The 63,296-nt window shown below is 40.0% G+C and overlaps 5 protein-coding genes and 1 long non-coding RNA gene across 8 annotated transcripts; 3 read left to right on the top strand and 3 right to left on the bottom strand.

Moving 5' to 3' along the window:
- Positions 1–2,585: 2,585 nt before the first annotated feature.
- abcc12 (ATP-binding cassette, sub-family C (CFTR/MRP), member 12) lies at positions 2,586–23,493 on the bottom strand. Of its 2 annotated transcripts, XM_058382245.1 has the most exons (31): positions 23,393–23,493; positions 22,650–22,716; positions 22,378–22,541; positions 21,876–22,022; positions 21,113–21,260; positions 20,146–20,382; positions 19,823–19,996; positions 19,169–19,316; positions 18,665–18,813; positions 18,292–18,399; positions 17,376–17,621; positions 17,014–17,085; positions 16,628–16,752; positions 15,980–16,052; positions 15,685–15,888; positions 14,170–14,304; positions 13,978–14,074; positions 13,656–13,712; positions 13,435–13,524; positions 12,713–12,816; positions 12,063–12,245; positions 9,577–9,803; positions 8,818–8,955; positions 8,533–8,722; positions 8,303–8,392; positions 7,424–7,613; positions 7,099–7,258; positions 6,659–6,737; positions 6,451–6,564; positions 4,151–4,315; positions 2,586–3,410 (listed from the first exon to the last, which is right to left on the bottom strand). In XM_058382245.1, exons 2-31 carry the CDS (start codon positions 22,710–22,712, stop codon positions 3,318–3,320), a joined length of 4,170 nt encoding a protein of 1,389 aa, XP_058238228.1. In that variant the 5' UTR covers positions 22,713–22,716; positions 23,393–23,493; the 3' UTR covers positions 2,586–3,317. The 2 variants fall into 2 exon arrangements, with proteins under 2 accessions (XP_058238228.1, XP_058238229.1); XM_058382246.1 differs by lacking the exons at positions 22,378–22,541; positions 22,650–22,716; positions 23,393–23,493 and having other exon boundaries at positions 21,864–22,000.
- Positions 23,494–28,383: 4,890 nt separating this feature from the next.
- LOC131347895 (arylamine N-acetyltransferase, pineal gland isozyme NAT-10-like) lies at positions 28,384–35,070 on the top strand. Of its 2 annotated transcripts, XM_058382354.1 has the most exons (3): positions 28,444–28,629; positions 33,084–33,140; positions 33,549–35,070. In XM_058382354.1, exon 3 carries the CDS (start codon positions 33,556–33,558, stop codon positions 34,417–34,419), a length of 864 nt encoding a protein of 287 aa, XP_058238337.1. In that variant the 5' UTR covers positions 28,444–28,629; positions 33,084–33,140; positions 33,549–33,555; the 3' UTR covers positions 34,420–35,070. The 2 variants fall into 2 exon arrangements, with proteins under 2 accessions (XP_058238336.1, XP_058238337.1); XM_058382353.1 differs by lacking the exons at positions 33,084–33,140; positions 33,549–35,070 and adding an exon at positions 29,131–32,220 and having other exon boundaries at positions 28,384–28,629.
- A 91-nt stretch (positions 35,071–35,161) lies between these two features.
- On the bottom strand, positions 35,162–40,486 carry LOC131347896 (uncharacterized). Its single transcript, XR_009203847.1, has 3 exons — positions 39,665–40,486; positions 38,492–38,865; positions 35,162–38,379 (listed from the first exon to the last, which is right to left on the bottom strand). It is a non-coding gene; the product is annotated as an uncharacterized LOC131347896 (long non-coding RNA).
- Positions 40,487–42,047: 1,561 nt separating this feature from the next.
- Positions 42,048–43,303, top strand: LOC131347725 (arylamine N-acetyltransferase, pineal gland isozyme NAT-10-like). The gene is made up of 2 exons (XM_058382080.1): positions 42,048–42,159; positions 42,270–43,303. Exon 2 carries the CDS (start codon positions 42,277–42,279, stop codon positions 43,147–43,149), a length of 873 nt encoding a protein of 290 aa, XP_058238063.1. The 5' UTR covers positions 42,048–42,159; positions 42,270–42,276; the 3' UTR covers positions 43,150–43,303.
- A 4,218-nt stretch (positions 43,304–47,521) lies between these two features.
- cnep1r1 (CTD nuclear envelope phosphatase 1 regulatory subunit 1) lies at positions 47,522–52,719 on the top strand. The gene is made up of 6 exons (XM_058381261.1): positions 47,522–47,628; positions 49,207–49,278; positions 49,735–49,808; positions 49,890–49,999; positions 51,012–51,066; positions 51,146–52,719. Exons 1-6 carry the CDS (start codon positions 47,604–47,606, stop codon positions 51,185–51,187), a joined length of 378 nt encoding a protein of 125 aa, XP_058237244.1. The 5' UTR covers positions 47,522–47,603; the 3' UTR covers positions 51,188–52,719.
- A 224-nt stretch (positions 52,720–52,943) lies between these two features.
- Positions 52,944–56,304, bottom strand: terb2 (telomere repeat binding bouquet formation protein 2). Its single transcript, XM_058381373.1, has 7 exons — positions 56,241–56,304; positions 55,992–56,073; positions 54,578–54,717; positions 54,349–54,407; positions 54,213–54,250; positions 53,913–54,046; positions 52,944–53,306 (listed from the first exon to the last, which is right to left on the bottom strand). Exons 1-7 carry the CDS (start codon positions 56,302–56,304, stop codon positions 53,176–53,178), a joined length of 648 nt encoding a protein of 215 aa, XP_058237356.1. The 3' UTR covers positions 52,944–53,175.
- Positions 56,305–63,296: the final 6,992 nt, after the last annotated feature.

The following is a 63,296-nucleotide window of genomic DNA, read 5'->3' as shown; positions in this document are numbered from 1 at the left end:
AAATATGAAATAACTCACCAGGCCAGCTCTCACACAGTGAGCAAGTTTGGCTTTCTTCACATCCAGATCTTAATAGCGTGACTGAAGGGAATCCAGTGTGTTTCTCCTGTTTCTGCTCTCCACACAAACCCTCTCTAGGAGAGCGACATTTAAAGCTCAGAGTGATTGAAGACTTCCTGTCTTCTTAAAGCTCGAGCCTTATCTCCTACGGTCTGGGCTTAAGATGCTCTTCTTCTGCATGAGTTCAGGGTGATGTCTGTGCTTGAAGCTCTGATTTTCGTTTCAGGAGAACGTTTCATGTCAGCTTCATCTGCTCTTAGATATCTCAGATAAAGCTCAGTTTGTTGAGCTTCTGCTCCAAAGGTTCTCCTTTTTCTGTCTCGAGTCATCTCATTCTTTCGCCCTTAAACTCTTTTAAAAAGTTTCAGGTGATCTTCATCTGCTTGAAATTTGGGAAATAAGTTTAAGGATGAACGTCAAATCTTAAAGTTTTGAAAGATCTTTCTCTACTTTTAGGATAAAGGATAAATATCATCTCATGGAGGTTGACGGGGATGATCTTTTGGTTGATCTTCTTGTGTTCAGAAAGTTCTTAAGGTTCTTAAGGTTCATCTTCTTACAGTTTTGGGATATTCTTCAATCTTAAGTTTTAGAATCTTCTTCTGTTCAAAAGCTTTTGGGTGATTGCAAGTTCTTAAAGTTATGGATCTTCTTCCTAAAGTTATGGGATCTTCTTCAATCCTAAAGTTTTGGGATCTTCTGTTCAAGAGCTTTTGGGTGATTTTAAGTTTTTAAAATTGTAGACCGTCTTCCTAAAGTTTTAGGATCTTCTTCTGTTCGCAGCTTTTTGGGTGATTTTAAGTTCTTAAAAGTTAGGGATCATCTTCCTAAAGTTTTGGGATCTTCTTCAATCCTAAAGTTTTGAGATCTTCTGTTCAAAAGCTTCTGGGTGATTTTAAGTTCTTAAAGTTATGGATCTTCTTCCTAAAGTTTTAGGATCTTCTTAAAATTTGAGGGGAATCTTCCCCAGTTCTTAAATATTTCATCAAACTTCTTCTGCTCATGAAGTGTTGGGCTTGTCTACTCTTAAAAGTTGAATTTATCTCCCTCTGATGAAATTTAGGCTGGCATTTCTTCGCTCTTTCAGTTTTCTGTTATCTTTTCGTGTTCAAACAGAACTTTCTCTTCTCTCTGATTGATCTGCGGTTCTTAAAATTCGATGTGATCTTCCACAGCTCGTAAGTCCTGGACTGGACTTCTTCTTCTAGCGTATTGTTAGATGTTGCTCAACTGTGATATTCCTCAACTCGTCTTTTTTACCAAGCTGGAGGCTGATGGTCGCTGCCCACGGGCTCGTCTGTTTACTGTCTCCAACCTCTTCCATTAGGAGCTTGGCTTGATCAAAACTCATTTTTACCTCACTGCAGAGACGCCCTCGTTTCAGCCTCCGCTGGTGTTAGGAAAGAAGGGAAGCATAGGCCAACTGTAACGCAAGGCTAAGAATAGCGTACACATCGGGCTGTGATTTATTGTTCTCTTCAAACTAGCGAGAGCAGGAGAGAAGGGTTTTATAAAATCATAATTAGCTTTAGCCCAACAGGGGTTTGTGAATTGGATCGTTGGTTAGTTTTGGCATGCTCTGCTTTAGCGGTTTTGGCCAGAGACCCAATAATATCCATCACAGCTTCTAGCATTATACAACTCTCAGCGTACTGAAAATGAAGTAAGTGAAAAAGAATTAAATGCTTTTATTGCTTAAGTACTGACAGTCGTAAGCAGCAAAAAAACGTTCCCCTGATAGTCGCTCCGGAGCCGATCCGGAACTTATTTTAAGACAACGACGCACCCTTGTGGATTAAAATGTAAAATGTCTCAACACTTATTTGGGTCAACAGACAGCTTTAATATCAGACAGAGTAATTAACGCACGGTTTGAGTTATCAGTGACGGACAGAACACGTTTTGATGGCACCATAAATGAGGCGAAAGAGCAGTGGGGCAGAATGTTTGCCTCGATGACGCATTGATGTCAGTGACACCCTCCGTGTGTGTGTGTGTGTGTATACATTTACTTGTGTGAGCAGGGCACATTTTGTGACTAAGAGTGTAATAAAAACAGCAACCTGACGGGAAAACTGGCTATCGAATCTGAACAGGGAAGTCAGGTGACAATCAGTCCACATCTCACACGCCCACAAATTCAACACACACACACACACACACACACAAAGAAAATCTTTATTTGGTTCTTATCTACAAGGATATGTTTTTCCTGCAGACTCCTTGTAAGTGGCTGTGGATAAGAGTGCGCACGGCTAAATGGCGTAAACGTAAACTCGAACCTCGATTAAATCGATCAGCGTCTGTCATCAGCGCCTGTTTATGAAGTTAAAGTAAAGCTCTCGCTCCGCGAGTAGTCTGGACTCTTCGGCCCTGCTGAAATATTTCACCTCGTTTCATCAGGGAGCGCTTTCACTGATGCAACCTGGGTTCAACCTGCTCGGATAACGCGGGGGGCCGACGCTGCCTAGTGGCCACGTGGAGAAACGCGTGCGGTATAAAGATGAGAGAACTTTTTATATGTATTTCATTGAAGGTTTTATTAGACTGTACAAAAATATACAAAAAAACGTGACGATTATTAGTTCAGATCACCTTACATAGTATAGATATATAGATATAAAATCAATAAATATTTTGAATATACATCAGTTTTAGTCCTATGAGAACTGAAGGAAGAGTCAAAGCTCATATCAGGAGTAATTCTGATTCAGAAACAGAGCTGTTTGGGAAAAAAACTCTTTTATACAAAATGATAAGGTGCAAATCATATAATGTGCTGTTAAAGCTCTCGGGTATGATGAGTGATCAGGTGACCGAAGGTGGTTCGATTGAGGGACTCAGGGTTCTAATAAGACTTACATGTGTGATGCATGACCATTTATATAGTAAGAACTAAAAAAAAAGCACAAGAGGAGATGTAAGCATGTCTGAGATTTCATAGTGATGACCACAACGGAGGATACACTTGTACGCCGTCCTTCTCAAGGCACCGAACGGTCCTGGACGATGTCCTCCTACCTTTCTGTACGGCTTTAAACATGCTGCACTGTTTCTAATAATCTGAAACTGTTATTATCTCATTCTCATCTGCTGAGTGTTTATGTATAAACAGTGTGTGTAAAGCTGACTCCTGACCGAGTTAATGATGAGCAGACCACAGGAAATCTGTGCAGATTTCTGTCTGTGTGTGTGTGTATGTGTGTGAGTGTGTGTGTGTGTGTGTGTGTGAGTGTGTGTGTGTGTGTGTGTGTGTTTCAGGACTTGACGGTGTGGGCTGCTGCTAAAAGTGACGCAAAGGCAGAGTCTGGTTTTTGCATGAGATCCTGCGGCCGATCAAATTCAACGACCTAAGACAGACAGAGACGAAAGATGAGACGGAGTGGATAGAAAGAGAGAAAAAAAGAGAGAGAGAGAGAGAGAGAGAGAGACACAGAGAATGAAGAATTAGCATTACTGCAAATGGATACAACATGATTTAACTAAAAGTGTTTGTTATTAAGAGTTCTTCTCTTTTCTCTGATGCTTTAGCAAGATTTAAATTGAATAGAGAGAATGAGAGATGGACAAAATAGATACAGTGAGATGGAGAAAGAGAGAATGACAAAAAAAGAATGAGACAGTGTGAGGAGAGAGAGAGAGAGAAGAAAGATAACAATAAGGGAGACAGAGAGACAGAAAAGAGACAGAATTCCAGTGATAGATAGATAGATAGATAGATAGATAGATAGATAGATAGATAGATAGATAGATAGATAGATAGATAGATAGATACTTTATTTATCCCAATGGGAAATTTACATATAGAGAAAGAAACAGAGAAAAGAGCCAAAAAGAGAGATGGAAAGGAGATACAGACAGTGAAAAGCGTGCAAGAGTGACATAAGAGAGAGAGACTGCAAAAGAGAGTGGCAAAACAGAGAGAGGGGGGGGGAGACAGAGAGTAGAAAGAAAGATAGACAGAGATAGAAAAAAGTCAGAAAGACAGAAACAGTAAAGAGACAGAGAGAATATTGTGCTTTTCTTGTGTAGTCATGCATTATATGTTTCAGTGTGTGTGTGTGTGTGTGTGTGTGTGTGTGTTTGTCACCTTGCCCTTGTCCATGACGAGGATGCGGTCACACTCGAGCACGGTGTTGATGCGGTGCGCTATAGTGAGCATGGTGCAGTGCTGGAAGGCGTCTCTGATGGTGTGCTGGATCAGACTGTCTGTCTCTGAGTCTATAGACGCCGTTGCCTCGTCCAGCAGAATGATCTGTACACACACACACACACACATCAACACTCTGTCTATTCAAAAGTATGAGTGTGTTTCAGAAAGCGCTAACACAAGTCTAAACATACTCTATTTAAATATTGCGCCCTTCACTTACATACAGTATGTACCGGAATATTTTCCCTATTTCCTGGAGTCATAATATAAAGTAAGGAACAACACACAACAGACCATGAGGTTATCTGGAAAAAAGGTGTATTATACACCGATCAGCCATAACATTCTGAGCAGTGACAGGTGAAGTGAATGTCCTCATCATGGCACCTGTTAGTGGGTGGGATATATTAGGCAGCAAGTGAACATTTTGTCCTCAAAGTTGATGTTAGAAGCAGGAAAAATGGACAAGTGTAAGGATTTGAGTGAGTTTGATGAAGGGCCAAATTGTGCTGGCTAGACCACTGGATCAGAGCATCTCCAAAACTGCAGCTCTTGTGGGGTGTTCCCGGTCTGCAGTGGTCAGTATCTATCAAAAGTGGTCCAAGGAAGGAACAGTGGTGAACCGGTGACAGGGTCATGGGTGGTCAAGACTCATTGATGCACGTGGGGAGAGAAGGCTGGCCCGTGTGATCCGATCCAACAGACGAGCTGCTGTTGATCAAACTGCTGAAGAAGTTAATGCTGGTTCTGATAGAAAGGTGTCTGAACATGCAGGACGGGTCAGGGCTGTTTTGGTAGCAAAAGAGGGACCAACACAATATTAGGCAGGTGGTCATAATGTTATGCACACATCTATTTCCCCTAATAAGCAGCTTTTTATTTTGTTTTCGTGTTTGTCGTGTACCATAGCCTTGCTCGTGGGATGATCGGAAGGTTGTGAGTTTGAATCCCAGGTCCTCCAAGCTGCCACTGTCGGCCCCCTGAACAAGGCCCTTAACCCTCAGTTGTTGGGTTTGAGTTTGAGGGTGTCTGCCAAATGCCATATTTATTTATTTATTTGTTTATATCATTATTTACTTATTTACTCATCTCCGAATATTTGGAGCGTCTGCTGTATGAGTCTCTATGTATGAGGCACAAGGACGATTCAGACAAAGCAGAAAAGCTAGGTATAGTTTTTGTGAATGGAATTCTTCCCTCTGATTGGACGAGACATGGGTCACTCAGGATCTACAGGAAGTCCAGCAGTAGCTGCAGCAGTAGAAAGTGGATTGGTGTGTGTATGAACACAGCTCTGCTCTTATAGCGCTCCTTACATCCTTTAATCTGGAATAGTTTGCTCTTCCGAACATTCCTGCGTTCTTCAGGTGTGTTTTTAGAGATCGCAAACTAATCTTTACTCCATGATACACCATCAGTATATCCAACATCACACCATATGAACCTCCTTCCTCACAGTAGAGCTGAATGAACTCCATTTTCTTATAAAGATAAATATATATGTTTGTTATTTTCTTTAAAAGATTTAAAGTTGCACTATAAAGTGAAGGCAGAACTCCACACATGTACAAGAAATAAAGTTAGATACACAATTTCCTACTTCCTGTAGATCCTGAGTGACAGATGTCTCATCCAATCAGAGGGAAGAATTCCATTCACAAACTATACCTACCTTTTCCTCTTTGTCTGAATTCTCCTTGTGTTTATGGATTTTGTTTTGCACTTCTCAGCCACCGTACTAAAGACTATAAAGGAAATATAAAAAAAAAAAAAAAACCTTTATCTAAATAAAAAAATCACAGACTTCTGTGGATCTTCAGACTCTTTCTCACATTTTGAGAGTCATGGCATTACAAAACCAGGTATAAATCTCACCCATTGCTTCTACATGCTGTTTATGCGCTGAACATTTTCTGAAGCAACAGAAACTTCCAGAAACTACCAGAACACCTACTGGCCTACCATGTGGAGATTCGTTTGTAGAGCTTAAAAATGGCTGGACTGTAAGCTGACCCTTTATAACTGCAGTGAAGCCAAATCCATTTGGGGAAAAAAACACACAATGATGTCATTTTAACGAATTATATCAAAAACAAACCAAAAAAAAAAATGGAATGAAATAAACGCAGCATGATTCTCTGTATAAAAAGGAATATGATATGACAGAATCCACTGGGGTGACAGAGAAATTGAATCTGTGAATGTGTGTGTGTGTGTGTGTGTGTGTGTGCGCTTACTTTCGAATTGCGAAGCAGTGCTCTGGCCATGCACATCAGCTGTCTCTCTCCTACGGAAAAATTCTCACCGTTCTCCACGACTGCTGAATCCAGCTTCTGTGGCAAACCAGAGATCTGGCAAAGATGCAGAGAGATGTTTCCGTGATTAATCTTTTCAGTTTCCCTGTGACACGTTAAGCCGCTTCGGACATATTAAATCTGTACTTACTGAGTTTTTCATGTATGTTTTCTCCAGAGCCATCCAGATCTCCTCATCTGTGTACTTATTAAATGGGTCGAGGTTATACCTGCATCATATTCCACACACAGGCATAAATACAAGCACTTCATTACCCTGTGTTCACACGTATTGTGTTCAAGATGATCCTAATGGTTTTTCCTGCATTCGTTTAGCTAATATTAGCAAGGTATTTTTTATTAGAAATCAATAGGCTGTGCATCATTCCGTGACATAAGCTGTGGAGTTAAATTTTAGGTCATGATGTAGGTCATGAAGTAACACATTTATAAAATTAATTTATTAAAAGTAAACTAGAAAACAATATCTGATGCAAATTCAGTATCATGACTCCATCCAGTGTGAGTGCACGAGGCAGGTCTAGTCCTCAGCTAAGGTTCAGAGGACAGAGATAAGGGCTGAGAGGTTACCTGACGGTGCCGATGAAGAGGACCGGGTCCTGTGGGATGATGGACAGCTGACTGCGAAGGTCCTGGAGCCCTATAGTGCAGACGTCCATGCTGTCGATCAGAATAGTGCCCTCTGCAGGCTCCACCAAGCGGAACAGGGCCACACTGAGTGATGATTTACCTGCCCCAGTACAAGATTACTGTTAATGCTTTAATAAACTAGATCTCTCAAAAGATCAGAAAAGATCAACAAGCAGATTATTATGTCTTATATTTCTGATTCAGTTATTCCTCTTAAAGCATATTAATGAAGATACTAAATATTTAATTATGGCTCTCATCTCACCTGAGCCGGTACGCCCCACAATGCCGAGTTTCTCTTGTGGTTTGATTGAGAGATCGAGCTGATCGAGCACGATCGGTGTGTTCTCTCTGTACCTCATGCTGTAGTTTTTAAATGTGATAGCACCCTCCTGTGGCCAGCCTGATGGGATGTCAATGTCTTTCACTTTCCGCGGCGCTTCAGACACACAGCCCTATGAAACAGATCATCTTTTAGCCGTGACCTGCTACTATAGAACTGAACTGATGTGCTTTATAGCCTTGTTACACAATCACCAAAACAGTGCATATACACCAACCAGGCATAACATTATGACCACCTGCCTAATATTTTGTTGGTCCCCCTTTTGCTGCCAAAACAGCCCTGACCCGTCATACACTGTGTATTCTGACACTTTTCTATCAGCCTTTATTAACTTCTTCAGCAATCTGAGCAGCAGTAGCTTGTCTGTTGGATCAGATCACACGGGCCAGCCTTCACTCCCCACATGCATCAACGAGCCTTGATGAGACTTTTGATAGATACTGACCACTGCAGACCGGGAACACCCCACAAGAGCTGCAGTTTTGGAGATGTTCTGATCCAGTGGTCTAGCCATTACAATTTGGCCCTTCATCAAACTCGCTCAAATCCTTACGCTTGCCCATTTTTCCTGCTTAGAGGACACACATCAACTTAGAGGACAAAATGTTCACCTAATATATCCCACCCACTAACAGGTGCCATGATGAGGAGATCATCAGTCTTATTCACGTCACCTCTCACTGCTCACAGTGTTATGCATGATCGGTGTATCTATTCGTTGAAGGCTAAACCTTATTTCTATATCATGACTAAGCGTTACAATAGATAGTCTGTCTATGGAACTATGGAATGTCTCACTGTGATGTACTCCTGCAGTCTCTCGACGGAGGTAAACTTCGCCTCCACTTCTGTAGAAAGCCTCACCACGTACTGTAGTATGCCTGTCAACTGCAGGGAATAAAGCACAATAATAAGCAACACAAGTAAACACTTTCCTACACATAACTGCAATGCTTAACACTTACCCTGAGCTAAAATCATCATTTTGTTCGTGTGTGTGTGTGTGTGTGTGTGTGTGTGTGTTTTACCTGTATGGTATATGATAGTGCCAGACCCTTGAGTGAAGGATTGACGACCTTGTTGGGGCTGAGCACTACAAACAGCGCCACAAAGAGAGTAATCGATGCAGACAGGAAGTCCAGCCAAAAAGAGAGCCAACGTGTACCGCAGTTAAACAACAGGAAGTGATTGGAGTTATGGTCGCTAATCACTTTAAACCTGTCAAGGAAACAGTCACAACACACACTAAGGTTATGATATGATCAGTACTAAAATATGTAGATTGAATGTGCTGTGTTGAGATTTCGTTGTACCTTTGTATGTACTGTGCTCTTTTGTCATAGGCATGGATGGTGCTGAGGCCCTGGATGACGGAGGTCGTGAGAGAGATGCAGGGAGAGCGGCTCACGTTTTCCAGCCTCTTCATCTCTCGAATGCTCCTCTGGAACATGCTAAACCACACAATGCAGCAGAAAGTTAGTACAAAACAATCACACCTATTTTTACTTATCATCATCTCCTTTAGGACAAACTGGAGAAATATAGCATGGAAGGAAATATCTGTTGTGTAGTTATTGGAAAGTAATCAGTGTGACTTACAGTGTGAAGGATTATGTTCTAAAAACATGTATTCCTCTTAAACAACAGCAATTTGCCAGCATATCATATTATATATAACATTTAATTATATATAATTATATAATATTTTTATTAATTACAGAATATGTCATGTTTTAGCCATTTGTAGTTACATTTAATGTTAGGAAACATCCACGAAACAACATCTGCTGTTATATGACATTATCAGAGCATATTTCATTTATAAAAATGACAAAAGTGAAAATGAAAATCAGTCTGCCATTTTCACATTGATCAGCAGATGGCAGTGTTCATCTAATCAAACAACTTCCCACATGAACAAGTACTTTTATTTTCTAACACAGTCTACTTCCTAACACTGCTGTTTGAAGCAAAATGATTACTCACATTTCATTTACCACCATCGTGAATAATTTTGCATTTAATTGCATTTAACAGTGGCCTTAAACAATGGGATGAATGTTAAATCTTACTAGAGGATGATAGCAAAGATGGCTCCCAGTATAGCCACAACAATGAGGAGGAAGGGGAAAACGATGCACACGGTCAAGAGCGTGCAGGTGACGATGAGGCAGAACTGCAGGAAGTTCTCCATGTTGAAAGGCAGAGCGGTGTCGATCTCGTCTTGATCTTTGCTGAAGCGATTCACCATACGGCCGGTAGGAGTCGTGTCGAAGAAGCTCATAGGACTGGCCAGGATCTAATGGGTGAAGTTACAGCATCCATCACTATAATATACTGTCCTATATTAGACTATACAGTACTACACTCTATATACTACACTATACTGTACTGCAGTATTCTATATTATATTGTACTGAACTATACTATACTGTACTGCATTATACTACACTATACTATACTACACTATACTGTACTGCAGTATTCTATATTATATTGTACTGAACTATACTATACTGTACTGCATTATACTACACTATACTATACTACACTATACTGTACTGTACTATACTACAATGTACAGGACTATACTATACTGCACTACACTATATTATACTGTACTGCATTATATTATACTATACTGCACTATACTGTACAGCACTACACTATACTATACTACACTATACTGTACTGTACTATACTACAATGTACAGGACTATACTATACTGCACTACACTATATTATACTGTACTGCATTATATTATACTATACTGCACTATACTGTACAGCACTACACTATACTATACTGTACAGCACTACACTATACTATACTGTACAGCACTACACTATACTATACTGTACAGCACTACACTATACTATACTGTACAGCACTATACTATACTGTACAGCACTATACTATACTGTACAGCACTACACTATACTATACTGTACAGCACTACACTACACTATACTGTACAGCACTACACTATACTATACTGTACAGCACTACACTACACTATACTGTACAGCACTACACTATACTATACTGTACAGCACTACACTATACTATACTGTACAGCACTACACTATACTATACTGTACAGCACTACACTATACTATACTGTACAGCACTACACTACACTATACTGTACAGCACTACACTATACTATACTGTACAGCACTACACTATACTGTACTGTACAGCACTACACTACACTATACTGTACAGCACTACACTATACTATACTGTACAGCACTACACTATACTGTACTGTACAGCACTACACTATACTATACTGTACAGCACTACACTATACTGTACTGTACAGCACTACACTATACTGTACTGTACAGCACTACACTATACTGTACTGTACAGCACTACACTATACTGTACTGTACAGCACTACACTACACTATACTGTACAGCACTACACTATACTATACTGTACAGCACTACACTACACTGTACTGTACAGCACTACACTACACTATACTGTACAGCACTACACTATACTGTACTGTACAGCACTACACTATACTATACTGTACAGCACTACACTATACTGTACTGTACAGCACTACACTATACTATACTGTACAGCACTACACTATACTGTACTGTACAGCACTACACTATACTATACTGTACAGCACTACACTACACTATACTGTACAGCACTACACTATACTGTACTGTACAGCACTACACTATACTATACTGTACAGCACTATACTGCACTATACTGTACTGTACAGCACTACACTATACTGTACTGTACAGCACTACACTATACTATACTGTACAGCACTACACTATACTATACTGTACAGCACTATACTGCACTATACTGTACTGTACAGCACTACACTATACTATACTGTACAGCACTACACTATACTATACTGTACAGCACTACACTACACTATACTGTACAGCACTACACTACACTATACTGTACAGCACTACACTATACTGTACTGTACAGCACTACACTATACTATACTGTACAGCACTATACTGCACTATACTATACTGTACAGCACTACACTATACTGTACTGTACAGCACTACACTATACTATACTGTACAGCACTACACTACACTATACTGTACAGCACTATACTGCACTATGCTATATTATACTATACTATACTATACTGTATTGTACTGCACTATGCTATATTATACTACACTGTATTGTACTACACCATAATATATTGTACAGCACTATGCAACATTATATTATCCTACATTTGTATCATGCTGTACTATAGTACACTACACTGTACTTCACTATGCTTGATTATGCTATGCTTATATTAGTCTGTATTATACTACAGTATACTTTACTGTATGCACTGTGCTATATTAGACTGTACTATACTATATATTACTCTACTACTGCACTGTGCTATATTATGCTGTACTATTTTTCATTTCTTTCAAGTCATTAAGCTGTATTTGGACATTAACTTTTGTAGCTAATGGCAATGATCATCACAGCATTAACTTCCAGGCTTATCGCCTGTGAGGGTGTGTGTGTGAAAGTCTCACCCTCCTGAACATGGTGTCGTGGAGTTTAGAGGAAGCGTGCAGCGTCACTTTAGTGAAAGCGTAGCCCTTCACGATGCTCAGCACCACCATGACCATCACGCTCAAGCCGTATACCATCTGATAGAAGCCCAGATCTGGATTTTTGGAGATGTCACTGGTGGTCGAGTTGGGATTTGTTCCATTCTGATGCATATAATACAAATAGTTACATAGAATAATCATATCTGAATAAAGAAGGATGATTTCACATTAGAAGTCCTTTGAGTTGCGATCCTATATCATTTTAGTACTGATGATCCAAAGCCTGCAATGTTAATTATAAACTCTGTACCAGTTTACTTATCCTGGTCTCAACCAGGAATGTCACCTCCATACCGAGAAACACGGGAAATATTAATATTGTTATAAGATAATTCCAAGTTAATTTCTAGGAAGGGTTAGGGGTTCACACTTTATGTTCTTTTTGTGGTTCTCATGATCATCCAAATGGTCAGCCCTCTTTTACATGAAATAGAAAAATAAGCACACAATAGGGTCATGTGTATAAATCTGCTGGATCCGCTGATATAAGGAGACTGAAAGGTGAGCTCCGGTAATGCAATATAACCATCACTGCGTGTGTGTGTGTGTGTGTGTGTGTGTGTATTTACCCCAGAGCCTTGACTTAGCCAGTAACTGAGCCACCAGTTGCAGAAGGCAGTCATTCCCACCAGCAGGATGAAGGATAGCATGACCAAAAACAACAGAATGTAACCTAAACAGTGTGAGACAAGACAGAGAGGAGTAAAAAGTGAGCGAGACAAAGTGAGTGAGTAAGTGAGTGAGTGAGTCAGTGTGTGAGTCAGTGAGTAATTCAGGGAGTGAGTCAGTGAGTGAATCAGTGTGTGAGTCAGTGAGTGAGTGAGTGAGTGAGTGTGTTGGTGTGCGAGTCAGTGAGTGAATCAGTGTGTGTCAGTCAGTGAGTGAGTGAGTGTGTCGGTGTGCGAGTCAGTGAGTCATTGAGTGAATCAGTGTGTGAGTCAGTCTCTGAGTGAGTGAGTGTGTAGGTGTGCGAGTCAGTGAGTGAATCAGTGTGTGAGTCAGTGAGTGAGTGAGTTAGTGAGTGAGTTAGTGAGTGAGTTAGTGAGTGAGTCAGTGAGAGTGTTAGTGAGTGAGTCAATGAGTGAGTGAGTGTGTCGGTGTGCGAGTCAGTGAGTTAGTCAGTGAGAACGTTAGTGAGTGAGTCAATGAGTGAGTGAGTCAGTGTGTAAGTAGAATGCGTGAGTGACTGAGTGAGTCAGTGAGTGAATAAGTAAATGAGTGAGAGAGTGAATCAGCCAGTGTGTGTATTTGTGTGTATATATGTGTGTGTGTGTGTGTGTGTGTACATTACCTCCAGCAGCACGGCAGTATTGACGGTAAGTTCTGAAAGTAACTGATCCTTCCTGAGACACCTCCTTGCTGACGAGTTGGTCTTTACTCTCTGAAGTCCAGAAACACATTAAAATGGTCAGCCCTGTGGGTTTCTCTTCATGTTTCCACAAACTAATGCGCTGACTTAAAGCATGCTTATTTAAATACGTATGTGATGCAATGACAGCAGAATTACAGCACCTTTTGTTTCCTGAGCATCGGGTACTGGTTTAAGTCTCTCATCAGACATGTCGAAAGCTGGAGAGGGCAACAACAAACACCAACATGAAGTAAATGATTAATTTTTCTGTAACGTGGTTGAATATTTGTCTGAAATTTGTGCAATCCGAAGCCATAAAACCTCCCAAATGTATTTATAAATAAACTGCTGAGCCAGAACTCTATTATCTGATTACTGAAGTGCATGTAGAGCAGGCTGAAACCTGATTATTTACAAATACCAGTATACACCTCATCAAGGCCAGATCAACCCAACAGTTCCCTGAGATCTTTGTCCCCTGACCTGCGTTTATGATTCCTTCGCTTTTGGACCCTGCTCTGCCCTGTTTGCTCTGCTCGCTGGAATTGGAGGGGCTCTCCGGGGCTTCCTCCTTTTTCTCCTTTAAAAAATTAACAATACAAAAAAAAATCAGGTTTTACAGAACATATGAAAAAAATGTCCATAAGCTAAACCGATAGCAGAAAGTGTCGTTACTTCGCTCTGTTCCGGCTGGTAGTTGTTGAGGAGATGTGCATATCGACCATTTGCTTTCATCAGCACACTGTGCGGTCCGGCTTCCTTAATCTTCCCGTTTTCCAAGAGCAAGACCGCATCACAGAATTCCAAATACTGCAGGACACGAGAGAGAGAGAGAGAGAGAGAGAGAGAGAGAGAGAGAAGAAAAGAGAGGTGTTAAAGTGGAGTAATCAAAAAATCGATGCACGATAACCATCAAAAACTGCTTATTGTGAGTTACACATTAAAGGAGGCAAATAAATGGTTAGAGGGATGATGTTCAGTTAGTTGATGTTTACCCATGTGCTGAATTAGAATGATTCAGCAAAACAGTATGTTGTGCATGTGTTCCTCACCCTAATATCAGACCCGTCTAGTGATATGTGGAACGCTCCATTCTGATTGGTTATCACGTTTCAATCATACTTCTAATTAGCAATTAATGGAAGGAGTAACCAGTGTTAGTACTTCGTAACAAAAGATAGATCTTTAATTCTCATTCACAGGATCATCATGACGGAGGACTTTGAGCTTTGTGGTTTCTGTGTAACATGGCAAGCTGCGATTTGTCTCTTATTGACTTCAAGAGAGAGATGAACGAAAGTAACAAGAGGAACTCTTTTTTATTCCAGTTGCTGCACAACGTTAAATGTAACTATGATTAGATACATTGTTCTTAAATACATAATATACACCATTTAAGAATAACATTATGACAACCTGCCTAATATAGTGTTGGTTCCTCTTTTGCTGCCAAAACAGCCCTGACCCATCGAGGCATGGACTCCACTAGAAGGTGTGTTGTGGAATCTGACACCAAGATGTTTGCAGCAGATCTTTTAGGTCATGTAAGTCCTGTAAGTTGGAGGCCCCACCTTGCAACATACAGGATTTAAAGGATACTTACAGGACTTAACGGATACTTTTGATAGATACTGACCACTGCAGACCGGGAACACCCCACAAGAGCTGCAGTTTTGGAGATGCTCTGATCCAGTGGTCTAGACATCACAATTTGGCCCTTCATCAAACTCGCTCAAATCCTTACGCTTGTCCATTTTTCCTGCTTCTAACATCAACTTTGAGGACAAAATGTTCACTTGCTGTCTAATATATCCCACCCACTAACAGGTGCCATGATGAGGAGATCATCAGTCTTATTCACTTCACCTGTCTGTGGTCATAATGTTATGCCTCATCCATGTACCTAATCAATGGCAAATGAGCATCTGTTTGATTGTGAGCTTGTTTGTTGCAAAGTAAACGTTCTCATAATCAACTCAAGTCAGTAATTACGTGCAGGCAGTGTACATTTTCAACCCATCTGAGGCTCAGCTTTAATACACTAAAAATGTGTTTGCAGATGGTGTCTCCATTTGGTCCAATTTTCCAATTTAGTTTAAGCTAGATGACTGGTGACAATTCTTTACAAAAAAAAAAGATCTGTGCGGTGAGGGAAGATCTATAAACCAAGATCAAAAGTGATTTAAATACCTGAAGCTGATGTGTGACCAGGATCACGGTCTTGCCCTTCAGCTCTTTCTTGATGCACTCTTCAAAGATGTGCTTGCCCACGTGGGCGTCAACCGCCGACAAAGGGTCGTCCAATAGGAGGATGTCTCGGTTGGAGTAGACAGCTCTCGCTAGGCTGACTCTCTGCTTCTGACCACCTGATAAGTTCAGACCGCGCTCTCCGATCTAAAATCACACACATTAAAAATACACATCGACATACATCCTCCATCTGATACAGAGACCAACATTACTGTATTAGGCTCTGAAAACTGACCTCTGTCTGGTCACCATACGGGAGAATAGCAAGATCTGGTTTCAGACAGCAGGCATGGATAACACGGTAATACCTACAACACAAAAGATTCAGTGTAGCAACGGTTTTATAAGATAAATTAAGATTTCTCATGTCAGATGTACACTAACCAGGCATAACATTATGATCACCTGCCTACTATTATGTTGGTCCCCATTTTGCTGCAACAATCAATGTGCATCAATGAGCCTTGGCCGCCCATGACCCTGTCACCGGTTCACCACTGTTCCTTCCTTGGACCACTTTTGATAGATACTGACCACTGCAGACCGGGAACACCCCACAAGAGCTGCAGTTTTGGAGATGCTCTGATCCAGTGGTCTAGCCATCACAATTTAGCCCTTCATCAAACTCGCTCAAATCCTTACACTTGTCCATTTTTCCTGCTTCTAACATCAACTTTGAGGATAAAATGTTGACTTGCTGCCTAATATATCCCACCCACTAACAGGTGCCATGATGAGGAGATACTCAGTCTTATTCACTTCACCTCTCACTGCTCACAATGTTATACCTGATCAATGTGTGCTGTAGCTCGGGGTGTGTTTGTAATTGTGTAGATCGGTTTTGTGTTAGAAATATGCATGGAGTTTCAGCTTTGTGTGTTACCTCTCTTGGTTAAAAGGTTCTCCCATTAAAATATTATCTCGTACTGATCCGTGAAAGATCCAGGCTTGCTGGGAAACGTAGGCTAACGTTCCGTTTACCGAGACTGATCCACTCTGAAGATGCATCTAAGAGCAAGATAAAATGAATGGAGTTATCAGGTATCTTCAGCTTTTATACTGTACCGAAATGTTCAAAATGATTAGATCAGTAAAGCTATGTATGCTTTATTATGTATTTATCATTTGCATGGATTATTTATGGATTGCTCTATGCATTGTCTCAGCCACTATATTCCCAGGCAAGTCAAATTCAAACTCAGTCAGTAATAAGTGGTCAGCGATAAGATGACCATGTGACTAACTACACAATTATGTGTGTGATCATACCTGCTCAAGTATGCTTGATATCAGTGAGGTTTTACCACTTCCAACATTACCACAAACTCCAAGTAAATTTCCCTGGAACAAAAAAAAAAACTTTTATTAATCACCAAGGGCAACTTATCATCAGATAAATCCATTTATAGCACGGCTCTGTTGAATGCTGTGCTCTGACTGGTCAGAAGGTGTGGACTGAATATCTATAACAGTAATATTAATATGTTATCGTTTCTGTAATAATGTCTTACACAGGTACAGTATACACATAAACAGATTCTAAACTAAATCTAGTTAGGTTTTCCCGACAAAGGATCAGGACAGAAAGACAGAGAACTTTGGTCTTTCTGGTTTCTTAATAAGACACAAACCTTGGGAAGAGTAAAGGTGATGTTCCTCAGTGTTGCTTGCATGCCTTGTGTGTGTGTGCCGTTCTGATTGACCTCCGCAGGCTCCACTTTACCATTCTTCACCCCGTTAGCCACGGTCCCTGGGCTCTCAGGGCTGTTTGGAGAAGGGGAATTCCACGAGAATGAAGCTTTGTTCATCACTAAAGCGTCACTCTGGTCTTTGTTCTGGAGCAGATAGGGGTCGGGGTTCTTTATCATAAGGATCCTCTGGGAAGGAAAGCACGGGATTCCATTATTATACAGATATTTAAAAAGTTATTCAAAGCTACATAAAGTGGAGTCTCTCTCTCTCTCTATAATATATATACATATATATTTAAATATATACACACACACCGGTCAGGTATAACATTATGACCACTGCCAGGTGAAGTGAATAAGACTGATGATGTCCTCATCATGGCACCTGTTAGTGGGTGGGATATATTAGGCAGCAAGTGAACATTTTGTCCTCAAAGTTGATGAGTTAGAAGCAGGAAAAATGGACAAGTGTAAGGATTTGAGCGAGTTTGATGAAGGACCAAATTGTGATGGCTAGACCACTGGATCAGAGCATCTCCAAAACTGCAGCTCTTGTGGAGGTGTTCCCGGTCTGCAGTGGTCAGTATCTATCAAAAGTGTTCTGTAAGTGTGCTTTAAGTCCTGTAAGTTGCAATGTACAGGATCTGCTGCTAACATCTTGGTGCCAGATACCACAGCACACCTCAAGGGATCTAGTAAAGTCCATGCCTCAACGGGTCAGGGCTGTTTTGGCAGCAAAAGGGGGACCAACACAATATTAGGCAGGTGGTCATAATGTTATGCCTGAGCGGTGTACATTAAGAAACATTAAGATCAAAATTTCCAAGAGCAAGAGTGATGACAACAAAAGCCAGACCTTTAATCGTGCCATAGCCACTTTCGCTTCAGCCAGTGCTTTAACAGAGAACGGCAGCAGACCCATCGTCATCCGCATCGAGTTAAACACAGCGATGATGGTGTATGCCTGCAAACCCCAGTGAGAGACATACAGTATGTACAAAAAAAACAATACACAACATGTTTTTTATCCCTCCCTGACTGTGCATATAATTTTTATAGAAGGTATAAAAGCCTAATAAACCACTGGCTCAAATATATCATATGAGGAATGCCAAAGGATCACATGAAGGTCATTTTACTGCCAGGGTGATAAAGGTAATGTAGGCTGTTGGACTTTATTTTGTCCTTTCTGTGCTATAAAAGAAGCAGTAGAAAAGGTGGATACTCACAGTAGAAGGCTGCAAAGGGAACTGAAGTGCTGTGTGAGTGATAAAAGCCAGGATCGTGGCCAGCGATGGAACTATAGCTGTTAAGGAAGAGTTCACACTTTGGGTATAGCCTGCTTTCTCCAAAAGAAGCTTCTCGTCCTTCCTGATATCTGCAGAGGAAATGAGAGAGAGAGACAGAGAGAGAGAGAGAGAGACAGAGAGAGAGAGAGAGAGAGAGACAGAGAGAGAGACAGAGAGAGAGACAGAGAGAGAGCAAGAGAGAGAGAGAGAGAGAGAGACAGAGAGAGAGAGAGGTTTATATTGATAATGTATTAAATTATAATATATGTGATGCCTCTTGTTAGGGTCAGTAACAGAATACAGCAAAAAAATACTATATGGTTATGAATTTTATTCATAATTGAAAAAAATACTTAGTTCTATACATTAATGAACATCGAACAATTTGGATTTAAATGAATTGAAGCTGGAAATGTGGCTGGAAATGTGGCTGGAAACGTGTACCTGTGATTTTCTTTTCGAAAGACTCCTCCCATGCGTACATTTTAATGAGTTTGATGCAGGTCAGGACTTCGTTCATGGTGCGTACGCGTATGTCCGTCACCGAGATGGCTCTTTTCCGAAAAACTCTGATCAGCACACCGATGTAGAACTGAAGAAAAGCACAAGCGCAAATTTATCCGTAAATCATCCATAAAAGCGAAAGAAATATAGTTAGTATTCATGAAAATCTCTTTATTAGCCTTATTTGGACGGGATGAGGTTATCAGGCTGATGTTTTGTGATATATTTTGTATACGTCTCCTCAGTGAGAAAACTCTTGCATCCAGACAAACAATAGAAGTCCTACATGAGGATCGAGTTTCTAGTGGATTGTATTTTCGGGACACCATACATTTACACCCTGAATGTTTGAGTCCCATGGTCATACAATGCAGTCAAAGGGGCACTGGAGTAGAGAAGAAGCACTGTGTCTTATTTCTATTTAGTTCTATCCATTTGTTTCACTTGATTCATACTTTATTTACCGTTGCTGTTGTTTGTCATGTGCTCTTAGGCAGTTAAACACTGGTGTATACATGAGTCAAAGTAACTTCCTGTTTTACTTCCCCTGAGTAAAAGAGGTTAAAAGTTCACCGAAGGTATTCACTAGCTCACCTGGATGGGTATAAAGATGAGGTACGTGACGATTCCTATGAGTGCAGTGTAGCCCAAGATGTAGCAAGAATAAATAATACACACAACCAGCAACACGGGGATACACAGCAGAAACGTGCCGAAGAGTACCGACTCGAACATACGATAGCCGTCATTCGTTAATACGTTGATCATCTGGCGGAAGAAAGAGAGAGAGAGACAGAAAGAGAGAGAAACGGAAAAAACAAAGCACTTTTTATTCATCGTCATTTATTTTTAATTCAAGGAACTAGGTTTTTGTTAAGTTGTAAGGACAAGAGCTGGATTAACCAATCAGAATCTACCTCTCCTACAGTGACGTCGCTGAGAGTTCGGAGCGTGATGATTTTCTGGAAGGCGAGCATGCTGAAGGCTCCTTTCATTCGGATGGCAGTGCGCAGGTTTATAGCCCACATCAGCGACGCGAAGAACGCTTTACTGAACTCGGTGATGAACAGCGCCACACACAGGCCGAGGCCGTGTCCTAGCATGGATCCGTCGAACTGCTCCACGTACGTCAGGATCTCGTTTACCAGAATTGACTGCAGATGGAATAAGAAGGTCGAGAGAAGAAATGTTTTAGAGGTAGAAATCGCATTAAAAATACACATTTCATAAATACTTGCGGATATTTCTGTGTATGCCATGTGAATGGAAATTGTCTACACTAAAAATAAATATAAAGATCTATTAAAAACATATCTAACATCCAATGAATGCGATTGAAGATTCCCCAAAACTTCAGGAAAAAATGTATAATATTACTACAACTTACATTAAGGGGAGAATTCTCATCCAAAGAGGATAAATCGGTCATGGACTGCTGGACAGTTAGCTGTCAGAACACCAGAGGGCAGTCCAGCAGGGTTTCTTTATGTTACGTTCTTCTGTTTACGTTGTGATTGCAGATGTGCTTGCCCCGCCCACTCCTTCCTCCCTTTCCCCGCCTCTGCACACCTGTCCCTTTTGTTTCAGTTAATTACCTTCCCTATATATACCTGCTGTCTCGTGCTTGTGTTTTGCTGAGTCCTTGTCTTTTGCCTCCTGCTTTCTGCTGTTTTTGTGTTTGTCCTTTTGTACTTAGTCGCCTAATTTTAGTAATAAACCCCCTATTTCTCACCTTATCCCTGTATTTGGGTCTGGATTTTGTACCAATGAAGGCACCTACTCGTGACACAATTAGAATAATGTTGAATGTACAGTAAGCTAATAGTAACTAAACTAAACATTTTAGGCTTTAATAAGTGTAGAGGTAGAGAAAAAGAAACGTACCGGTCCTAAAAACACGGACAATGTGAATAGAACCGAGGCGATGGAAGAGACTATGAAGCGAGTCCTCTGAAAACGCATCACGACTGCGCCGAGGGACGCTTTCTCCATGCCGACACGCGCTACCTCCTCCTCCCACATCTTTATGAACCTACACACACACACACACACACCAGCGTAGTTATAATCATATAACAAACATGTTCATGCTTTTTAGTAATGTAGCTTGTGAATAATGAATAAAGTGGTTGAGGGTGCGCTTATACAGGAAAATAATCAACGACAGGATGGTGTGATGAAGCTGGCATGAGTTACCGTTACCAGTAATGCTCCAGTTAATTAGCTTCCTCTAGCTCCACACCCTGAAGTCTTACATGAAGTTTGCTGTTAAGTTTTTAATATTTTAAACTTTTATTTTTTTAAAAATTATTATAATACAAATAATAAGTTCCAAGCATTTCAAAAAATGTGTTATATATTTTTTAATAAAGTTAAATATATTTTGTATATTTTTATTTTACATAATATTTTATCAAAAAGATTTTGTCACAGATTTTATTTTATTATTCATTTTAATATACCTTTTTTAAATAAAAGTGTCCCTGTAACACTCCCTTCATCTCAATTTTCCACTCAGAAACAATAGATTAAAAATTTCCTTTAGTGATAAATAATGCATTCTACAGTTACAGACTGACACAAAGATGATTGCTACTTGTGTAATGAGCAGATCTTCAGGGTTGAATAAACTCACAGCTTCGCCTACCTCTCTCCGTTAGGGTGCGCTCCGTCATAAGGAGAAAGACTGAGGGAATCTTTATCCAGACGATTCCTGAACAACTTCCACATCATGGGAGTCATCCATGTGAAGGAGGTGAAGGAGAAGAATCCGGCATCGTCTATTGGATTCGATCTGCAAAAAAGTATATATATGATCATAATTATTATTACTCTTTTGTATCTAAAGCACATAAAGATCTGATGGGAAAGTGCAAATAAAGTTTTCTTTCATGGTTTATTATTATAAATGCTTTTGAAATGCAGTGATGAAGCAGCCATTAACTATTGTGAGGCCAAGATAGCAAAATTGGTTGAGTGGGAGGAGCTACTTTCTCTCTCCCCTGTCAATCACAACAGGGGCCAAGTCTGTAAGCGCATGAAGGTGGAAGAGGATAAACAGTATGTATGACATAATAACACTTAAGTTAAATGACGTATCATCATCATCATCATCATCAGTGGACGCATATGATAAGAAGCATATTTACCCTGAGCTGAAGCGAACAGGAATCATGTTCTTCATGCTGGCGTGGTATTTCTTCCCATTGCTGAGCGGAAGCTCTGGTTCTCTGTAGTCTGGAATCAAAGAGCCTTCAGGAAAGGAGTTCACAGACAAATCGGGCCTCAAAGCAGAATTTTCTCTCCTCTCCCTCTGTGGCAAGAATAGCAGGAAAGGAGTAATAAAGGTTAGAAAGTCAACAGTTCTAACAGGAGCATAAGAGAGGTGTACAGAAGGACAGACACGGCAGATTTTACTCACAAAAGACAGTCCATCTACAGTCTCTTTTTCATTCGGTTGATGTGAAAAGCCCGTCATTTTCATTTGGCTGTGTAGAAAAATAAAAGAACGACAAATCATATTAATACTATGCATTTTTAAGATATTTCAGTATCATAAACGTTCGATTCGATTTTTTGTATAGCGCTTTTCACAATGGAAATTGTCACTAAGCAGCTTCAGAGATATTATAAGGACACTTCAATGTATTCCTAATGAGCTGGAGGTCAGAAATGTTGATCTTTATGTCTAAGACAGAGTGGAATTGTCCTAGAAGAAGCAAACTGTAACACCTAGGATTAAACATTAAGCAGAGCAAAAGGCTCTTTGGTTTCTCAATATTGAGTGTGTATATTCAGATAATATTGTGGATAGTATGCTCTATATCTAACTGTATATATATTATACTATACTACACCTGCCTGTTTACTCAATGAAAATCAAGCACTTGGGCTTAATCGTTAAAAAATTATCTGGACAGTCTCATGCTCAGAAAGACACTAGCAGCTTTGTAACATTACACAAATACACTTCAGATACACTTAATGTTTATAGATAGATAGATAGATAGATAGATAGATAGATAGATAGATAGATAGATAGATAGATAGATAGATAGATAGATAGATAGAAATGAATAACACAATAATAATAATAATACCATTATTATCAAATCTATAAAGAGTAAAATTCTCAATGCATAAAGATTTAAATCAGAAAAGTACCTGTGTTTTTCTCGGGCCGGGAGGAGAAGTGATCAGTGCTGGTGTCTGATCCTACTGAAAGCTTTTATCCTCCTGCAGTGGTATTCGTGGCTCGGCTCTGTTTCGAGTTACGTCACAAACCTTACGAGTCGAAAAGGTTAACTAGAGCAAAAGTCTGGGGCAGAGGCTGTCTCCATCTCTTCCCACCACATAAACCGAATCGGATACATGCTGAGTCACAGACATGCCATTCTGTTCTTTTCTGTACCTCCGTTTTTCCTTTAGTCACAATGATTGACGGGCTTATTTCGTTTCTTATAAATGTGGTGTATGGAATATAAAGTGCTGCTCATGTCTTTCACACACACACACACACACACACACACACACACACACAACCTATTGCACACATTTCAGCTACTCACACTGGTCAGAATGTAAACTTGAGGTGAATGAAGGTGAACTACACCTGCTGTAATGATAAGAGAGATAGATAAGAGAAACAGAATGATGGTCTCATGGCTGGACTCCAGCAATATAACGGCATCAGTGTTCACATGGAAAGCAGCAGAACTATCATTCAACAGACACGAGATACAAAAGAAATTGCTTTTCCTCAACTTTTCCGTCTCTTTTTTGTGTTTTTGCTGAATATGAAAAGTTCAGCGCTTTGTGTGGGTTAATCAATACTTCCAGCATCTTTATCACCCAGTTTTTTTTTTGTGAGAGTGCTGTTAAACATTAAACGTTAACACTGCTAATCTCATCGGAGTGCTGTCAATTACTCAGTAGGTAAGAGGGGACATCCAGATGTCAGCGAAATGCTGCTTTTTAGCCTGTTTGTCGTTGTTGTGCTTTCTTATCGCATAGAAAACACCCGGGAAACCAATCCACGGCGGATATGTAAGAATACATAAGCATGTAGGCAGAAGAAAGCCTTCAAACTGTATATTTCATTGTACATACACAATTAACACATGTATTATGTGTATAGCTATATGTCTATAAGGTATTATATAATAAGGTATAAATATGTTATAGATAGTTAGAGATAGATAAAGGACTAGCTGCTGTCTCGCTGTATAGGTATAAGTAAACAATGCTACAGAGCAAACACGAGAGTTCAGAATGGAGACGAGTCAAAGCCCCAAAGGCAAGGGGATTCAATCTTCTCCTTATGTTTTAATGTCATAAATATAGATGGATGTGCAAAGACACTTCCTTTTGGAGTCTCATGGGTTCTTCCTCATGATGTCTCCGGGTGTTTTTCCTTGCTCACTCATTAGGTATCAATTGAAATCTATATCCAGAATTTCTGAAGCTGTCCATGCAAATATATATCTTCTTCTTCTTCTTTCAGCTTTTCCCTTCAGGAGTGGCCATCTCTCTCCATCTTCTGCATCCTCAACACTCGCACCCACTAGCTTCATATCCTCATTTATTCCATCCATATACCTCCTCTTTGCCTCCTGCCTGGCAGCTCCATGTCCAACATTCTCCTACCAATATACTCACTCTCCCTCCTCTGAACATGTCCAAACCATCTTCCTAACTTTGTCCCCCGAACGTCCAAAATAATCTGTCCCTCTAATGGACTCGTTCCTAATCCTGTCCAACCGTGTCCCTCCCAAAGAGAACCTTGACATCTTCAGCTCTGCTACCTCCAGCTCTGACTCCTGTCTCTTCCTCAGTGACACTGCCTCTAAACCATACAGCATGGCCGGTCTCACCACTGTCCTGTACACCGTCCCCTTGATTCTCGCTGATATTTTTCTATCACACAGAACTCCCGACACCTTTCTCCATCCATTCCAACCTGCCTGCACTCATTTCTTTACCTCTTTCCCACACTCTCCATTACCCTGGACTGTTGACCCCAAGTACTTAAACTCCTGTACCTTCTTCACCTCTTCACCCTGTAATCTTAACATGCAAATATGTGGTCCTGTGGTGGTTCCTGTCTCATATATGTGAATAACAACAGAACTGACCTCAAGCATTGACTGTACAAATGAAACACAACGTGTACCTAATAAAATGCCTCTATAAAATATATACGCAGGTTTATTGCGAGTTAGTTATTATGTAGTTCCCACGAAATAAACGACAAGCCATTATTCTTAATAATCTAATAAAGCAATTAAAAGTTTAATAAAAGCAGAAAATGATCCAAACTGCAAAATATAATGTACTTCTTTCGTCACCACCTCCTACCTGAAAGACGTCATCCACAAGTGCCTGGCGTTACCATAGTAACGACCAAAATCTATGACCGTTATTTACCATTATTTATGATTATTGTCCTCTCTTTCGTTTTATAATTTTTAAAATATATATATATTTGCTAAGATTTAGTTTGTTAGCAGATATAGTTAGCACAAAAGCTAATAAGTAATCATTTGAACAGAATGTTACCTCTGGAAAGCGCGACGGTTAGCTAACAGTTTTATAAAACAAGCTTCATGAATAATTAATGAGACGAGTTGCTTCATCCAATCACAGAGAATTAAGGTCCCCGAGACTCCTCCCAATCCCAAAGTAAAGCAAGTGCAGACACAAACATGGGAAATTTCTGTTTTCTGTTTTAAATTAGTGTTTACATAAACAAACAATCAAACAAACAAATAAATAGATAGATATTTCCCTTAATTTTAAGTCAATTGACTCTAACATCTGCTAATTTATTTTGTATTAATATACAACAAATGTTTTAATAAACAAATAAGCAAAAAAATTAATGTTTTAATAAATAAATAAATAAACATTTCCCTTAATTTGCAGTAAATTGACTCTTCCATCTGCCAGTTTATTTTGTATTAATGTACAAAAAATGTTTTAATAAGCAATCAAGCAAAAAATGTATGTTTTAATAAACAAACAAGCAAACAAATAAATAAATAAATATTTCCCTTAATTTGCAGTAAATTGACTTTAACATCTGCCAATTTATCTTGAATTAATATACAAAAAATGTTTTAATAAATAAACAAGCAAAAGACATCATGTTTTAATAAACAAACAAACAAATAAATGAATAAGTAAATAAATAAATTATTTATTTTGTATAAATATACAAAAAATGTTTTAATAAACAAACAAGCAAAAAATACTACTGTTTTAACAAACAAACAAACAAATAATAAATAAATAAATAAATACCACCCAAAAATGAGTTGTATCAGTATAAATCAGAATATTTGTTCAAAAGCATTAAAAATAATCTGATATCAGCTTTTCTAATTTTAAATGTTTATAATCAAGTGTTTATTTTAACGCACTTAACTAATTAATTAAAGCTCTAATTGATAAGCCATTTACATTTGTTTAGACAGTCTTTTGAGAGTCTAGTTTATATTTATTCTCTTCCATATGTTTTTTTGGTTTATTAAATATCCAAAATATCACTGTTTATTTATGCATCTATAACATAATCATAAAGAAATGATCTTAAATAGACACCCGGTTGCCAAGCATGCTATATTTCTGTCACATGTCCCTTGTATAAGCTTTTGGTCCAGGATAAAACTATAGAGAAGATGAAAGAATGATAAATAAATCACTTTGTCCTCCATCCTTTTGCATTGTTTCACAGTACTCACAAATGACATTTCAATCTACAGTAATGTACTTAAAGTCTCACTTATTAATCATGTTTTTATTTCATTTATTTAATATTGTAATGTAATGTTGTTAGAATGTACAAATTGTACCGTTCAATTGGAAACAAATGCAATTAATTTGAGTTAATTAGCTTAAAGTTGGTCATTTGGTTGTTGACAAACATCATTTGTTATGCTAAAGCAGTCCAGAAGTCAATGCCAGTGAAGAGCCATGAACCACAAAGAGCAAACATGGGGGAAAAAAAGAGGATGGACCTAAGAGTCTCTTTAAAGCTGCAATAGAATAAGGTCAGGAGATTAAAGCTTGTAACGTAAACAAATAAATAGCTAAATAAAAGGTTAAAATGTTATATTCAAATCTAAAACATTTCCTTTCATGTTTCTTGACTATAAACTGTATGAATTATACATCTACAGCCCGCCGTGTGCAAAAATACACAAACCAAAGGATGTGGAAATAAGTATATTTATTTAACTTTGCTCTGGGACGAGAGCTGGGGCAACCAAACATAAACAAATATACGTGTTTGTTCAGTCTCAATTTTGTTCCATACATAAGTGCAATCTATTTCACAGCATTGTTTAGTGTTACTAGATACACTATATTGCCAAAAGTTTTGGGACACCTCTCCAAATCATTGAATTCAGGTGTTGTGTTTCAGGGGTTGGGCTCGGCCCCTTAGCTCCAGTGAAAGGAACTCTTAATGCTTCAGCTTCATACCAAGACATTTTGGACAATTTCATGCTCTTTGTGGGAACAGTTTGGGGATGACCCCTTCCTGTTCCAACATGACTGCACGCCAGTGACCAAAGCAAGGTCCATAAAGACATGGATGAGTGAGTTTGGTGTGGAGGAACTTGACTGGCCTGCACAGAGTCCAGACCTCAACCCCATAGAACACCTTTGAGATGAATTAGAGTGGAGACTGGGAGCCAGAACAAAACTGGGACGTCTGCCTTTACATGGACATGAATGTAATATGGAGTTGCCCCCCCCCCTTTATACTTACACAGCTTCAACTCTTCTGGGAAGACTTTCCACAAGGATTAGGAGTGTGTTTATGGGAATTTTTCACAACTCCTCTAGAAGCACATTTATGAGGTCAGGCACTCGTCTGGCTCACAGTCTCCGCTCTAATTCATCCCTATGGGGTTGAGGTCAGGAATCTGTGAAGACATGTGTCCATGTCTTTATGGACCTTGCTTTGGTCAATGGTGTGCAGTCATGTTGGAACACGAAGGGGTCATCCCCAAACTGTTCCCACAAAGAGCATGAAATTGTCCCAAATGTCTTGGTATGAAGCTGAAGCATTAAGATAGATAGATATGTAGCGTACTTCTTTATTGTACAGGTTGCACGTCCTTCTTTTGACCATTAGATGGCTCTGACGTCTTTTAAAACTTCGAATAAGGAAATAGATTTCCAAAAACTTTTTTTTGTTTTTAAAAAAATTTAATTTATTGTTTCAGAAAGTTTACTTTGCCATCACCGTTATTTTAACCATAATTATCACTCTGTCCTTTGTACCCGGATTCTAAACCCGGAAGCGTGAGTTTACATTGTTGCTCCTAATCTGATAAGCTTGAAAGATATTCCCCCTGACCTGCGGACTTCTGTTTATTCGTCGTTTTTTCAAGGTAGGTTGTAATTTCTGGATTTGTTATTTGGATGGATTTTACGTGCTGTTTTAATCATGTAATTAATCATGATTGAATGAAGGTAACGGCACTGAGTTTACTTTCACTTTCATGGAAACGTTTTCGTGTGTTATTTACATGTTTTTGGGACCCTTTAACTCTAAAAACAAATGATCACGGACACTATCGAGATATTTCAGTATTAGAGGTGGTATTAAAATGTGTACAATAATATTTTAGCTGTTTATTCCAATCATAAAGCTTTCTAGTCCTTAACTTTACCTCTGAGTTGTTAGGCGAGGTGTTTCTGAGTTCAGATCTCAGTTAAACCTGTTCATTTTAATCGAGCTGTAATATATTAATAACTGTAATAATTATTATAATCATTTTCACCTTGTGATTTCTAACATTGGTACAAAATAACAGTGAAAGAGCTGCTAACATTTTACACATAGTTCTCTTCATTTTGAGGCGAGAGTTTGTTCTTTCCTCCTTTTGCAGGAACGTAATGGATCTGCAGGAATACTTCAGAAGGATCGGGTTCAGCGGGGTGTACGAGAAACCGGACCTGGCCACGCTCCGCACCGTCCACAGGCTGCACGTGATGAGCGTCCCCTTCGAGAACCTCAGCATCCACTGTGGAGAGAGGAACACCATGGACCTGCAGATCGTCTATGAGAAGATTGTGAGAAACCGTCGTGGAGGATGGTGCTCTGAAAACAACCTGCTCTTCTCCTGGGTGCTCAGAGAGATGGGCTACAAATACACCACGCTGGGGTGTAAAGTCTTCAACACTCTCAAAAACGACTTTAACCCTTTGGATTCCCACCTCATTAACTTGGTGGAGATCGAAGGCATGCCGTATATTGCTGACGTGAGTTTTGGAGTGTCGTGCCAGATCTGGTATCCGTTAGAAATGATCCCAGGGAAAGATCAAGAGCAGCCGCCCGGGATCTTCCGCCTGCTGAACGACGGTGAGACTTGGAGGCTGGAGAAGACTGGAAGGACACCTCTGATCCAGAACAAAGCCTTCGCCAGTTCCAGCCTCGTGGACAAGCGCCTGACGAAAACGATATACTCATTCGTGTTAACACCACGCGGGATTGATCATTTTCTGACCACAACTGAGTATCTGCAGACCAGCCCCGAGTCTCTCTTCACCCAGAAATCTATTTGTTCTCTCCAGACCCCCACTGGATTCAGAGCTCTGATTGGTTGGACCTACAGTGAAGTCAGTTTTAAGCCTGAGGAAGACAGGGACATCATCGAGATGAGAGATGTAGCTGACAGTGAAATAGAGACTATACTCAAGGAAAAGTTTAATATTGTTTTAGTAAATAAACTGACGCCAATAAACAACAAAGCTTCATATAAATTGTAGGACGTTTATATCACATATCTAAAGACCATGGCTTAGACTTATCAATCCTTTTAAGTTTTAAACCCCTAATAGGCATTATGAATTTTCTACCATCCCAGGCCTTGTGATGTAGCTCATTGAGGGATGGATGTCTGTAGGTGATTTTTGGATAGAGCAGCAGTAGAGAATAATCAGGCTAAAATGTAAGAAGTAATTATGCTTTCAGCGATAACAGATCTGTACAAAAGATCGTAAAAATGTGTCTAATCTAAACGTGACTCACATTAAAATCTTAACCCTTAAAATCAATCTCCATAGATAGAGCAATATCTGAAATATCACTTTGTAAGAAAAAATAATGAAACATGACCTCTTATGAAGGGATAATGACCCATGTTCCACATTTTCTAGTAAACATAAGAGTGATGTAATATTGCTCTTCCTGTCCAGTGCACTGGATCCACAGGAAATGTATCAGGAAAAAATATCAAGGTGGCATAGATCTGAAAAAAGTTTGTTATAGAACTCTATGCAACACTCTTTGCTGTTCAGAGAGGAACAAGGACACAGGATGCAGGCTTGGGATCTTATTGATTACTCTTTATTTGTGTATTTCACTTTTCTTCTTCTTCAAAAGTGCTTTTCACCCCAGCTATTATTACTTCCGAGGGTTTCTATCTCACATAGACATACATATACACACAGCTCAGCTCTCCTCAGTGCTCACTCATCTCCTCTCTTATCATCTCACCATCTGGTCTGGCTTCATCCACTGGACTGGGTCAGGATCTGGCGCTAGTTTTATAGAGGGCTGGTGATGTCAGACTAATTAGGCACAAATTGGCCAGTCAACCCCAGGAACTCCATCACCTCCTTTTTGCTCTTGAGTCACAGGCTGGCCACAATACCTATGCCCGTAGGCTGAGGTCGAACCCCAGATACCGTACTCTGACCAGTATCTTTGGAAGCCCTGCTTGCCTCAAGGATCTTGGGACTGTCTTGATGCTGTTGCCAGTCATTAGCATAAACAACAATGTCATCCAAGCAGGCAGCGAGTGAGCAGAGGATTCTTTCCACAAGTCCTTGAAATGTTCTTGGAAGTCCAAACAAACCAAACAGAGTGCTGACGAATTGGTGAAACCTAAACCGAATGGAAAAGGCAGTTTTGTCTTTTGAGTCAATCTGCTTTTGTTAATTCCAGTATTGTTTAAAAGCAAGCTGTGTTTAACCGATCAAGCAGGTTGTCAGAATGTGGCATCAACTTTAGACACTGCGTTCCACACAGAACCAGATTTGGGGACCAGGATGTTGGAGGTGGATTGGTCATTCTCGGTGTCCCAGTGTGGTGCTCTCTGAAATTAGTTCAACAAGGTAGAGGTGAAAATACATCCATTTGCACCATGGTAGCCTCTGTCCTTTGGAATAGCCAGAGTTCATTTCCACTGCAGACCAGGATGGATTGGGCAACAAATTCTAGATTCAGCTCCTGTCCCAGCTCCTCCCTCTTGGAAAAAACACTATCACCATGATGGTAGGAGTAGCAGCCAGATCATCACCTGGGTCTCTGGTCATTCTCACACTGCCGCCACAAGCTAAACAAGCTCATCAAAGGCTTGCGGATCATTTTAATGATGGCTCTGGCGGATCCTGGCAAGGGTCACGATGACATTGGCAAGGTGCAAGAACTCCATAAACTGCATATCTTCCCAAACTTGGATGGGAATAAGGGCATGGGAGGATCTTACGAATTGTCATTCTCTCTAGTTCTTTCACTTCTCTTTTACTTCATGAATGCTTTTTAGCACCACTGAATACTTGAATCTCATACTACACGTCACATCACCTACAGCCAAGATCTCCAACTCCCAGCAGGCACCACGGCCTACAAACATTGCTGCCAAGGACTACATTCACCACAAACTCTCACATTCACAGTCACCCAGCTACTGAGTGTTCAATCAGCCTCACACTGTTTAAAAGGACTTTCATTCATTGTACAAACTGTGAAGTATTTGCTCAGGTCATATCATTTTCTGATGTTTACAAGCCTCTTATTCATAGTGTTGCTTCCTGCTTTTGGCCCTGATGGTGTTCCTCATTCATCTGTGTTTATTCCTCTGCCTCTGATAATCTGTTGACCACTGGCTGTTTTTTCTTTGTAACTTCTTTTTTTGTCTTTTAACCTGTCTGCTTGGTTTATATTAAAAGCTGTGTACCTGTTTTCACCTGCATCCACCTCCGTGAGTCATTTGTTACACCTCAAAACACCATGACTATAAAATCTACAGTTTTTAAGGACTAACCAGTAGCTCATTTAAAGTAAATGTACAACATTTCACTGAAAAAAGAGTTCATAGAGTTGATCTTCTAGTTAATAAAAACCCAAACCTTGTTCACAGTCTACACTAGTACTTCATTTTTAACTTTTTATAGTTCTAATATATTTAGTCAGATTGACTGGTTACATTAATTGAACAGGTTTCATCCAAAACTCTAAACTTTTTGACCACTGTGCGCTTCTGTTGTATGTCTAGTTTATTTATTGCACCTTAAGTACAGTTTAGTTTTTTTATTGCACCTTAAGTATAGTTTAGTTTTATCTCTATGTCATAGCTCTATGTTTGTCTGAATCTCTGTACGTTGTCTGTGTTCTGTGTAGCACCTCTGATCTAGGAGGAACGTTGTTTCACTTCACTGTGTACTGCATCAGCTATATATGGTTGAAGTGACAATAAAGCTTCTTTGACTTTGACTTTTGAACTGGTTTAAATTCTATACCATAAAATGACAAAGCTATTCTGGAATTACTTTTAACTCTTAGGATGAAAACGTATATGTTCTTAAGTCCATTATCTCGTTTAGCTTAAAATCATTAATTTTTTTAGAACAATTTAATAAAACATGCAAAACGAAAAATCTTAGACAAAACATACAGATATTTAAAAACATATTATCTATTAGATAGATATGATGTAAGTAGTTACAGAAATAACTGTCTCTCTTTCCTCACAAAGTGTTAACGTAACCTTATCTTCTACAATCTAGTGGTCCAAAGGTTATCCCTGACCGTTCTCATTCATTCTTTTGTCTTCAGACGTGTTCACCCGCCTGAACGGTCTCTCTGAAAGTGTGTGGACGGTTTGCAGTGAAGGTACGGTTTAAATGCTGGATTTGTTATTTGTTATTTCACCTACTGTTTTATGTAAAAGTAGGAAAAATAGTTTGTTCCTGTTCACATTCTGTTCAGGAGTTCTTTAAGGTTGATAGCAGCTTTAATTGGATAAATTCTTCAAACATGATCCAACTATGGTGCCAGTTTATTTAAAAATGTCCAACTGGTCCAATCTGATGCTGTTTAGAGGCAACTGGTTTTTAGGTTTGCATTTATCCTGTCACATTGAAGTGACCAGTGAAATGGCTATCATTGTAATTGGTCATTCTTCTGATTTAATCCAGTGAGGTCTGACTGGCTACCAGCTGCCCAAACTGGATTTTTTCAGCCAAGCTAGATTTTTCAGAAAAAAATAAGCCAGAAGTTTGTTCTTTCCTCCTTTTGCAGGAACATAATGGATCTGCAGGAATACTTCAGAAGGATCGGGTTCAGCGGGGTGTACGAGAAACCCGACCTGGCCACGCTCCGCACCGTCCACAGGCTGCACGTAATGAGCATCCCCTTCGAGAACTTCAGCATCCACTGTGGAGAGTGGAACACCGTGGACCTGCAGATCATTTATGAGAAGATTGTGAGAAACCGTCGTGGAGGATGGTGCTGTGAAAACAACCTGCTCTTCTCCTGGGTGCTCAGAGAGATGGGCTACAAATACACCACGCTGGGCTCTAGAGAATTCAGAACAATTTTAAATGACTTCAGCCCCGTGGATTCCCACCTCATTAACCTGGTGGAGATCGAAGGCAAGCCGTATATAGCTGATGTGAGTTTTGGATCGTCATATCAGATCTGGTATCCGTTAGAAATGATCTCAGGGAAAGATCAAGAGCAGCTTCCAGGGATCTTCCGTCTGATGAACGACGGTGACACATGGAGGCTGGAGAAGACTGGAAGGAAGCCGCTGGTCCAGAATGAAGCCTTCGCCAATTCCGTCCTCGTCGACAAGCGCCTGACGAAGCCGATATTCTCTTTCGTGTTAACGCCACGCGGGATTGATCATTTTCTGACCACAAGCGAGTACCTGCAGACCAGCCCCGAGTCTCTCTTCACCCAGAAATCCATTTGTTCTCTCCAAACCCCGACTGGATTCAGAGCTCTGATTGGTTGGACCTACAGTGAAGTCACTTTCAACCCTGAGGAAAACACAGACATCTTCGAGATGAGAGATGTAGCTGACAGTGAGATAGAGACTATACTCAAGGAAAAGTTTAATATTGTTTTAACTAATAAACTGATGCCAGTAAACAAGAAAGTTTCATAAACTGTAGAATATGGTGTCTACACAATGTGCACAGTTTTAAAAGATATCTCCAACAAACAAAATCATAACCTTTTTAGGCAAACAAGTTGAACTGATATTTAAAAATTTATTTGTAAATCCAAGCAAAGAATCCTAAATGATCAAATTAACCCTTTGCTTTGTGTAGCAGATGTGTGTAAACTGGGTAGGAAACTCATTCGTTTCTTCTCAGTACCTAAAACCTGTCAGAAGTGTTTGTTGGATAATTATAGATTCTATTTGAAAACGTTTCTGACAGAAAAACATTGTTTTTAGGGTTCTACGTGCACCAAACTGCCTAAAACATCGGTGCATGAAGGTTAAAGTGACGCAATACAAACCTAACGCACGCTGTTTAAACATTACACAAGTTAGTGACTTATTTTATGCAAATTTGACGTCGAGTTATATAATAATCACTTCATCCAGATCAAGAGCAATACACTGAGACTTTCAAAATGTAATCTCTCGCATGATGTGTCATATGGCAAATAAAAGAAAAGGCCTGTGTGTGAAACAATCTGTATAAAGCACAGTGCTGTGATTGGCCCTTTAGAGCAAATAACACTAGGCTGATAAAGAGGTAATGGGGCACAAAGGAAGGGAAATTTGTGAACAAAGGATGTAGAACTAAAAATAAAGAAATATCAATAATGTATCAGTTTACGTGTCGTTAAAAGCCAGTGTTGTTCATGATAGGATTGAACATTGAATTAATACTTAATGACAATAAAAATGTTCTGATTTTTCTGTAAATAGTTCTTCCTTAGATTTATTTTACTGCAAAAAAAGTTTTAGTGATTAAATATAACAGTTTGTTCACATAAGGTTTTATATATATATATGTACATATATATATATATATATATATATGCAAAATACTAGCCAACCTTTACAGGTACTCGGACCTGCACCAACAGTGGCATCACTTCTCTTCTCCTTCTCTCCTCCTTTCAAGCACCAAATCAAGATTTCGCTACTTCTCTCAACTGTACAAGGGTTGGTATTTACAGCATGGGCCATCATATGGGCACCCCCCGTCCTTGGTATTTCATCCATTTAAGCCCATGACACCTCTGGGTGGCTCAACAGCAGATCCAGCATCCTGGATCTACCCCCTGCTGACCAACATCTAACTCTACCGCACCTCCCGCTGTATCCAGATCCACTGAGATGCTTTTTCTGCCTGTTCAGTGACCTTGTCTACCAGCTGTTTCTTGGCCATCCCCCCAATCCGCAGCAGCCCAAGGGTTCTCCAGAGTGACTGCCCAACAAACCCTCTGCAGCCGACCTCTACTGGTAAATTCCAGGCCTTCCATCCATTTTGCTGGCTCTCCATAAGGCCTGGATATTTCTTAAGCTTGCGCTCATGAGCTTCCTCCATCCTTTCTTCCCAGGGTACTGTTAACTCCATGAGCACTACCTGCTTGGTGCCTCTAGACCACAGGACAATATCTGGTCTGAGGCTAGTGTGCTATCTCCTCTGGGAATTTTAGCAGCTTCCTCTGGTCTGCATGCATTTTCCAGTCTTTTGCTGAGGCCAGAACCCCTCCACTCCTCCATCCTGCTGCTGTGCTTTCTCCTGTCCTGACAAACTGGATAAAATGGTTGTTTAACATTCCTTCTTGCCTGTTCCACACTCTCTGCCAACTTGGTCAGGATCTTGTCATGCCGCCACCAGAATTTCCCATCTGCCAAACTTGACTGGCATGCTGAGAGGACCTGCTCAAGGTTGGCTTGTTTTCCACAATGTACAGCTGGGGCTCTCTACCATCCCCCAAATATGGAGGTTTGATGGAGTAGGCAGAACATCGTAAACAGAACACATCAGAAACTTTCCTTCCATGGTCCCAAATGTCCTGCCACATCAGGGCCCTTTCTCGTACACCCTCCCACCTTGTCCAGCTGTTTTTCATCGCAACAGCCTTGGCATGCCAGGTTTCCTCCTCTGCCTTGCGGACCTCCATCTGTACCATGCTGCGGCGTTCCTTTGGGTCAGCTTTTTTCCAGCTCGTTCTGGTGAAGCAACCTAATCCAAGCCTGCCCTGAGCTACTGTCCCAACAATATCTGCATGCTGGAGTCGATCCTCAGCCTCCGTTGATGCTCTGCTGGCAGACCATTTACGTCCTGTCCTGACCACAATGCCTGCCTGGTGCACTCTTTCGTCCTTGCTGTCTCACAGCATCATCTTGCTTGCAGTGTCTTTGTTGCTTTATACTCCTTAAGCACTGATGTCACTGGCAGCTGCAACTTGCTGTCTGTGCTGTACAGGCCAATGGAGTAGAAGCTTCTTGGGATACCCAGCCACTTCCTTAAATAGTCTTCCTCTCCGATCTCTCAACGGTGGTGACAGATACCTCATAAACAAGAAGAGGCCTGATGGGGGAAAAAATTTTCGATTTGAATCCCATTTCCTGCATTTATATACATTTAGGGACTATGATGATACAACATCCAGAAAATAATTATTAATACTGCCAAAATGAATAGTAGTCTACTAAACTATGTATATAAAAACATGTCTTACGTTCTTTGTTGTTTAATAGGGGCCAATCCCCAAGACTTGAGAGAAATATTTTATAAGTCAAAATGTTGACCATTAATGTTTTGTAAAATTTAAATAATGTGAGACTAAATTTCCACTGTTAAACAAACTTTTATTTTAAACTGACCGCTGTACCTGAAAATGTAAAATAAATGACTTGTTGCACAGGACGTATGAGAGACACAGAGACACATCCATCAAACCGCAGGTGTAGAATAGAAAAAGCAACAACTGTGTGTTGAATCACTATTTTGTAATATTAGTTGCAGATAGATAGCAGCAACATTAATTTGTACTTATATTAAAATGTTGATCATTACTTAATAATTGTCTCTCATGCATAAACAACCACCCTTAGTTAATGAACAAATTTAAATATTTACATTCCTGGTGCTAATTTTCTGTGCAGCACAAAAACCTAAAGGAGATCCTACACTGTATTATAGCAGGGTAGGAATAACCATCTGTAATCCTTACTTCTGTAATCCAAAAGGATGGGGAAATTGATAACACAATAGATACACTACTTATTCGGTACACAGGATGCAAGATTCTCACACAATCTCAAAAACAAAAAAAAATTAACTTTAATATTAAGAACATTTTTCATTGTCCTCCATCTATCCATTCAATCCCATCTCTCCATGTGTCCTAACTCTCCACCTCATCTGTCCTCTGATATGAAAACCGGTGAGTTATGATCATATCGAGTCTAACATTAAACTAACATCCATAGACTGCTGGTCATACATTGCTGACTGTAAATGCTCAGGTCATATCATTGTCTGATGTTTACAAGCCTCTTATTCATAGTGTTGGCCCTGATGGTGTTCCTCATTCATCTGTGTTTGTGCCTCTGCCTCTGATAATCTGTTGACCACTGGCTGTTTTTTCTTAGTAACTTCTTTTTTGTCTTTTAACTTATCTGCTTGGTTTATATTAAAAGCTGTGTACCTGTTACCACCTGCAAACACCCTGACTTTAAAATCTACACAGTTTTTAAGGACGAACAGGAGGAGCTCATATAAATTTGAAGCATTTTACTGAATGTTCTGGTTAATAAAACCCAAACTTTGTTCACGGGATCCATTTACTTGCTTGTCTAAACTAGTACTTCTTATCTTCTATTGTACTTTATTCAAATCTATTATATTTCATTTGTGTTGTTTTGATTAAGTAATAATAACTCAAAAGAATACAGGTAACTTACAAAATTAAAGTTCATTGAAAGAATGTTAGGGCAGCATGGTGGCTTAGTGGTTGGCACTGTTGCCTCACAGCAAGAAGGTCTTGGGTTGGGTCTTGGAATTCTGGGTTCGAACAGATGGGGGGCCTTTTTGCATGGAGTTTGCATGTTCTCCCCGTTCTCTCCATTGTTTAACTTAAGACAAGTAGTCTAGGTAAAGAGCAGTAAAAATAGACCATTAATAAGCAATAAGACATCACAATGTACACTGTAGGCATGATATCCATGGATTACAACACAGTGGCATCGTGTTTAGTTTTACCGGTGGTTGAATAAAACAATCAGTTAATCAGAATCACAATCAGAAATGATCTTAGGGAAAGATCAAGGTGCGGCCTCCGGGTATCTTCCGCCTGCTGAACGACAGTGACACATGGACACTGGAGAAGACTGGAAGGAAACCTCTGGCCCAGAACGAAGCCTTTGCCAGTTCCGTTCTCTTCAACAAGCGCCCGGTGAAGCCGATATTCTCTTTCGTGTTAACGCCACGCGGGATTGATCATTTTCTGACCACAAGCGAGTACCTGCAGACCAGCCCCGAGTCTCTCTTCACCCAGAAATCCATTTGTTCTCTCCAAACCCCGACTGGATTCAGAGCTCTGATTGGTTGGACCTACAGTGAAGTCACTTTCAACCCTGAGGAAAACACAGACATCTTCGAGATGAGAAATGTAGCTGACAGTGAGATAGAGACTATCTATAATAAACTGACGCCAGTAAACAAGAAAGTTGTTCTCAATACCTAAAACCCGTCAGAAGTGTTCTTTAAGGGTTTGTTGGATAATTCTAGATTCTATTTGGAAACTTTTCTGAAAGAAAAACATTGTTTTTAGGGTTCTACGTGCACCAAACCATCTTGTGGTGCAATACAAACAAAAAGTGATGCAATACAAACCTAATGCACGCTGTTTGAACATTACAGATGTTAGTGACTTATTTTATGCAGATTCGACGACGAGTTATATAATAATCATTTGATCCAGATTCAACAGCAATACACTAAGACTTTCAAAATGTAATCTCTGTGTAATCGCATTATGTGTCATGTGGCAAATAAAAGAAAAGGACTGTGTGTGAAACAATCTGTATTAAACACAGCCCTTTGTTTGGCTCTTCAGAGCAAATAACACCAAGAGGTAATGTAGCATGAAAGTAAAAAATAATAAAGAAATATCAATAATGGACCTGCATACTAAATCCTTTACACACGTCTTTCCTTAAACACATATTACTAGTAGCTACCGAACCCCATCTAAAAATTATAAACTCTTCCCTTAGCGCTGGCTATGTGCCTAATCTAGCAGCTATCAAACCCCTGATTAAAAAACGGACCTTGATCCCTGTCAGCTGTCCAACTATAGGCCAATATCCAACCTGCCCTTTATCTCCAAGATCCTAGAAAAGGCTGAAGCACAGCAGTTATGTTCATACTTACATAGGAATAACATCCATGAAATGTCAGTCAGGATTTAGACCTGATCATAGCACAGAGACAGCACTGGTTAAAGTGGTCAATGACCTGTTACTGGCTTCTGATCAGGGTTGTGTCTCCATACTGGTGTTACTGGAACAGCCCTCTCTTGGCTCAGGTCTTATTTAACTGACCGTTATCAGTTTGTAGATCTAGATGGTGACTTCTCTATGCATACCAAGGTTATGTTCGGTGTTCCAAAAGGTTCTGCTTTTCTCCTTATATATGCTACCCCTTGGTGTTGCGGTTGTCCGCCAGAAGTGGAAGCGGCCGGATCCATGAGCAGAGAAGAAGGGGGTAAGCTAAAGGCGTAGTAGAAGACAGGCAGAAAAGTCGAAACCGGGAAACCAGACAAACGGGCAGATAATCCAAAGGGGAAAAGGCAAAGTCGCACAGGAGAAAACAGTCCAGGGTCAGAATAACAGGAATGAGCAATATCAGAGGCTCGTAACGAGAAATGGTCCGGGTAATCCACAAAAGTAATCCACAATGAGAGAGTACAATGCTTAGTAAGTCCACCAGAGACAATACCTCGCGTCATACCAGGTGTGCATTGTCCTTTTATGTCTGAGCGGAAACGGAAGTGGATTAGAATTCTGGCAAGGGCTCCCTCTCATGACCAGCCCTAGTAGGTGATGTGACACTTGGAGCAAATGTTCGTAAACATGCTATTATCTTCCACTGTTATGCCGATGACACACAGCTATATGTTTCAGCCAAGTCATAATAGAGACACCAGCTTATTAAGATTGTAGAATGTGTAAAGGACATTAGAGAGTGGATGGTCACTAACTTCCTCCTGCTTAACTCTGACAGACAGAGGTGCTTGTACTAGGACCACATGCAGCTAGAAGTAAGCTTTCTGATTACAGAGGAACTCTGGATGGTCTTTCTCTTTCATCTTGTCTAGCAGTAAAAGATCTCAGTGTGATTATTGGTCTTTCATTTGAAGCTCATGTAGATAATATATCTAGGGTAGCCTTCTTTCATCTCAGAAATATTGCAAAGATAAGAAATATGATGTCACTTCATGATGCAGAAACAATAGTTCATGCTTTTGTTACCTCTAGGTTGGATTATTGTAATGCCTTTCTGTCTGGATGTTCCAGTAGGAGCATGAACAAGCTCCAGTTAGTCCAGAATGCAGCAGCTAGAGTTCTATCTCAGCCACATTACACTGGCTCCCAGTCAAATTTAGCATTGATTATAAAATACTATTACTGAACTATAAAGCACTAAATGGTCTTGCGCCACAGTGCCTGAGCGATCTTTTGTTTTTTTATGATCCGTCACGCCTACTCCGATCAAAGGGTGCAGGTTATTTCGTAGTACCTCAAGTAGTAAAGGCTACAACAGGGGGCGGAGCTTTTTCTTTCAAAGCCCCAGATTTGGTAAAGGAGCAGGTAAAGGAGAAGATTTGGAATGTTCATGGACATAGAGTTTTTGGTGTACTGGGATGTTTGGATGCTGTTGCCTTACCACCCTCAGGTTTGCTGACTGAAGTGGTTGGACGCTTTATGTCCCGGGAGTCAGTGGTGTCACTGATGCTGTGTATGGATCTGTGTGGACAGCCTGTGACCAGGAGACAGCCGTGGACAGAGCCACTTGGGGACTTTCACACCGTCACAGATCTGCCATTACATCTGTTAGCTTGTGACAGCAAGGAATAAGTGTCTATAATGATCTCAGAAACTACACTGACCTCGTAGTTCCTCATGGTTGCTGTTGTAGAAAGGACAATATTTAGTTACATTTACATTATTTACTGTCTGGTATCACCCAAATGAGGATGAGGTTCCCTTCTGAGCCTGGTTCCTCTCAAGGTTTCTTCCCCATATCATCACAGAGAGTTTTTCCTCACCACCGTCACCTCAGGCTTCTCATTAGGGATAAAATAGTAACTTTAATTTAAACTTGATTGGGTTTAATCCCAAACTGAGGGAAATACCATTAATGGATGACACCGGGTTTTTTACATTTAATTAAAATTTGAACAGAAATCCTTCTGAAACACAAATTCTTAAAGTCCTGAGTGTCTACTTTACATATGAGCTTCATATTAACCTCCACTGTGGAGTGGGACATGATGAAGACATTCAATCATCAACATGGACACAACAACAACAGGAGGAAACTCCATTTTTGCTTGAAACATTTTTTTTATAGTCAGTGTATTAATTCTATAAATAATAAAACATAAAAGTGTAAAAACTCTGTCTGCTCCGTACAGACAATGGAAATTATCACATATTATCATATTATAAAAGTCACAGTGTAGATAATTCACAAAGTTTTATCTTAACTGTCTTTAAACATTAGCTACTGTCTAAGTGGTCCAAAGGTTAACTCTGTCTCTTTCTAAATGCTGTTTGTTCTGGGTTGTTCTCATTCCTAATCCAGACCTCACCCGGATTTGCAAAAAAAATTCCCAGGGGCTACATGTGAAGGTTTTCTTGAAGGTATGTTTCCCAGTATTGTAATTAAAATGAAACCTGTTTGTTCATCATGGCTGTGTACAGTGTCATCGTTACATTTTGAGGCGAGAGTTTGTTCTTTCCTCCTTTTGCAGGAACGTAATGGATCTGCAGGAATACTTCAGGAGGATCGGGTTCAGCGGGGTGTATGACAAACCGGACCTGGCCACGCTCCGCACCGTCCACAAGCTGCACGTGATGAGCGTCCCCTTCGAGAACCTCAGCATCCACTGTGGAGAGAGGAACACCATGGACCTGCAGATCGTCTATGAGAAGATTGTGAGAAACCGTCGTGGAGGATGGTGCTGTGAAAACAATCAGCTCTTCTCCTGGGTGCTCAGAGAGATGGGCTACAAATACACCACGCTGGGGTGTAAAGTTTTCAACACTCTCAAAAACGACTTCAACCCCTTCAATTCACACCTCATTAACTTGGTGGAGATCGAAGGCAAGCCGTACATCGCTGACGTGAGTTTTGGAGTGTCGTGCCAGATTTGGCATCCGTTAGAAATGATCCCAGGGAAAGATCAAGAGCAGCCAGCGGGGATCTTCTGCCTGCTGAACGACGGTGAGACTTGGACGCTGGAGAAGACTGCGAGGAAACCTCTGATCCGGAACGAAGCCTTCGCAAGTTCCAGCCTCGTCGACAAGCGTGTCACGAAGACGATGTACTCATTTTTGTTAATCCCACGTGCGATCGATCATTTCATGAACACAAGCGAGTACCTGCAGACCAGCCCCGAGTCTCTCTTCACCCAGAAATCTATTTGTTCTCTCCAGACCCCCACTGGATTCAGAGCTCTGATTGGCTGGACCTACAGCGAAATTACTTTTAAACCTGAGGAAGACAGGGACATCATTGAGATGAGAGATGTAGCTGACAGTGAGATAGAGACTATACTTAAAGAAAAGTTCAATATCGTTTTAGTTAATAAACTGACGCCAATAAACAACAAAGCTGCATTTAAAATGTAGGACATCTCTAACGATTTAGCTGTTACAGTTATGATATTCCTTAGGAATAAACCATAGAATACTTAATGCCCATGGTACCATTATGGCAGCACCACTGACTCCTGAATGTCTTGAAGCATTACTCCAAGATGGAAATAAATTCTATTATTAATCATCTGTACGTTTAGGCTCTTTTGTTCATAATGCTATTGATTCACTCATTTTAAAATATGATAGTTGTCACAAGTAAGTACTCCTTGGCCTCCTTCACATTTATGCAAACATTTATACTAAATGTTTGCATAAATAAGTTAAATATACATTAGGTACCAGAGTATAATATTTTATACATTTATATTCAATTCAATTCATTTTTTTGTATATAGCTTTTATCAGTGGACATTGTCACAAAGCACATTTATAGAAATGTATAAATTCTAGATATATTTTAATTTATCTAAATAGACCAAGCCAAAGGTGATGGTATTGAGGAAAAATTCCTGGTGACGATATGAAGAAGAAACTTTGAGATGAACCAGATTCAACAGACAACCCATCCTCATCTGGGTGACACCAGCAATTTATAATTTATCATGAATATAAATTCAGAGTTATTTCTGAATTCATAATAGCAAGCTTTGGAAATTTCACATTAATCATATGAAACAATATTGCCAAAAGTTTTGGGACACCCCTGCAAATCATTGAATTCAGGTGTTGCTTTTCAGGGGTTGGGCTCGGCCCCTTAGTTCCAGTGAAAGGAACTCTTAATGCTTCAGCTTCATACCAAGACATTTAGGACAATTTCATGCTCCCAACTTTGTGGGAACAGTTTGGGGATGACCCCTTCCTGTTCCAACATGACTGCACACCAGTGACCAAAGCAAGCTCAATAAAGACATGGATGAATGAGTTTGGTGTGAAGAGTTCTGCCTTCTCGTCCAACATCAGTGCCTGACCTCACAAATGTGCTTCTAGAGAAATGGTCAAAAATTCCCATAAACACACTCCTAAACCTTGTGGAAATCCTTCCCAGAAGAGTTGAAGCTGTTATAGCTGTAAAGGGCGGGGCAACTCCATATTACATTCATGTCCATGTAAAGGCAGACGTCTTTACAATTTTGTTCTGTCTCGCAGTCTCCGCACTAATTCATCCCAAAGGTGTTCTATGGGGTTGAGGTCAGGACTAGGTCCAGTCAAGTTCCTCCACACCAAACTCTCTCATCCTTGTCTTTATGGACCTTGCTTTGTGCACTGGTGTGCAGTCATGTTGGAACAGGAAGGGGTCATCCCCAAACTGTTCCCACAAATGGGAGTTTGTTTTCCATGGTCTATGAACTAATGGATTTTTAATATTTGTCATGTATAACAAATAAGAAAGAAACCAAAGACTTGTGAGGAAAACTGAAAGGAAGGTGTTTTATGTTTACTTTTTAAGCAAAGAGACGGAAATGTATGAAGGTCATGAAGGGGATGACACAATATGAAATATTTACAGAAATAAATACTTGTCATGTTAAATATGAAATTTATTAAATGTAAATGGTCTGTGTACGTTGCGTTCATTCGATTTTTGATTCTAAATTACAAAACAAAAATCGAGTTACTATGCCATATTGGTTTTTTTAATTTAAAATTGAATGGGGAAAAAATAGAAAACGCTGTTTTATTGATTCTGAACACATGTAAAAAAGAGAAATTGGCTTGTTTGTTCATTTTTCTCTATTCGTTTAATCATAAGATGTGTAGTAATCAAACTCTCATAATACAAAACATGATGAATGCCCTAAAGTTTACTGAATATCCATTATAACACCCAACCTAACCTGGAAGTGAAGCTAACCCTAATTGTCGGTCTTTTCTTGGGTAAAAATGTCCGCTCTTGAGCCAATTGCACAAATGATTTCTAATATGATACAAACTGGAGCAACATTTTCAGAAATCTCAGACAGTCTAGTTCAACATGGTGCTGGTCGCGGTTGTTCTGCAATGAGCATCCGAAGATTTTGTGCACAGCACAACATTGTGAGAAGAGGACATGTATCGGACTCCCATTTAGAACTGGCAATAGCTAATGCAATAAGTGAGGTACGGACCATATTTCATTGTTTTGGTAGCTAATAACGGTACGGCAGCGGACATATTTCTCATTAAACATATTTTTTCGTGTCTTAATAGACAGGGCCAACGTTTGGCAGAAAACTCATTACAGGATACCGGTCAGCAAAAGGGATAAGAGCGAGTGAGGGCAGAGTGGGCAGACTGTTGAGGACCATCCAACAACCATACCATGAAGTGTGATGTCATGTAAGTGTGTGTGTGTGTGTGTTTATGTGTGTGTTTAATAAATAGACCTTTACTTAATTGTGTGTTCAGGGTGCACGTAACCTAAATCCAGTTCTTTATACCGCAGAATACACGGGCCATAAATTGCACATTGACCAGAATGAAAAACTGGCAATGTTTGGAGCAACACATGTCCTGGCCATTGATGGATTTAGCAGCAAAATTGTTTTTCATCTATGCCGATAAAGAAAAATCTTTTAATTTATGAGGACGTTTACAGGTGAGCAATTGTAATGAATTTGCATTTTAGTAGTATTTATTATTATTATTATTCTTATTATTCCCAGATCTGCAGTTGTTAACCATGGGGTGTGGGACCAAATTAGAGTAGATCATGGAAAGGAATTTTACTTATCATATCATTCAAAAAATGATTGAAGGTTACCGAAACAGACGAGAGAGACTACCCTACATGCAGACTCAATCAACTAAGGTATTAGCTCGATTGCATTATATAGGCAAATTTTGTAAAGACTTTTTGCCAATATTGAAGAAAATCACAGCCCCTGGTGCATATAACAAAGAGGCACAGTTATGGTAGTTTACATACACCAGAATGTTAATAGTTTCTTAAAATATAGGAGAGATAATATATTTCTTTGTACTGCCTTGAAAAAGCTATTTCACAATGTTTACATATAGTCTACAAACCAAATTAACTGAATTTACCAGGTTAAATGTTTACATAGGCTTGATTCTTAATACCAAGCATTACTGCCTGGACAACGGATGTATGAATGTTTCGTGGTAGTTGTTTTGTTTGTCCTAAGTAGTATATGGCTAGGACAAAAACCTTGGTCCTAGCTCTGTGGGGTTTTTTTCGTATTTTGATCTTTATGTTGTATGTTTATGTAGCACCAATAATGTCTTTCAGAATGGACAATGCATCAGAAAGGCCTGTGACTTCATAAACATTGGGGCACTCTTCTCTACATTTAAGACACTGGCTAGAGGTTTCATGCCATTGCAGCACACATACTTTGTATCCCACAATGCTCCGGCAGCAGACTGCAAACATTGGCTCCTGGAAGGGTCCTGAGAAATAAGAGATTCAATAAATAAACGTTTGTCTCATTTTGTCTGGTTAAAAATTCCAGTTTTTCCCCACTCTCATTACAAAGTTACCTAAAAAACAACTACGGTTCTGCTGGGCTTCAGTTTTCCGTTTAAACATTCAGCAATGAAAACAGACCTTTCAGTTGAAAAGTTAAGGTGATATTATTCAACTTTTACAGCTACATATGCACAATTAAGCAAACAAGTTAGACAGACAAAGCGCATAGTTACCTCTGAAACGAACGGGGCATGCTCACCCTTGGAGGTGCAGCACTAGCCTGGACAGGGGATGCAACAGATGAACCTGCAGTACTAGATACTGTATGTAAAAAAGAGAAGCGCTGACTGCCACTAGAACTTCACCGTGCTTTTAACACCTTCACTTAATTAGTACAATAAGATTCTTTATTATCAGCACCTGGAATATCCTGCCAATTTTGTACATGTTTTGGATATGTCATCTTCCCTCACTGTCACTCTCTTGTTGCTTTTGAAAAGCACGTAGTGATCCATAATTTCTCATAGAGAGACAATAATGCTATCGATTTTGTGCACCGTGGTTCAGTTTACACCCGGTCTTTCAAGAATACCTCAACATGAAATAACAAATAATAAGCAAGAAACTATAAATGAGGTATATATATATATATATATATATCTAGTACTACAGGTTCATCTGTTGCATGCCCTGTCCAGGCTAGTGCTGCACCTCCAAGGGTATATATATATATATAGGTCAAAAAATACTTTTTACACACAGTTATTTCATAATTTCATTTTCATTTTAAAAATGGAAAATGAATGAAGGCGTCGTAATTCGATTTTTGTTTCTCAATTTAGAATCAAGAATCGAATGAACGCGACGTGCACGGACCGTAAACGCTGACACGTTTTAACGTTTATGCTTAATCATGCGCATGTTCCGAGATGCGCATACATGTGGCTTAGTGACTGCCTTGAACGCACCGGCGGCGCTTTAAAATGTTACGCAATCACCTTTTGTCCAATGAGAGCCGAGCTTTCGCTTGCGCTGAAGCGAGGCCTGGACTGTGAGGAACCGGGTGAAAAGAGCCATGAACTCTCTAGAACAAGCAGAAGGTATTAAACCTAAACGTTTCAAATGACCACACGTCCATCTGCAAGTATTTCGTCCACTCTCTGTCCACGTTCGACTGGAACGGCTTTATCTTCCGATGACACGGGAAGGTTAGACGTGGTTGTTGTCGCGAGCTAACCTCACGGCTAGCGACAAGCTAATCTAACTAACCGATATATAAAAAAAAAAATCCAGATGTCGTTGTCATGGAGACGGTTAGACAGATGTTATACCTGCATTGGCTGTTGAGGATGTTAAGGAAGTCTAACATCGGTGTTTGTGTGGATTTTTAGGTTAGGGGGTGGATTTGTGAAGAATGCAATAGCTGTTTAAGGTTGAACATGGAGTAAATGTGTGTGTGTGTGTGTGTGTGTGTGTGTGTGTGTGGTGGGGTGGTCGGTTTTGGTTCTTCTGTTATACCATATCAACGATTCCTTGCTGAAAACCCAGATGGATAAACCGGTGGTCAGTTCAGATGGATAAACCGGTGGTCAGTTCAGATGGATAAACCGGTGGTCAGTTCAGATGGATAAACCGGTGGTCAGTTCAGATGGATAAGGAATAAAACCCCTGTGTTGTTTCAGGAAAATAATCAGTGACGTTTTAATGTGATTCCTCTTTATTCGCATGTTGTTACCTTTATTGATCTGGAGTGTCACGTTTTCGCTTATCTTATAGCAGCTCATTTAAGTCGTTACTTTCCTATTATCCATCCATCCATCTTCTGTACCCGCTTTATTCCTAATTAGGGTCATGGGGATCTATGGTCACTCTAAGGTCACTATAAGGAGTCTAAGGATCACTGATCCTATCCCAGCACACATTGGGCAGGGGTACACCAGTCCATCACAGGGCCACACATATAGACAGACAACCACTCACACTCACTCCTATGGGCAATTTAGAATTACCAATCAACTTAATGTACATGTTTTTGGACTGTGGGAGGAAACCGGAGTACCTGGAGTGAACCCACACAGGCACGGGGAGAACCTGCAAACTCCACACAGAAAGGCTCCCGTCTGTTCAAACCCGGGATTCGGACCAAGGACCTTCTTGCTGTGAGGCAACAGTGCTAACCACTAAGCCATCGTCCTATCCTTCCTATATTATTACTTATTCACCGAAGCAGACCAGGGGGACTCAGGAGTGGTGTTCAGCAGGAATGTTTTATTGGAGATCATAACACACTGCGGTGGTACTGTGGTCATCGAGTCCAGTGAAAAGGAACATGTGTTACAGTTTTAATTAATTCACACTTGTCATTTTGCTGCTGCACTGTTATCAGAGCTGCCGTTGTAGAAAATTGACCTCATGTCCAGTCAGAATCCAGAATTAAGCTGCGTTGTGCTAGAAAGGCATTCGTTTACACACAGATGTAGTGTCTTGAGGATATTTAACAATAAGATATGCAACAAATAGATCCTAGTGTACAATTGATCAGATCATGGCTTCTGGGTTGTAATAGATTTAAGAATCTCTGTAGGAATAGACTAAATAAATGATAAGTATTCTTTCACCATGTTATCAGGTTCCTGTCCAGTTTATATGTTGACCTCTGTGTTATCTTTTTCTTTTAGATCTAAAGGCTTTTGAGAGGAGACTAACGGAGTATGTTTCCTGTCTACAGCCAGCTACAGGCCGGTGGCGAAGTAAGTCAAGCCTTCTTTAAATTTGTAAATAATCAGTATGTATTTTTTCCATATCAGTTGTTCACTTGTTTACTCCACACTGATGATCCAGAAATACTGGCACCCCTTATGAAAACGGATTTAACAGATCATGAAAAATGTTTTGAAATCGGTTCTTGGAGAAAACTGTGCCTTTTCTAATCCTACTCCTGAGTATGCATGGAGCAAAACACACTTGTGTCCTCTTTTTAAAGTTCTATTTGTGTTGAACTAATTAATAAATCTGTTAAAGTGCATAAGAGCATTGTTTTTGTCTTATTTCATTATTCAGCATCATAAACACTATCCAGGGTGCCAATACTTTTGGAGCCAACTCTATTATCGGTATTGATTTTAAGATGTAGGCATCAAAGCAATCCCCAGCTCTCTTATAGACACGTTAATAACCTCCACCTCATTGTTTTGTTTTATTTTCAGTGATTTTGATCGTCGTGTCAGTTTGCACAGCGACCGGAGCTTGGAACTGGTTAATAGACCCAGACACTCAAAAGGTAAGAAGGAGTTTAATGTCGAGGTAACGTTGAGATCGTCTTTTCTTTGCTGAGCTAAAGACATTTCTTTCATCTCCACAGGTGTCCTTCTTTTCGTCGTTATGGAATCATCCGTTTTTCACCATCAGCTGCATCACTCTCATCGGCTTGTTCTTTGCTGGAATACACAAACGCGTTGTCGCACCGTCGATGTATCCCTTACTCGATTAATGATGCACAATAACGTTCAGTTCTGTCTCAGGCATTGAAAATAATATTTATATGAACACACAAATTACTATATGCTACACTTATGGAACAGTCATAGTCATGTGACCCGGGTTCAATGGGCAGGGCAGAGGTTTGTACACCAGAAAATGGACAAAATACAGGTGAAAGCACCAACACATTAACTCTAACCCTAACTCGGTCCTGTTTTAGTTGCCCAAATGTCCAATTAGCTAAAAACCAAATGCCAAAAGTTTTGGGACACCCCTCCAAATCATAGAATTCAGGGGTTGGGCTCGGCTCCTGAAAAACAACACCTGGCTCACAGTCTCCACTTCTAGTCAAGTTCCTCCACACCAAACTCACTCATCCATGTCTTTATGGACCTTGCTTTGGTCACTGGTGTACAGTCATGTTGGAACAGGAAGGGGTCATCCCCAAACTGTTCCCACAAAGAGCATGAAATTGTCCAGAATGTCTTGGTATGAAGCTGAAGCATTGAGTTCCTTTCACTGGAACTAAGGGGCCGAGCCCAACCCCTGAAACACAACACCTGAACTCAATGATTTGGAGAGGTGTCCCAAAACTTTTGGCAATATAGTGTAATTTGAATAACAAGAATAAATGTGTGAGAATACATAAGTGAGGTCATCTGGGGTGTTAGTGGGGTGCAGGCAGTGTTCCAGATCATCTGTACTGTTTAGAAAATATCATTTACTGTCCTGAGGTACAGCGTCCTCTAGAAGAGCACAGATTCCTCTGGTTTGCTCATCACGGATCTTGAATCTAAATCTGGATTTTTGTGAAGCTGCTTTGTGACATCTTTTATTATTAGTGCTGCACAGATAGAACTGAACAGGAACCAAAGTTTTACTTCATACTGGGAATGAAAAACCCAGATATTTTAATCTGCCTGGCCTCGCTGCATTCTTTTAAAAGTTATTTTATTCCTAACAGCAGCTCCCTTCATTCTTTCCTTCCTTGACTCTGAGGCAGTATTGCTGCACGCTGCCGGACAGTGCTAGCAGAATACAACATGTCTTGTGATGACGTGAGTGCTGTTTCATTCTTCATGATTTCAAATAGCCATGATTATTATTTCGCTGACGTCTCGTTCTGTTTTGTTCTAGACGGGGAAACTTATCCTAAAGCCACGGCCTCACATCCAGTAGCAGATCTGGAGCTGAATGTTTTGTTTTGTTTTGTTCTGTTTTTCCCCCCCATCTGATTTTGTTTGAAATGAAGAAGAATATGACTGCTACAGTTTTAAAAACCTCCCCTACACACACACACACACATACAGAGTTTTACTTTACACCCTACATTAAGCGTCTGTATTTCTAAAGCTGTTATTTTATTGTGTGTCTCGTGGGAAGTGTTTGCAATTTTAAGCAAATGGCTTAACACAGTCCCTATTAAATAGACAGATCTCTTAATTAAAGAACTTTATACAAGAAAGAAAGAGACTCTGTTACGATCACTAGGTTTTGTACGGTAAATCCCATTGTATAACTACATCTTTACAGATAAGAGTCTTTTAAATTGTAGATAGGATTCACTGAATTTGATTTTATGCATGTATACATTATTTAAGACCAGATGTGCTGCTTTCTTTTCTATATTTGTAGGTTTTGAAAGGATCTTTCTGATATCAATAATAAAAATGGCTCCGTTTTTTTGTGATAATGTTGTATACACCGAGTCGGAGTGAGTTCATTTGACAGCGTCACAGTTCAATCCCGAGCTCGGATTCTTCGTGTGAAAATATCAGAAAAACTAAAACAAATAAAAATGAACGTATTATAGAATCTAATCATCTACTTCCATGAGCTTCTAAAGGGATTCATTTCAAATCATTTATATTTTTATACACCGACAAAGTATACTGTGATGTATCGATCATGAATGATTCGTTTATTTCGAACGAATCCTTAATATGATTCCAAGAGCAATTCATTCATCACGTCACAGCCTTGTAGGCTTCGGCTATGCAGTCTGTACTGGAGTCGTTCATTCGTTCATCACGTGATCACTTCTTGGATCATTATCTTACAGTCAATAATACTAATGTAATCTTGTAAAATACACTATATTGCCAAAAGTTTTGGGACGTCTGCCTACATGCACATGAATGTAATATGGAGTTGTCCCGCCCTTTGCAGCTATAACAGCTTCAACTCTTCTGGGAAGGATTTCTACAAGGTTTAGGAGTGTGTTTATGGGAATTTCTGACCATTCCTCTAGAAGCACATTTGTGAGGTCAGGCACTGATGTTGGACGAGAAGGTCTGGATCACAGTCTCCACTGTAACTCATCCCAAAGGTGTTCTATGGGGTTGAGGTCAGGACTCTGTGCAGGCCAGTCAAGTTCCTCCACACCAAACTCACTCATCTATGTCTTTATGGACCTTGCTTTGGTCACTGGTGTGCAGTCATGTTGGAACAGGAAGGGGTCATCCCCAAACTGTTCCCACAAAGAGCATGAAATTGTCCAAAATGTCTTGGTATGAAGCTGAAGCATTAAGAGTTCCTTTCACTGGAACCAAGGGGCCGAGCCCAAGCCCTGAAAAACACCTGAGTTCAATGATTTGGAGGAATGTCCCAAAACTTTTGGCAATATAGTGTATTTAGGAATTATCATAAAATTATCAAAAGACATGTGCAATGAACATCTTCTGAAAAATTAAAAAAGTTCTGTTCTTGTTCCTGTCAGTCTAGTTTTGTCTTATTCTAAATGTGACCAACGTTTGTGTAGGTAGATATGATTAGTGATTAACACGTGACATTGTAATTATATTCTACTGAAATGACTCGGAAAAAGATTAGCGCATTTTGCTGAACGAGATTCAAAGATCCGAGTCAGGATAATGATCCGAATTTCCCATCACTAACTGTAACCTCGTATCGTCCAACCCTAACATAAATATCTGGTTATATTTCATTATATTAAATTCCCACACTAGCAATCATTACATTTATGCTTCTTTATTCAGTCATATATTGTGTAAATTAGATAATATTAGAATCAAGATGAATAGAAATTCACTCTCTCTTTGTCCATTTTTGTATATACAAGCTCTAATTTCTATTTTGTCAGTCTTTTGTCAAAATATATACAAGCTCTAATTTCTATTTTGTCAGTCTTTTGTCAGAATATCTTGTCAGAGTCTCTCTTTAAAGTGAAAAGGAAGTCTCCTGCTGTGAGATCTAGAGACGGAATAACCCGAGTGGGATGGAAGGAAGTCATGCAGCTCTCCTGAGAACTTCATTAGCTGGTCAATATGCACGTAACCTGTAGAGGAACCAAGCAGGAAACATGTCATAAACCTAAACTTAACCTCAGGCCCTATTCTAGCTGCAAATACATATAAATCAGTTGCCATTCTCTAATTAAGGCTAATAATTAAATCCGCTCTAATTCATCCCAAAGGTGTTCTATGGGGTTGAGGTCAGGACTCTGTACAGGTCAGTCAAGTTCCTCCACACCAAACTCACTCATCCATGTCTTTATGGACCTTGCTTTGGTCACTGGTGTGCAGTCATGTTGGAACAGGAAGGGGTCATCCCCACACAAAGAGCATGAAATTGTCCAAAATGTCTTGGTATGAAGCTGAAGCATTAAGAGTTCCTTTCACTGGAACTATGGGGTCAAGACTAACACCTGAATTCAATGATTTGGAGGGGTGTCGAAACCTTTGGCAGTATAGTGTATATGTATACAGCACTATGCTCATTGTCTATAGAAAAAAAACACTAAAGAATTCATATCTCACCTTTATTTTCCTAGATAAGAAGGTTCTTAATTATTGGTAATTATTTCTGTATTAGATTTTAATTAGAACCGAACAATATTGGGTGTGTGTGTATGTATTAAAGAAGTGGTTAAATAATGAAATACCTGAAAGCATGTTGTTTACAGGATAGAGCTGCGTCTCACAACAAACTGATTCTTCTCTTGAGGGAGATGTGTTCTCCTGCCTGAGAGACACATTACCATCTATTTTAACGTGGCATACATGTATGTAGAGGTGTACAGTATAATGTTGGCATTTATTATTTTATGAAACACCTTAATTACCTGTCCAGTTGAACCAGTCAGATAAAATCAAGGGAACTGCTAAATGCTGCCATATAATGGATCATAATTACAGAAACTATAATAAATATGATGATACACACCTAAGAAAGTCTTCCATACCTTTTCTTTTCTTTTCCTTCTCTGACATCCGGTTGATGCTAGGGATGCAAGAGATAAGAGATAAGATGTGAGAGAAGATATAATGATAACCAAAACTGATAAACAGAAACCATGGCATGTGAAGCAGTATACTCACGGTCACACCGAGCATCTCATCCTGCTCCCATATGAACCTTCCCATCCTGGCTTTTACCTCTGAACACAATCAGGCATAAAAAAAGGTAACATTTTCCATTGTTAAAGTCATCTGCAATCATTCTCTTCACCGGACTCAGATCATGAGCTCACTGTCTGATCTTTATGTTGATTTGCATGCATTGACAGTGTTGGAAATCTCCTTAATCAGGACTTGGTGATCAGCTCACCTCTCTGTACAGAAACAGGAGGCAGTAGATAATGACCAAGTGGCACAGATTTGGTGCTCTGCCGCAGCCGACAGGTGGACAGGTAAGCGCTGTGGAATACCGTAGCTCGGTCCATCACATACTCATCACTCGCATGGATCCTAAAACATAATGTCAACATGTTAATGATATTTTTCACTTGTGATGATGTAGGATGTACTGCTTAGGCCTACATGCACATACACTATATTGCCAAAAGTTTTGGGACACCCCTCCAAATCATTGAATTCAGGTGTTTTTCAGGGGTTGGGCTCGGCCCCTTAGTTCCATTGAAAGGAACTCTTAATGCTTCAGCTTCATACCAAGACATTTTGGACAATTTCATGCTCTTTGTGGGAACAGTTTGGGGATGACCCCTTCCTGTTCCAACATGACTGCACACCAGTGACCAAAGCAAGGTCCATAAAGACATGCATGAGTGAGTTTGGTGTGGAGGAATTTGACTGGCCTGCAAAGAGTCCTGACCTCTAGTGGACACTGCGTGCCAGACCTTCTCGTCCATCATCAGTGCTTGACCTTACAAATGCGCTTCTAGTGGAATGGTCAAAAATTCCCATAAACACACTCCTAAGCTTTGTGGAAAGCCTTCCCAAAAGAGTTGAAGCTGTTATAGCTGTAAAGGGCGGGACAACTCCATATTACATTCATGTGCATGTAAAGGCAGACGTTCCAAACTTTCAACAATATAGTGTATATTATATACTAACGACTAATAACAACATTCATCATCTGAGTCATTGTGTACGTCATTGTGTTTGAGTGGGTTTCCTCCATGTTCTCTTCTCAGACTGTCCAAAAAACATTGGTAAATTGAATCTATATGTAAATCTGTGTGTGTGTGTGTGTGTGTGTGTGTGTGAAAAGTGTAATGGACTGGTAATCCATCCATCCATCCATTTTCTATACCCGCTTTATTCCTAATTAGAGTCACGGGGATCTGCCAGAGCCCATCCCAGCACACATTGGGCGAAAGGCAGGGGTACACCCTGGACAGGTTGCCGGACTGGTAATCCATCCAGGGTCAATTCTCCCACCTTGCCCAGTATTCCCAGGATAGGCTCCAGATCCACCGCCACCCTAACCAGGATAAAATACTGAGACTTAAGACTAAATTATGTATATGTGAGCTGACAAATAGTGCATAGCATCCAGATAGGCTGCAGGTAATACCTGTACACCTACAAAGTCACCTGTATGGCAGGTGTAAGTTACCTGGTAAAGTACATATCTCTCTATTCATTCTGCTGTTAAAGGTAGAGACCAGCATACCGGGTATGGCGTTGGATATAACCTAAATTTAGCATCCTAACGTCGCAAAAAATATAATAATAAAGATGTAAGTGTATATTATTGTACAGGTGAAGCTTATAGGTACCTTTTCGTGTCAGGACAGGAAGCATGCTCGCTGAAAAGGTAGTCAGCTGTTTTCCAGTCGGTGATAATGCCGCCTTGGGCAACTGAAAAACATCAAACTTTGACCATTAACACGTTTTTACATGAAAATATCACTGATTTAATATAATTGTGGATGTTTTTTTTTAACACGGATGAAAGTGCTAGCAAGCTAGCGAATACGGATAGAGAGAACGGTTTAGCTAGCTGGCTAATCACTTAACTAACTTACCCCAAAACCTGCTAATGTCTGTCTTTACACTGTCTGAAAACCAAGCTGTTTTGTTTTTAAACATATTTCTTCTCTAAAAAAAACTCGTTATCGAACAGTTCTTATGTGTTGAATTCTAAGTAATAGGGTTTGACTTTCAGTTTTTACCTCAGGTAAGTTATTTTTTAACGAACTGCTCATGCTAGCTAAAAAGACGATAAAAAGCTCGTGCACCTAGAGGGTTTTAAAAGATTCATTCAGGTCATGGGAAACTTGCATACTACAAGATGTACAGAGTTTAAACACCATTTCTTTTTTTATATTTATTTTATTTGTGGTATTATATGTAGCCGAAGTGTTTAAATATGTATGTATATATATATATTGGTCCGACCGTGTTGTATGAAGTGTGTGTTCTACAGGTGAGTATCAACAGGTGAGCTTTAACAGGTTAAAGACGCTACAGTCTCATCTAATGATCTAATGCTTGACAATTAAATAGGAAATGAAATGAGTATTTGTACAAGTAAGAAAGCCAAGAAAGATTAAGCCAAAATCTTTAAATAAATGTTCTTCCAAAAGATGTTCCATCTATTGGTGTTTTGACGAAGAAACTCAGGTGAGTGTTAACAGGTAAGAACACTGCAGGAGCCGCAATGGACATGAGCAGAATATGATATATAAGAAATCTTCCTTTATATATATATATATATATATATATATATATATATATATATATATATATATATAAAGAATTAATTATTCATTCATTAACAGTTTACAGTCATTGTTTATATGATTTTTAGTTCCGAAAACTGAGATTATGCACAATAGCAGTGGAGAGTTTGTTGTAGTGTGCTCTTAAAGCCTTTAGATGGGGCTATTGCCTAGTGCAGGATTTCAGAACCTATAGCTTGCAGGTGATGGAGCATTGGTAATTCATATCCATATAAAATTCATAAACACATACGTATGTTTCCAGAACATTTCTGCTTCTTTATCTTACATGGTCATTTTATGGAACAGCAACCTTGTTTGTTAGAAAGGCGATTTCTAAATGGACTGTAATTTTAAAAATCAGAAAGCTCTATGTAAAGTTCATCACACTTATTACATACACATATTTATTTCACATGTCTGCCCAACCAGAGACCTCTTCCCAACAAGGGCATTTACCCAAACAAGCCCTTCATATCACCCAGAGGCTTCCCTTTAACACGGACCCCAGTTCAGCATGGAGATTTACCCAACCCTTTGAATTGCCTGATATGGCTTTTTTCACCAGTGACCTTTCCCCAGCATGTGGCTCTGCCCAACCAAGGGCTTCTACCCATCACAGGGCTTCTGCCTCACACAGAGCTCTGCCCAACCAGGGGCTTCTTCCCAATAAGAGGTTTTGTCATTCTTGTTAGGTTGCCCTACCAGGGGCCTCTGCCTAGCCAGGGGCTTTGCCTAACTAGGGGCTTTTTCTAAATCAGAGGTTTTGTCATTCTTGTTGATTTGCCCAGCCAGGGTCTTTGCTCAACCAAGGGCTTTTTCCCTATCAGAGGTTTTGCCTTCCTTGTTGGTTTGCCTAGCCAGGGGCTTTGCCTAACTAGGGGCTTTTTCTAAATCAGAGGTTTTGTCATTCTTGTTGATTTGCCCAGCCAGGGTCTTTGCTCAACCAAGGGCTTTTTCCCTATCAGAGGTTTTGCCTTCCTTGTTGGTTTGCCCAGCCAGGGGCCTCTGCCTAGCCAGGGGCTTTGCCTAACTAGGGGCTTCTTCCCAATCAGAGGTTTTGCCTTCCTTGTTGGTTTGCCCAGCCAGGGGCCTCTTCCCAACCAGAGACTTTGCCTAGCTTGTTGGTTTGTCCAGCTAGGGATCTGCCTAACACTGAGATTTGCCCAACCTGTTGAATTGCCTAATATGGCTTTGCTTTATCAGGGACCAGTGACCAATCAGGGGCTTTGCCTATCATGTGTCTCTGCCCAACTAAGGGCCTCTGCCTAGCATGGAGTTCTGCCCAATCAGAGACTTTGCCCAACTAGAGGCCTCTCCCCGATGTGGGGCTTTGCTCAATCAGTGGCTTCTGCCTAATGGGGGCTGTGGCGTTGTAGGTTGGCTATAAAACACTGTCGTTTTAATTAAAATCATGACACAAATATACAGTATGTGATGTATGTATATGAATGTGTGAATGAATATGGTGTGTATGTAATAACGTGATGCTAAAAAAAATGTACACACTACATAATCTTAATACGTGTCTTTAATATTAAATCTGATTAATCCCATGCATAGCCTACTGCTCGTTTTCAGACACATGGCTAGCAATGTGCTGTTGTAATGAGTGTGAATTCACACCATCCGTGATGCACTCAAGCTGCTTTTCACACTCTGGCATATGCTGCAGAACTAGCATCAGCTATGAAACATTCAAGTCCTAAAAAGGCTGACAAATTAAAATGTCTGTGCATGACACAATGGAAGAATGTAGCCAGGGACACGAACAGTGGCACATTCTTGCGTTTTGCACTGTAACAGTGGTGCAAATTTGCACTAGCATGAGAATTTATTAGCTTTAATGTTCTGACGAAAGCTCAAGCAGTTATTTTGATATGTAATATTAACATGTAAAATCTGCACATGCTTTCCCGGCACCAGGCGTGCATAGTTTGGGAGCAGTAAAGCCATTATATCCTCGTTGTTTACGTCCAGCAGAGCCCATGTCTATGTCCAGACGATGAACATACAGCAGAGGGATGGCATGCTGTCTTGCTCGTTGATTGATTGCTCATGCCTTGGCGAGTTGCTCCTGGCAGAGCTCAGATAAAATACAACAGACATCATAAAGAGCTGCAGGTAACAGTGCCTTCTGTTCAATGATTTAGACCATGTTTCCATCCACCACTGCTAAGCGTAACCCACAGCATGATCAACACAAGTAAACCTGATGTTCTGAGTACAAAAAAAGAAATATAGAAAAGCTAATGTTTTCGCTTTTGTATTCTCAAGTCACTGTACTGGTGAAGTTTTCTGTTAAGAGATGTTTGTTTAACATTAATGTCCTGAGTCTCGGGTGTCAGCACTTTGTAAGCTTTCCACCATGACATGTCCTCAGGCAGTACGGAACTTTCTGTATTCTCTCTAACCTGACAAGCTGTGTGCTTTTGTCTTATTAACTTAAAAAAAGAGAAGTTAAGAAGCTCATTAAAGCACTTAAGCTTTTCTCCATGCCATTAAATGTGGATATCATAATGGCGCATAACATCATCCAAACTGCCTGTTTCTATTCTTAGCCGATTAACAGCGGATGCGAAGAGAACGGCAGATAACTCGTTTCATTTCCTTCCAATGTAAAACAATACATACAGATGGGTGACAGATCCGAGACTTTATTATGCCTTGGGGGTTATTTAGTTATGTTACATGCATGTTACTTAGAGGAAAGCATCACAAAGCACTTCTCAGTGATCCACTTTATTCGATAACGGAAAATTACTACCCTGACAGCACAGTCTCTTCCAGGATGGCTCCGCCCGTATCTGCAATGCTCAAGGGCCTACTGAATGGCTTGGTGAGAAGGAATATGGCTTAATGAGATTTTGGAGTGATGTGTTTGACAGCGTTCTCCATCACCAATGCCAAAACACCAACAAAGGAAATATCTTTTTGGAAGAACGTTGATGAATTCATGTCTTCGAGGCACGTGGAATCTGTGCCAAAGCCCTTGAAGCTTTGCAGAGATTCTGTATGAGGCATTATGCACAGCAGAAAAACATTGAATACATACAGAATTCAATGAGGAAATGGAAGCTAAATTCAGTACTTGAACGCAGCGTGTACCTTCATGATTCCTCAGTGACAAATGTGATGAGTGAGAAAAATGATTGTTCTGGTACAGGAAATGCTGCTTGGCCTATTTATAGTTTGACATGACGTCGGACTCGACGGAAGACCCGATGGCGAGCAAAAATAGACGGACTCCAATTACCCACTAGCTATACAGCCTGCACATTCATTAATGATAAATAAGTTTGTCACCAAGCCGGAAAGCTGTCATGCCAGTTGGATGCCAGAATAGACAAAGCAGGAATGACGTTTGACATTTTTGTTCTGAAAAGGAGACGAAAAAGTCAAAGGTGGTCAGAATGGACTGTGGGTTTTGAACCTGGTGTCTGTCATGAATTTGTATCTCTTGTGGAATTGAGGGTCATCTCTTCCAAATTTGGCTCCCAGTTTGATGTCGTGTCTGATGTGCTTGCCATGTTTCCTGTGAAACGCTGTCGTAACCTTGTGACAGATTCCTGATTCAGCCATGAGAATGATTTCACACATTTTGCTAAAAAGTGTTATGTACAGAGTCTTGTTATTGTCTTGAAACATATCTGTGTGTGTTTGTGTGTGTGTATTGGGAGAGATTAATGAGGGCATAGTGGTCAAGGTAAGGTCAGGGAAATTCATAGCTCTATCCGTACACTGTAATCGATCGCTTCACATGTTACTGCTAAAATACTGCTGTATTTCCAACAATGCCATCGATCAGCTGAGAGAACAGATCTCCAGCACTAGTCAAAATACTTGGCTATTTTCTCAGATGTTATCAGGATTGACATTAGTATTATTTACCACTGAACAAAATGTATATGAACAAAGAATAATTTAAGAAACCTTAATGTGTCTTACCCAAAGAAAAAGAAAGTATTGGGGCCTTAAAAAGCATTTTGCTTTACCTACTGATATAAAACAGAGGAAAAAAACTGATTTCTTAGAAGTCTTAGTAGTTGCTGCATCCATGGATATATAAAATAATGACCAAAACATACTGTTATATCTTCTAAATATCTAAGGAAAATAACCAATGTCAAGATATATCTTATACATTGCCTTACTCATCAAGTTTTATTCAAGTGATTGCTATCTAAGACATTTTCCTGTATCATCTACATTCGGCAGATGCCTTTATCTAGAGTGACTAACTGAGCATCTGATGGTTAAGGGCCTTGCTCAGGGGCCCAGCAGTAGCAGTGTGGTAGACCTGGGATTCAAACTCATAACCTAGTCCAACACCTTAACCTTAACCACTAAGCAATCACATCCCTTGCTGTGGAATAGAAAACAGGCCAAGATCTCACAGATATCCCATGAGTGTTAGCAAGGTTCACAATGCCAGTCTGCTGGAAAAGAAAGCCACTGTAAAGCCCTTGATTTGAGCACAACCATCAGCAATGCAAAGGAACTCAACTGTTTGGCGATTTTGAACTGTCCGTGATGTATAATCGACTGTCCTCACATACCTTTATCATGCCACTGCCCAATGCATTTCCTCTCCCTCTTTATATGTATAGACTGCTGTTTGTTTCAAATGGAAATTCTGTGCCTCCCTTTTTTTTTGGAACATTTGCCAGAACATCAGCTTGGTGAACAGCTTCAAAGGAACCTCTTTCATGGCAGGTGTTTTTGGATTAAGGCCACTGCCGGATCGTTGGGTTTTTTTCCCTCTCCTTCACCTTTGAAGTGTCATCATCTCTTTCACCTGCCGTCTTTTCCGTTGTAACTCTTCCCGGATCAAATTCTCAGCTCTGGCAGAGCACCGAAATAAACATTCTATTTTAAACCACAAGTGAGATATGTGGGAAAGGAAGTGTAATGCTAACACGTGTACTGCTCAAAGGTAAGCTGGAAAACAACTGTACTGCCATAGCATGGATTATAGTCTACTAAATGGGTGTGTTTACAAATACTTTTCTTTTATCATAAAACACATTTCAAGAGCGAGGTTAATCGGACCATGTACTTGAAGTGGCCACAGATAATCACCTATTCCACCGGTTCCCACAGTTACTCTTGACCAAACCTCTCTGCTCTTGCAGACACTCTTGACCGACCTCCTGCAGACACTCTTGAGGAATCTACACATTTTACCCTGCATTTTACCAGTTGCTTCACTCCCACATTCAATCTGACTAATCCTGCTGGTCCTCTAGAAAGTTTTACCAATTCTGACAGCCACTGGTGACATTCTAAACCAATTCTGTTGGTTCCCAAACACCCTTAAACTGGTACCTCTACTTCCACAGGATTTCCCCTGCAGGCGTTCTTGAGGAATCTACACATTTTACCCCTGCATTTTACCAGTTGCATTTCACATTCAATCTAACTAATCCTGCTGGTGCTCTAGAAGGTTTTACCAATTTTGACAGCCTTTGGCGACATTCTAAACCAATTCTCTTGGTTCTCAAAAAACTCTTAATCTGGTACCTCAACTTCCACAGACCTTCTCCTGCAGGCACTCTTGGCCACTCCCCCTGATCTCCAAAAAACACTCTTGACCAATTCTTCCAGCTCCTGCAGTCATAACCAACTTTGCCACCTCCTGCAGAGACACTACACCAGTCTTTGACAAATTTGGCAAATCCTGTTAATTCCCATGCTTTAGTTTGTCAGGTTCTGCAGGAATTCTCAGTTCTAATACACACCAAAATCATAGACTTGCCATTGTAAACAACAGCAAAAGTCTAATATATAAGGGAATATTTTCACAGGCTTTAAATAAACACAAGGCAACCCAAGGGAACAAAATGATCTTGAGACTGGGATACAGTTTATTAACCTGTTACAGGGCCTAAAGTCAGAGATTCTGAACTCTGAGACCAGTTACCTGTTAAACTACAGTCCAGGGTTTTGGTCTCAGATCTTTAGACGAGTTCCTGTCTCAGAATGTCAGCACTAGTAAGAGTGTTGTTGCTTGCTATTGCACTGTAGGACCAAGAAGACCTTGTCAGAATCAATGTGAGTTGTGTGAGTACCCCTGGCTAGCGCAGCAGTTAGCACAAGGCATGGTGACTAAGGGAAGTAAGGCTGTTTGGTCTGTTAAGAGGAAGTCACTGAGGTCACTGAGACACCTCTCCCTAAGGCCAGATGATAAAGTGTGTTTTTGAATGTTTGTGTGTAGAGTTGTGAGACTGTGAGTTGAGGTGCTTTTGAGGACACTTCTTGGATGTCTCTGATGAGTGATTGTCTCAGAATTGAGCAGAGCTATCAAAGAATGTTGGTTTTTCAGTCATTTTTAAATAATGTCAGGCTAAAATTCAGGTT

Source organism: Hemibagrus wyckioides, linkage group LG27, assembly GCF_019097595.1.
Source record: "Hemibagrus wyckioides isolate EC202008001 linkage group LG27, SWU_Hwy_1.0, whole genome shotgun sequence".
In the NCBI taxonomy this organism is placed as follows: domain Eukaryota; kingdom Metazoa; phylum Chordata; class Actinopteri; order Siluriformes; family Bagridae; genus Hemibagrus; species Hemibagrus wyckioides.
The sequence above is the reverse complement of the archived record's forward strand: the minus strand, read 5'-3'. Positions and strand labels throughout refer to the sequence as shown.

Bases quoted from the DNA above. Each gene is read 5' to 3' on its own strand.
- cnep1r1 (XM_058381261.1), top strand. From the start codon at position 47,604: ATGAACTCTCTAGAACAAGCAGAAG. The intron at 49,279-49,734 runs GTAAGTCAAGCC...TTTTATTTTCAG, and splicing joins AGCTACAGGCCGGTGGCGAA to TGATTTTGATCGTCGTGTCA. The intron at 51,067-51,145 runs GTGAGTGCTGTT...GTTTTGTTCTAG, and splicing joins ACAACATGTCTTGTGATGAC to ACGGGGAAACTTATCCTAAA.
- abcc12 (XM_058382245.1), bottom strand. From the start codon at position 22,712: ATGAAAATGACGGGCTTTTCACATCAACCGAATGAAAAAGAGACTGTA. The intron at 19,997-20,145 runs GTAGATTCTGAT...TTCTTCCGCCAG, and splicing joins GCGACGTCACTGTAGGAGAG to ATGATCAACGTATTAACGAA. The intron at 6,738-7,098 runs GTAACCTCTCAG...AATATGATGCAG, and splicing joins CTCTTCATCGGCACCGTCAG to GTATAACCTCGACCCATTTA.
- LOC131347895 (XM_058382353.1), top strand. From the start codon at position 29,138: ATGGATCTGCAGGAATACTTCAGAAGGATCGGGTTCAGCGGGGTGTAC.
- LOC131347725 (XM_058382080.1), top strand. From the start codon at position 42,277: ATGGATCTGCAGGAATACTTCAGGAGGATCGGGTTCAGCGGGGTGTAT.
- terb2 (XM_058381373.1), bottom strand. From the start codon at position 56,304: ATGTTTAAAAACAAAACAGCTTGGTTTTCAGACAGTGTAAAGACAGAC. The intron at 54,718-55,991 runs GTACCTATAAGC...ATTATGTTTTAG, and splicing joins TCCTGTCCTGACACGAAAAG to GATCCATGCGAGTGATGAGT. The intron at 54,047-54,212 runs GTATGGAAGACT...ACATTATACTGT, and splicing joins GAAGGAAAAGAAAAGAAAAG to ACACCTCTACATACATGTAT.